General features: G+C 43.1%; 1 protein-coding gene across 1 annotated transcript; it reads left to right on the top strand.

The window, feature by feature from the left end:
- Positions 1 to 8703: 8703 nt before the first annotated feature.
- BLMH (bleomycin hydrolase) lies at positions 8704 to 57384 on the top strand. The gene is made up of 12 exons (XM_021703901.2): positions 8704 to 9153; positions 9472 to 9669; positions 13242 to 13351; positions 14044 to 14185; positions 14785 to 14873; positions 16353 to 16445; positions 34394 to 34549; positions 35452 to 35610; positions 35730 to 35797; positions 37046 to 37163; positions 40022 to 40091; positions 56450 to 57384. The coding sequence occupies exons 1-12, from the start codon at positions 9141 to 9143 to the stop codon at positions 56599 to 56601; spliced, it is 1368 nt and encodes a 455-aa protein (XP_021559576.1). The 5' UTR covers positions 8704 to 9140; the 3' UTR covers positions 56602 to 57384.
- The last annotated feature ends 14705 nt before the right edge of the window (positions 57385 to 72089 follow it).

A 72089-nucleotide genomic window follows, 5' to 3' on the forward strand; every position in this document is an offset into this window, starting at 1 on the left:
GGTTTCTTTTTTTATGATTTTATTTATTTATTTGAGAGAGAGACAGAGAAAGAGAGCACAAGCTGGGGGAGCGGCAGGCAGAAGGAGAGGGAGAAGCTGCCTGCCCCCCCCACCTCGATCAGGGAGCCTGATGTGGGGCTCGATCCCAGGATCCGGGATCATGACCTGAGCCGAAGGCAGATGCTTAACCAACTGAGCCACCCAGGCGCCCCTAGTCCCAGGTTTCAAGTACCACTTCATACAGTGCAGACAACACAGACTAGCAGTTTCTTCCCCCTCACTCACAAATGACATTCAGCACCACCGAGACGGACACCGACTGGTCGCTCTGCAGCTTGCAGGTAAAGGTGACTCCGTTGTCATTTTCACTGATGGAAGAGACACAGACAGAGCTGGAGCTGATTTTGCTTCCAGATTTCAAGTCCACTGTCCCCTCTTCTCGGTACCAGAGAAGTTCTTCCTCCCTGGTGTGGTTTTGAACGGCACATTTCAGAGATTCTTGGGAGCCAAGCCAAGTCCAGAATATAGTTCTCAGTTCTATCGTCCACAGTTCAAACAGAACCTGGGAGGGCAGGTTACCATTAAAGTAAAGTGAATGATCTAAATGGTATAAACAGGGAATAGTTTAAACAAATCACATTACACCAGTGCAATGAAATACTCTGCAATATCTAAATAATTAAAATAGTCATATTCATCTATATGATTTTACAAGGGAAAATCTCCATAATGTAATATTAACTAAAAGAAGGAAAATGTTTAAATGATGGTTACCAGATTTTGCCGGACATTGGAGCCTGACGTGGGGCTCAATCTCACCACCCTGAGATCATGACCTGAGCCGAAATCAAGAATCAGTCACTTAACCAACTGAGCCACCCAGGCGCCCCTGTCTATTTTTCTATTAAGCTGGTTGTCTTTTTCCTATTTATAATTAGGAATTCTTTGTATATATTTTAATATTATTTTTAAAAGATTTTATTTATTCATTTGAGAGAGAGCACAAAGCGGGGGGAGAGGCAGAGGGAGAGGGAGAAGCAGGCTTCCCGCTGAGCAGGGAGCCCGATGCAGGGCTCGATCCCAGGACCCTGGGATCATGACCTGACCTGAAGGCAGACACTTAACTGACTGAGCCACCCAGGCGCCCCTTAATATTTTTTTTAATTAAATGTGTTACATATATCTTCAGTGTATCCTTAAAAACATAAACCAGAACAGGTCCCTTCACTCCTTTCCATTGCCCTTAAAATAAAATCTAAACCTCTTTCTGGTGTAGTTAGCACTGAAGTTGACGCCCCACAGCCATCCCACCCATCTTGCCTCAGGAGAAGCAATGCAGTTTGGGGAATCGACTATTGCACTAGGGATAGGCCGGATGGATGGATGCAAGGGTAATCCCCTTCCCTTAGCCAATGACCAGTTCAGGAAAGGGCACATGCCTCATTGCAGACAGTACAATTCAGGGTGAAATTTGCCAGATGCTTCTGAGAAAGATGGTCTTAACTCTTAGAAGGAGGTAAGAAAATGCCAGACTTTTTCCCGCTAGACTTGGAAAAGGAAGCGTGAGGGGAACAAGGCCAAGAATGGTGCTAACACTGTGGATGGCAGATCCTGGTGCCGGAAGGAAGCTGGGTTCTTTCTGACCTTGTTGGTCACTGCTTGTTCTATACTGAGGCCCTTGCCCTTCTTTCCCCTTTCCTTGCTACTTTTTCCCAGAGATCCTCCTCACATGACCAGATCTTTATTGCCATTCAGTCTCAGCCCGAATGGTCACATTCTCAGAGGGACTATTTATGCTCCCACTATCTCTGACCAGTCACTATCACATCATGTTGTTTTATTTTCTTTATATCGCTATTGAAATTATCTGCATTTGTTTATTATGTCTCCCCCACTAGAATGTAAACACCAGGAGGGCAGGAATCTTGTCTGTCTGTCTTTCCTGTGTATTTCTACATCTAACACAGAGCCTGACACACAGTAAGTACTCACAGAATATTTTTTGCATTAATCAAAAAATAACGATTAATATTATATTTTATTTTCTCTACTAGATTGAAGCTCCTCGAGGTCGGGGACCAATGTGTTACTCATTTTTGTATTTCAAATGCCTAGTGCAGTTGCTGCCAAATAGTAGATAGTTCAATAAGCTGTTGAATAAATGAGAGAAAGGGAGGAAGGAAGGAAGGAAGGAAGGAAGGAAGGAAGGAAGAGAGAGAAACGAAATATTTGGGAGAAATATAATACTAACCTATTGTCTTTTTGGGCAATATCACTTGAAGAAAATTTTCTCCCATTCTGCTTGCTACCTATGGGGGAATTTTGTGGATATAGTAATATCCCCATGAATAAAAGATGCATGACCTTCAAAGTGCTTCTGACTATCAACAATCTTTTCAACCTTATTTCTTACCACCTATATGTCTTCTTGCCCCCTATCATTTGCTCTTGCCACACCAAATTCTAGTGCAGTTGAATTTTACATAAGGGATACATTCCTGAAAACTTTACGCAAAGTTCAAAATATCCATAACTCAAGACTATTTAGCAATAGTATTTAGCAAGACTATTTCGTGATAAATGTAAATTTATTGAAGGGAAGGCACTATTTTACTAGCTAAAATGACTCCCCCATCTGGCAACAGCAAAAGTAGTTTTTCTTTCCTTCCTTTCTTTTCCTTCCTTCCTTCCTTCCTTTCTCTCTCTGTCTTTCCTTTTCTTTCTTTCTCTTTTTCTTTCTTTTTGCATAAGTACTTTCTGATTGACTGAGCCACCACCAGCTTTGAAAGCATACCATTTCTGACAAATGTTAAACATTGTGAAGGCTTCACATTGCTTCAAATTTTGTGCACGCAGTAAGATGTTATTGATAGTTTATAATGAGCTATTTCAAATTTGTATAAATAAAATACTCACAAAACTTGACCGGACTTCCTTACTTTTCCTGAATCACACTCAAGCCCATTTGTGCCTCTTTGCCTTTGCATATCCTGTGTCCCCTGCCTGGAATGCTCTGAATGGCTAGCATCCAGAACAGCGAGTGAGTGACAGAAACGTCATATCCAGAGGAAGGAATAATATTGCTGATATAACAATGTTGTTCTAGAACATGGACAATGTTTCCAAAAAAAAAAAAAAAAAACCTCGGACATGATTTACAACTGATGTCAAATATGTCAAACACTTTGAATCTGAAGGAGGGGTAGCAGGATTGGATTAAGCCTACATGGAGTTTAGGAAAGGCGGGGAAGGTAGAAGTCCTGAATTGTCAGTTACCTATACTCAGATGGGTACATCTGGAGGAAAAGTGTAGTGAAGGGATATGGGTTCCTGTGGTCCCCAACAGTCCCAAGATTCAGTATCTGAAAGCCTTATCCGAGTCAGCTCCTGCTGATTTTACTCATTTGGGGAGGCAGGAATTTGGGGGTTAAGGGTAGGGAGGGGTGTAGAAGGAGAGAAGTAGTCCTCCCAAACTGCACCTAGGTCACCCGAAATCAGGGGATGAAAAACTAAAATATAAATAAATGTAATAAATGTAAATGAGTGGGCGCCTGGGTGGCTCAGTTGCTTAAGCAACTGCCTTCGGCTCAGGTCATGATCCTGGAGTCCCGGGATCGAGTCCCGCGTCGGGCTCCCTGCTCGGCAGGGAGTCTGCTTCTCCCTCTGACCCTCCCCTCTCTCATTCTCTCTCTCTCAAATAAATAAATAAAATCTTTTTTAAAAAAAAGGTAAATGAGTGAAGCAAGCTTGATATAAAGAAAATTATATGGGCTCCCTTCACTTTTTTTTTTTTAAAGATTTTATTTATTTATTTGACAGAGAGAGAGAGACAGCGAGAGAGGGAACACAAGCAGGGGGAGTGGGAGAGGGAGAAGCAGGCTTCCCGCCGAGCAGGGAGCCCGATGCGGAGCTCGATCCCAGGACCCTGGGATCATAACCTGAGCCAAAGGCAGACGCTTAATGACTGAGCCACCCAGGCGCCCCCCTTTCACTTTTTTTTTTCACTTTTGATAGAGAAATGACTATCGTGGGGAAACAATATTTTCAAAAGAAGCCAGTGGCCCAGATTTGTATACAAAACCTCCCAATTCTAAATATTGGCTCAAACATTTCAAAACACCATGCATGCCAAGCAATACATCTAAGAGCTGAATTTGGCCCAGCAGAGCACCAATATGTGACTTCAGAAGCTTACTGTCAGGTTTGGTGAACTATCAAAAGGCTTTCTGATCAAAGTAAATCTCAGTGTTAACTAGGGCAACATTTATTTATGATTATTTTAATTTATTTTTAAAATTTCAGTTCAATTAATTAGCATATAATGTATTACTGGTTTCACAGGTACAGGTCTGTGATTCATCAGTCTTAATAACACCCAGTGCTCATTACATCACGTGCCCTCCTTAATGTCCATCACCAGTTACCCCATCCCTCCACCCCCCTCCCCTCTAGCAACCCTCAGTTTGTTTCCTATGATTAAGAGTCTCTTATGGTTTGTCTCCCTCTCTGGTTTTGTCTTGTTTTATTTTTTCCTTTCTTCCCCTATGATCCTCTGTTTTGTTTCTTAAATTCCACGTATCAGTGAGATCATATGGTAATTGTCTTTCTCTGAATGACTTATCTCGCTTAGCATAATACCCTCTAGTTCCATCCACGTCGTTGCAAATGGCAAGATTTCATTTTTTGATGGCTGCATAATATTCCATTGTGTGTGTGTGTGTGTGTGTGTGTGTGTGTGTGTGTGTGTGTCACACTTTCTTGATCCATTCTTCTGTCGATGGACATCTGGGCTTTTTCCATAGTTTGGCTATTGTGGACATTGCTCCTATAAACATCTGGGAGCAGGTGCCCCTTCAGATCACTACATTTGTATCTTTGGGGTGAATACCCAGTAGTGCAATTGCTGGGTCATACGGTAGCTCTATTTTCAACTTTTTGAGGAACCTCCATACTGTTTTCCAGAGTGGCTGTACCAGCTTGCATTCCCACCAACAGTGTAGGAGGGTTCAACTAGGGCAACATTTAAAAGTAGAATACTTGGGTTACATCCTAATCCAGAATTCCATCCAACACAAAAATCTGGTCTTTTCCATCAAAGTAGAAGCAGGTGACCAACACATGTCGAAGACTGGTGGACAGCACAGAATGGGGAGCCAGGATGCAGATTTCCTTGAGACTGGTCCTGTTTGCCTTAACTGGGGGGAGCCCATGGAAGCAACAGGCACTCAGCACATCTGCAATGGCAGGTGGCACCACTTCCAGGATTTATAAAGACTTCCTTTGCTAATATTGGGGACTTCATACTAGAATTGTTTCTGGTTGCTTTGTTCTATGAGGTGTCACTGGGCCCAACAACACCTCTTCTGGATGGAGTTAGAGGGGTAGGTCCTAAGAATTCTATTCTTGGGGAGACGTCTTTCTGGATGGGTCATTTGGGGTGAGCCCCCTGGGAAACCAGTTTTCTTCCACACTTTGTCTCTGTGCTCACACGGGGGCTGCACACATGGGTGTGAGTTGCTGGATGGAAAGCTAGCACTAAGGGTGCCACCCTGACCACGAAGGCCAAGTAGGAGACCTGGTAAAGCGATGATAGGAATCTCTGGACATGGGGTGGGGAAATGTATTCACTGGCATGAAGAGGGTGGCACTGGCCGCAAAACTGGCCCCTCCACCTTCCCCAGTGAGTCCGTCCCTCCTCTTTTCCTGGGCTCTTATTCTAGCCATTATACCCTCTGGCATCTGGCATCGCTACTGGTTCCTGCCTTTCGTCCTCAAAGCAAACATAACTTTTCCTTTCTCCCCAAAGAGCTTCCTTGATAGTTCTTCCCTCTCAGCTTCCCGCAATGTGGCTCCTGCCCACTGCACTCTTCCACTAAAGCTGCTCTCTCTCAGCTCACCTCTGATCCAGTTGGCAAACTTTCCTGAAGCTTTCAGTCTGCTTCACCATCTTCTCCTTGCCTTCTTGGATTCCAAGACATAACACTTCATGTCTTCTCCTACCTCTCTGTCTGCTCTTTCTGTCCTTTCCTGCAGTCTCCTCTGTCTTCACCCGTTTCTTAAATGTTGCTGTTTCTAGAGTTAATGGTATCTCCATATGGCTTCCTTGTAATAAACAGTAAAAGATGCACCATACTCTGAGCACAGCCCTGGGCCAGGGGGGTGTGGCTTGTCAAGTAGAGCTTGGACTAGGCTTCAGGTCCTATTCACCCCAATCAGCCTGGCACCCTTGTGCCTCGAACACCCTATAAAGCTGCATGCTGCCACCCAGGGTATTACCCTCAGTCCTCATTCCTTTTTTGCTTTACTCTCCTTCCCTCTGCAACCTCATTGACTCTCATGGTTCTAAGACTGGCGTGTCTTACTTAATCTCTGGACATCTTTTCATTTATCTCCTGTACTTTTGTTCTTGGGGGTCCTGTGGGTGCCCCAAACTTGCCAAGGCCCGAACTGAACTCATTATCTGCTTGCTTACATACTCCCAAATATCTATTTTTCTGTATTCCCTCTCTGGGGTAATGACACCACCATCCAGCTTCTCATTCAACTGAAAACTTTCCAGATTATCTGTGTCTTTTCCCTTTCCTCAGTTTTTTTTTTTTTTTAAAGATTTTATTTATTTGACAGAGAGAGATACAGCGAGAGAGGGAACACAAGCAAGGGGAGAGGGAGAGGGAGAAGCAGGCTTCCCGCGGAGCAGGGAACCCGATGCGGGGCTCGATCCCAGGACCCTGGGACCATGACCTGAGCCGAAGGCAGACGCTTAACGACTGAGCCACCCAGGCGCCCCTTTCCCTTTCCTCAGTTTAAGGATCATCTCCCAAAGGCACTACCGGAACAGCCTCCTAACTAGTTTCTCTAACTCCAGAATCTCTTCCCTCTAAGTCACCCTCCTCATTGGGTTTCTTTCTTTACACAGAGTTGAGCATACTGCTTCTTTGTTTAAAAACCGATTCTTCTAATTAATCATAGGATAAACTACAGATGCTGGGGCATGGCATATAAAACCCTTCATATCCCGACCAAACCTATCTTTCCAGTTCTGTACCTTGCTCCTGATCTCAACACCTTCCTTGCTCTGAACCACATCAGACTATGATGCACAGTTTCTTCAACATGGTTTTGCCATGTGCTTTAATGCTCTGTACCTTTGCTGGCGCCTTCTGTGCCCTTCCTCTGTTTTTGTTTGTTTGTTTGTTCATTTTTGCCTTATAAAATCCCATCTACTCTAAGATTATGCTCACTTGTCATCTCTTTTTTCGGGCACTTCTGGCCCTAATTAGTGCTTCTCTCCTCCCTGGATCTACAGTACGACTGGTATGCTAGTATAGATTGTCTAAAAGTTATTTTGCATCCTCCCCACTGCATTGTGAGTTTCTTAAGGGCAAGCTTAAGCTTTGTTGGTCTCTCTATCATCAGCAGCTTGCTCTGTACCTGGTACATGGAAGATATTGGATACAATTTTATAAGTTGAATTGGGCAGGATGGCGAGACATCATTTTGTGAAGGACCAATGATTTTTTTCAGCATAATATCAGCCTGTTCCTTTTCTTCAGACATCAGAAGAATCTCAAAATAGAGGGCACCTGGGTGGCTCAGTCGGTTAAGCATCTGCCTTCGACTCAGGTCATGATCCTGGAGTCCCAGGATGGAGTCCTGCATCCGGCTCCCTGCTCAGCCGGAAGTCTACTTCTCCGTCTGCCCCTCAGCCTGCTCATGCTCTCTCTCACTCTCAAATAAATAAATAAAATCTTAAAAAAAAATCTCAAAATAGGACAGTAGATGAGCCCTGTTGGAGATAGTTATGTCATATCCCCAAACTTTGGCTAGGTCTCTGTAGAGACATAGAGATTGTGCTTTCTCAAATAACTAGTTTCTGAGTGTGGAATTTTCCAGATAATAGGGTACCTTAGAACCAGCGATGATTTTCAATCTAGGACCTAGGTTCCGGGTCCCACAATAGACTCTCATTGTTCTGAGTTGCAGAAAGGATTTTCAATAAGGCAGATATATTTGTATTTGCTTTATCATCTGTGGGCCCCATCCCAACATCTCATTAAAGGTTGAGGTTTCAGAGCACGAAAAACAATATAAAAAAAGGGGCTTCGAAATGTCAAAACCTTCTAAAACAACTGACTCATCCTAAAAGCCCGTGGACAGGATAGGGGTGCTCATTTGCAGGCAATACAGTGTTGATGCGTCGGACTGACCTCCGTCATTCCCCTTAGTTAAGCCCACAGTACATGCTGGGCTAAGCAGGAAACGCTCTCTGACTCCGTGAAGCCCAGAATGGGTAGTTTCCTTGAAATGAGCAGATGTGTATTTGTAGAACCGTGGTAGTAGCTTCTGAGTGGGTGCGAAAGAGCTTGGTTCCAATTCTCCCTCAAATACAGGAACTTGGTTTTGACTGGAATCCAAGCAACAAGTTGCCATCGAAAATGCAGTGAATGGTCAGCAAAGGATGCCCATAGGAAGAGCCTTTGGGAAGTGTGTGTGTGTGTGTGTGTGTGTGTGTGTGTGTGTGTGTGGATCAACCCATCCTAAGCGTGTGTGTGTGAGAGACAATCAACCCTTCCTAAGCGTGTGTGTGTGTGTGTGTGTGTGTGTGTTTGTGTCGATCAACCCATCCTAAGCCTACGCTTAATAATGCAGCCCGTCAGCTCCGCCCACTGCCTCGAACGTCCTTTAGGCTCCTGGAAAGGCTTGCTGGGTCCAGTCCCCAAGGTCAGAGTATTCGGGCTCTGGGCCCGGCGCGGAACCGCTCGGCCACCCCGGCAGCTCGGAAGCGGCAGCCCAGCGGGCCAGGCGGCCGGCGGCGCGTGGGCCCAGTGCGGGCGGCGCGGAGGTAGGGAGGGGGCGCCGGCGGGCGGCGGCGCGTGGTGAGCCCGCCCGGTCGGCCCTCCCCCGGGCGGGGCCAGCCCACACGGCGCTGACTCAGCAACGCGAGGGGGAGTTTTGTCCCTCCGCGGACCCCGTTTCCCCGGGCCTCAGCCCTCCGCCGCCACCGAGCCGGTTCCCCCTTTCCGGCGCTCGGGCTGCGAGCGGCAGGTCCGGCATCTGAGGCAGCGAGCTGCGGTGTAACCCCGGTGCTCCCCACTGAGAACCCCGAAACTACCGTTCCCCAGCCGGGCGGTGTGGCCACCATGAACAACGCGGGTGAGGCGCCGCTCTTCCCCGCCGAGGCCCTACCGGGGTCCTCTCTGGGGGGTGCTCGGCTGGGCCCCGGAGGCCCGGCGGCGGGGGGAACCGGGCCTGGGACCGGGGGCGATGGCGGGAATGGAGCTTTCTGGGCGGGCTGGAGCGGTGTTGGAGGGAGACGGCCCTTGCGGGAGGTCGCCGGTAAAGCGCTTCGCCGCCGCAAGGGTCACCTCTGGCTGCTCGGTCTTCCGAAGTTAGAGCCAAGCAGTGGGAGTCTCGGATCAGCCCTCTTCAGCCTCCTTTTGGTGTTATAAATACCATTTGGTCTTCCAACAGGACTGAATTCGGAGAAGGTAGCTGCTCTGATTCAGAAACTGAATTCCGACCCTCAGTTCGTACTTGCCCAGAATGTCGGGACCACCCACGACCTGCTGGACATCTGCTTGAAGAGGGCCACGGTACAGGGTGCTCAGCATGTGTTCCAGCACGCTGTGACTCAGGAAGGCAAGCCAGTCACCAACCAGAAGAGCTCAGGTGAGGTCTTACAACTCCTTGCACACTTCTGTTGACCTTCCTGACAGTGCCCCATTTTGATGTCTTAAGAGTGGTCTTGAGTAGAAGTTTGTGTTGAAGGAACTTGAAGTAAATTTCCAGAGAACAGGCACAGGGAAAGGCAGGTCCAAGGACATTACCTTGTGACTTGTTTTGGTCCTCTGTGCCTTGATAGTGTATCTGCTTTGAGCACTTAAGTGTCAAGTCCGTGGTCATCTGTTTGAATGTAATTCACTATATTCTGTCCTGAAGTTAGGTGACGGTAGCCCGGTGTCTTGGAGATATGTGTTCTTGGTACAAAATGAACCATGCAAAAATGCTCATGCTCTAGAAACTCCCCAAGATGTTCTTGCCCTGAAGGCCATACAGGCTGTGGAAAAGACACAATTTAATTGTATCAAAATATCATCAAATGTTATTTTTAAGTAGGCTTTTTGGTTGCAGTTTGAGCAGATATGCTAATGGGCTCACTTCCTGCTAATAGACCAGTTTGTAATATAGAAAAATACTCAGTTCTCATGCCTTACTGGTCAAGAGCTCTTGTTTTGGTGTCTAGCACCACTGTCAGAAAAACAGCTACAGTGAAAGATTCCTGGATAACCAGTCTTTCACTGTAGCTGTTTTTCTGACACTGGTGCAAACTGGTTATTCTTATATCAAAATTGTACTAAAAGAACTTTTTAAAGTGTATCCATTTAAAAACTATTCCCAGTCTATTTTTTTTTAAATATTTTATTTATTTGAGAGAGAGAGAACACAAGCGGGGGGAGTGGGAGAGGGGGAAGCAGACTCCCCACTCAGCAGGGCGTGCAATGTGGGGCTCAGTCCCAGAACCCTTGGATCATGACCTGAGCTGAAGTTAGACACTTAACCGACTGAGCCACCCAGGTGCCCTACTCCCAGTCTATTTTGACAGAAAGCAATCAGTCCTTGCTGAGAGCCAGTCAGAATTCAAAGTGTACATTTCATATGGATATATTTTATTGTATGTAAATTATACCTCAATAAAATTGATTTTTAAATGTTAAGAAAAAAAAGCTATGACTTTGCCGTAATTACTGTTTTGCCATAGTAGGAAGTGCTTGGGATAGTGTGGACTGTCAGGCTACAAATGATCCAGTTAGTAATGTCACAGTGGTCCTACACAGTTCAGATTGCAGTGACCTCTTAGGGAAAAGCCTGGAAATGTGCCTCTGGAATAGATCAGGCCTTATATATTCTGTAGTATCACTTTTATTTACAGCAGATACAAATAGCACATGAGCTATGGAGTTTATTTTGGTGTAGTTTTCACATTAACAGCTCATCCAGATTTTCTTTACCGGGAAATAATTTATGTGAGAGAGGTGGCATCCAGACAAACCCAAGGTAAAGATGAGCTCAGTCATTAGTGACTTTCAAAAACCACTATAGTTACTTATTTTTAATTGTTTTTTCTTGTTACAAAATTGGTATTTTTTTTTTAAAAGATTTATTTATTTCTGGGGGCTCACAGGCAGGGGGAGGGGAGAAGGAGAGGGAGATAGAATCCTCAAGCAGACTCCCCTTTGAGTGTGGAGCCTACCATGGGCTCGATCCCAGGACCCTGAGATCATGACCTGAGTCAAAATCAAGAGGCAGCCACCTAACTGACTGAGCCACCAGGTGCCCCACAAAATTACTGTTCTTCAATGTAGAATATTTGCAAAATACGAACAGTATATATTTTTTCTGTCAGGTCTTTATTCTGTGTGTGTGTGTGTGTGTGTTTAATATAGGTGGATACCTTACGTATTGTTAGGTAACCTATCTGCCTTTTTCACTTACCCATATAGCATGAACATAAGTTCATAGCAGTAAGGAAGTTATGCCGAAATAAAAGTCAAGGTTTTTCCCTCTGAATTTTCCTTTAGGAAAGAGAGAGTTACACTTTGTTTGAGGCCTACAAAGATCCTCATAATGAGCACTCTTGGTTAATTCATTTTGAAGTAAAATACAATTTGGCAAGCACTTTACTCTGAAATGACCTCAATCTGTGCTAGTTTGGGATGTTTATAGAGATCATTTGATTGAATCAGTTTTTTAAAAAGGTGAAAAATTTGAACATAGTATATTCCTAGGACAGGACCTCACATGGAAATGTTGGGTATCATTATAAATAGGCTAAAGATCACTTAAATCAGTACAGGCAATGGTGACATTGTAGAGTTTGTGATTATCTGCTTACTCGACAAGTGAAGAATATGATTGTAAAATTGACACTGGGATACAGTTTTCAGGGACAGCATCAGCATCATGCATGAATTCGAAACATTGCTGTGACTCAAACATACTAGATGGAAGAAAGATGATGTGTTCTGATTGTAAGAGTGGGTCTAATGATGGCAAAAGCACTGATACCAAGATGCAAGTGAAGAGTGAATCAGTGTGAAAATGACATATGTGAAAGTGGAAAAAACAATGCTGTATCAATTTATTAATGTTAACATGATTTTAAATATCTATGTATTTAAATTACTAAATGTTGTAGGTGGACGTTTACTATTTAATCTATATTTTTCAATGCCTGACGATCCAGTTAGCTAAAAAACTTTTTCTTTTTTTTTCTAACGATTTTATTTTATTTATTTTTGAGAGAGAGAGAGTGCACCTGTGTGCGGGAGAGGGGGGCCATGGGGGGGCAGAGGGAGAGGGAGAGAGAGAACCCCAAGCAGGCTCCACACCCAGTGCAGAGCCCAGTGTGGGGCTGTATCACAGTGAGATCATGGTCTGAGCCAAAATCAAGAGTCGGATACCTAACCAACTAAGCCACCCAGGCGCCCCTAAAGATTTAATTTTTTAAGTAATCTCTACACCCAATGTGGGGCTGGGACTTACAACCTTGAGATCAAGAATCTCATTCTCTACTGATTGAGCCAGCCAGGCATCCCAACAACTTTTTCTTTTGAATTCTCTATGGGAGAATGGGGAATGACTTATATTAGGGTCATCTTATGTTGAAGCATACACTATATCTTCCAGATTAAAGGGTAGGGTCTTTTTAAAGCTTTTGTCATATATTGCCAAATTGCTCTCAGATCTTTTGTACCTGTTTAGACCTCTATCCAGACTGTATAATAATGCTATTTCCCAAATCCATCCCAATACTGGGCATAATCAGTTAAAAAATAATGTATCCCCATCTAACAGGTGTCTTATGATGAACTTCAAAAAATGTTTCTTTGCCATTTGTAATTTTTTTGGCCATTAAATTATCTATTCATGATCTCTGCTCATGTCTTTCTAGCAATATTTCTTTTTCTAATGTGATTTTCTTAGGTGATTTGTATTGGATTCTTTAAATGATATGTAAAAAGTTTTTTTCATATGTTAAGGATATTAAGCCTTTGCATATATATTTCAAATACTAAGTCCTACCTTTCTTGTTTTGTTGTTGTTTTAATCTTCTGTTCTTTCTGATTTAGTTTTAAATTGTTCAAGATCTTGTCATGCATTCAGTTTTGGGAAACAGGGATAGGTCAATGTAATCTATGTGAACACTCAGTCTAATTTCTTGGTTTGCTTTCTTGTTTCAGGGCGATGCTGGATCTTTTCTTGTCTGAATGTTATGAGACTTCCATTCATGAAAAAATTAAATATTGAAGAATTTGAGTTTAGTCAATCTTATCTCTTTTTCTGGGACAAGGTAGGGGACTGATCTTGCAAGATTATCGTTTCAGTATCAACCTTGGTAGGGACGATCTCTTCACTTCTTGCTTTTCCAGTTGTAATTTGCCTTCCATTATAGGCGGGACACCACTTATTCTGATTTCCAAAGTATCAAAGGTTGACTCTTCAAAGGCAGAACTGCTTTTGGTTGGTAGGTGGCTACTTTTTGCAATGGAATAAGTCTACTTACTGACTCACCTACTGCATCTTTGTTTCTTAACTTATTTAAAATTTTTTATTTTGTTTTTAATAATTTCTCCTTTTACCATCTTTATTTAGGTTACTTGGTCTTTCTAGGACCTAATTTCCCATCTCTGGGTAGTACTTGTTTGAAAAACAGTAAATAATTTTATTTCATTTTTTAATTTTTAAAATGTACATCATATAAGAGTTCATTAAATGTTTACTGATTAAGACTCTAAATATCAGATTTTGTTTCAAAATCAGTGCATTGTTTTGGATAAACTACTGGAATGTATCTACAGAAATATAAGAAGAAACTTTAAATATTCTTATGAAGCCAGATACTGATATTTAATTAGCAACTTTAGTTTAAAAATACCTACTATGGTGGGTCTGTGGTAGGCCCAAGACTCCTGTTGTGTTGCTAATGCCAATAAAAGTATTAGCTCTCTGTCCCTTTAATTTTATTTAACTTCTCTTATCTAGGTTGAACGTTGTTATTTCTTCTTAAATGCTTTTGTGGACACAGCCCAGAAAAAGGAGCCTGAGGATGGTAGGCTGGTGCAGTATTTGCTTATGAATCCTGCAAATGATGGTGGACAATGGGATATGCTTGTCAATATTGTTGGTAAGAGCCTTTCTGTAATGGAACTGAAACTCAGCATGCTCAAGCAAGGCTTTGTAGTTGGGCATGGGCCATTTCTTTGGTGGTTATATACCGAGTAGAATTAGTCTCCCAGAAGGGTATACAGTTAGCTCTAAGAACCTTTATCTCACACTCTCACCTTTTAAGTACCTTTCTTAAATGAGAGGTAAGGAGATAGCTACTGTGAAGAGTTGGTTGGAAAAGAAGCGGTTGTATTAAATAGAACTAACTTTTTATGAAAAAGCTTATCTCTTTTCCATTAATGTAATCAAGACACATATTGAAACTGCAACTGTTTAAAAATATCCTCGTCCAAAAAAGTGTCTTTTGGGAAAACTTCATCATGCTGAGCACTTTACAAAGTATTATAGATAAAAAGAATGGAATTCACTCTTAGATATATTGATAAATATACAGATTAAATGACCTGTTTATTAATATGAAGCATAAGGTTGTTAAGTTTTCTGACTTAGACCAGCAAAATACGGCCTGTTCTTTAAAGCAATAGCTATTTTTGCCACAGTTTCTAGTGCTGGAGTATGCTTTTACCTTATTGAACACCAAAATGTGTTTTCTTTTAGAAAAATATGGTGTCGTCCCTAAGAAGTGCTTCCCTGAATCTTATACGACAGAGGCAACCAGAAGGATGAATGATATTCTGAATCACAAGGTGCAACATATGGAGCAGGGTGGGATTGAATTTAGTATACTTACCTTAAAACTCTTAACTAATTTTCCAGGGGGATTCCTGGGCATTTCAGTGTACACAGTTTATGTACAAGGTAGCTACTCAGTGTCTATCAAAGGCAATGTAGTTACGTATTAACTTTAAAAATAATTGAGATTAGAGGTTTTTTTCTTTTTAAAAACCTTCTGCTTTTATTTCTATTGATTTAAATGTTTTCTTATGTGTACTGAGGAAAGAGAGTCCCATGCTTAAAATGGGCCGTAAGCCCATTGGATTCTAGTGGAAGTTGGCTGGGAGAGCTTTATGTTCTAGTAAAACCAGAGAGAACTATTTGTGAGACTTCCTTAAAGAGTATGCAGAGTTCTGAGGCATCCCCAGACCACATCAGTGTAGTTTATCCACCCACTAAAGATTTGTTGTGGTCACTGAACTGCTTTTTATTGCTTCAATTATCTTAGTGAATCATTCTCTTTCTCTACATAACCCATTTTCCCAAGGCAGGATATATATATGTATATATATATATATATATATTTTTTTTAAATTAATTAATTAATTTATTTTTTTGAGTAAACTCTACACCCAGTGTGGAGCTTGAACTCACAAACCCAAGATCTAGAGTTGCATCCTCTACTGACTAAGCCAGCCAGGCACCCCCAAGGAGGGTTATAAATCTTATAGGGATGCTGCTCTACCAGCCAGACATCTTTTTTGAGTACTGGGAGTTGCCAGAATCTGCTCTCTTGATCTACAAGGCTGAAATTGGATTTGTCACCCCTGGGAGAAAGATTACATTTTTAAATCAACTATAGATGTGTTTCCCCAATATTAGAAGTAGGTTATTTTTCACCCAGGAAACTCAGAATTCTTATCCACAAGTTAAAAGATCCTTAATAGTATATCTTTGGATTTCATTTTAGAGGAGAGCAAGATCCTTTTTAGAGCACTTGGTTAGATTTAAGACTCTCCTTTATCTTAGGTACTTTCAAAATTGAAAACAACAAAAATGAAAACTATAGGGGTGGCATAGCCATTGTTATAATTATTTGGTAAAGAAGGAGAAGCGAACAACCAGTAAAATTCTAAATAAAAATCTACTCGAGTGACTTAGTGGCGTAGTCATCTTAAGTTTCCTGCTTTTCCTAGGGGTGACAGGTGTTACGGAATCAGACGTTTTCCCCATAGCCAGGCACATACTATCCCAGAGGGTATCATCAGTTGCAGAACAGGAACAGTTCCATCTAGAATTCTTTGGGAGTAAGCCATGTTTTTTCCCTTTATGGAAAATTTTTAGCTATGTGTTTAAGTGGACTGGTTGGGGAAAAACATACATGTTTTTATGAACTTTGCCCTGGATCTTGGCTTAGTTATACTTCAAAAGAACTAGGAGTGGTCTACCAGGCTCGTTTACAGTTGAAGTTGGGTTAACTATTTGGAGTACTGAATAAGTTTCTGTCGTAGTTGAGAGAATTCTGTATACGACTACGGAACCTGGTACACAGTGGAGCGACCAAAGGAGAAATCTCAGCCACACAAGATGTCATGATGGAGGAGGTAATAACAATTATTTGGATTTTTTGTGATTGTTCTAAAGAGCTCTCAAAATATTTCCATCGGTTAAACTGATTAGGAAGCGTAGTCATTGCAGTAAATGTAGAATTGAATTGAAAATTACTTACTTTACAGCTGAAAAAACTGAGGTTGTAAACTTTGTATTTTAGTATGGGACTTGCATTTAACATCTGATTCTCAATTTAATGTTCTGTATAATTCATTCTTTTATTCATTTCATAAATATTGAATACCTGCTAGGACTTTGGCACTAGGGATACAAAAAAGAGAAAGACATAGTCTCTACAAAGTATTCGATCTCTTGGAAAAAGAAACACATGAATAGTTATGGTAAATCCTATGTCACAGGTTTGTAAAAAAGGATTTTTTAGTCCTCTAGGATTCCCTCCAGAGGAGGGAGTAACTAATTCAATGAGCTGAAGGTTTTGTAGGGAAGATATTTGAACCAGCTCTTAAAAAGCAATAGGAATTTATCAGATGGATAATTGGGAAGACCATTCCAGACAAAGGGAATTGCATGTACAGTGGCATGAACAAAGGTAGAATCCTTAGAGAATAGTGTAGCTGAAACATAACATCTTCTGTGTGATTGGTAGCAAATAAAGCTAGAAAGGCAGAGCTTGGGTAGTGGCCAGGAGTCTTGGCTTTATTTTGTAGGAATAAAGATGGGAAGCTATTGATGGTTATGTCACTTAAAATTATGTAAAAACATTTTGGAAAACATAAAAAGCATTAAACAAATGTTAGGTGGTAATAGCTATTATCAAGGTAGTTAATCTTTATTACTTAAGACTATACATAATATAGATGAATATGTATAAAACTATGAATTACTTTGAGAAAAGAAAAAGCATTTCCCTTTTTCATCCAGTGGGCCCATTACTAGGAACCAGTCAACTAACAGTTTCCTTTCAAAACTGTTTGTATGGAATTAAAATGACCTAACTTTTTCACTGCTATGGACAAACCTAATGCTTCACTCGTGTTTTCCTTTGAATTTCAGAGAGCCAATAAAGTGTAGTTGAGAGCATGGTCCCTGGAGTCAGACTGTCTGAGTTCTAGTCTTCTCATTATTTAACAGGTGTGTGACCTGGGACAGGTTCCTTAAGCTCTCAGGTCTGTTCAATTATAATGTGTCTAGCCCAGTGCTTAACACAGTAGCTGTTTCTTTTTCTTTTTTTTTTTTTTTTAAGATTTATTTATTTATTTGAGAGAGAATCTCTCCCGACATGGGGCTCAATCTCACAACCCTGACATGGCCTGAGCTAAAACCAAGAGTAGGACACTTTACTGACTGAGCCACCCAGGCGACCCTATTTCTTGAATATTCATTGAGTGGATTGAATGCAGGGGTTTCATTTTCCTAATGCATTTAAATTATCTCATATCTGCCTCTTTCTTCTAAGGATTCCTATTTAGGAAAGGTATCTGAGTGTAGTAGAAAAAAATAGTCTTTGGAGTTAGACATGGATTTCAGTTTTGGCTTTATCACTTACAGCTCTTTGATTTGGGGTAATATGCTTAACCAGTCTGAGATTCAGTTTGGGATTTAAAATATATTCCTCATTGGATTTTTGTGGAGATCAAATAAGGAATTAAATAGAAGAATGCAAGGTATGGTGTAAGTTGGCTGGGAGAGCTTTTGTCACCCATAGCACATACAGTTGTCCAGTAAGTGTTAGTTCTCTTCCTTCCAGCTTGGAATAATCTCTCTTGTTGAGGCCGTATTTCCTGCATAATTTGCCTTCATTTATGATTATAGTAAAATGGTAGGGTGTAGTAAGAATGAAAGTTCTGTAAAGAGTTATGGAAAAGAGCCTAGATAATATTTCTTGCAAATCATAAGCATCCTGTTGGCTTTTGTTGTTTGTTTTAATGATCTTTCAAATGGATCAAATGGATCTAAGATCCATGTCCTGACCCTGGGATTAGCTGATAGAAATTAGGGCAGATATATTTAATATATTTTTCCTTCCCTGCTCCTACCTCGGAAAAATAGTAAAACACCACCTTACTGAGTCCTGAGTATGGATGTTTTATAAGATTATTTACCTAATGATTCTGCCTAAACTGTTGACTACAGAATTCTGTGTGGTAGGTCTTTAGATTTTTACAGTCCCCTAAACCCCTCTTTATTGATCCTGACTCTGGTAATGAAGAGTCTAGCTATAGTTTTAAAGCCACAAATTAGTACCTATGATTTGCCTAGACCTGTAGGCACATCAAAATAATGACTAAATCAACAGCCATGAAGCTCAGATAGCTTTGAATGAAATGTGTTTGTACTAAAGGCATTATTTAGAGAAGTGCAGGTTGCTTGTTGCGATGACAGACCAGACAGATCCATTTTGGAAACATGTAGTCACCTCTATTGCAGTGTTTTCTCGGTGCGTCTACTCTTTTTTAGCCTCCAGATCTCCTTGGGATTATTAATGTATTCTCTCAAAACTGTTAAAAACAAAACATAGAATAAAGACTAGAAACAATATTTACCAAGGTCGTGAGAAGAGATAGGAAGCCACTGTGATTTGCTTAAGAAATTCTATAGCAGTGGCTCTCAGGAATATAGGCCTAGGCTTGCTCCAGATGTGCAAGATCAGTTTCCCTGAGACCAGAGCCTAATTATCTGTATTTTTATTTTTTATTTTAAAGACATCTTTGAATAAAAAACATTTTCTAAATATCAAAAATATAAGAAGTATACAGTGAAAAGTCTTCTTCCCGTCCTGTTCTCCATCCTTCTAGTTTTCATGTATCCCCCAGTTTTATTAGTTTATTATATTAGTTGTTAGTTATCCCTCCAGAAACCTTTTTTTTTTACAATCCAATATGAATTTATATTATTTTTCTCCTCCTTTTTCTAAAGAGATGTTAGTATATTACTCATATTGTTCTGCATAGTGGTTTTTTTTTTTTAACTTAATATGTCTTGGTAACCTTTCTATATTGATACATAAAGAGTTTCTGCATTTTAAAAAATATTTGCGTAGAATTCTGTTTATGAATGTACCATAACTGATTTATTTGGTCCTTAGTAATGGACATTATGATTATTTTCAAGCTTCTATTAAAAATATAGTAAAAAATCTTGTACATACATCATTTTGCATATATGCTTGTATACTTGTAGGTACGTTTCTAGAAGTAGAATTTTTTTTTTTTTTAAGTAGGCTCCATGGAGCCCAGTGCAGGGCTTGAACTCACAACCCTGAGATCAAGACCTGAGCTGAGATCAAGAGTTGGACACTTAACCAACTGAGCCACCTAGGTGCCCCAAAGTAGAATTTTTTTTAAAGTAAGCTTTACTACACCCAGTGTGGGCTTGAACTCATGACCCCGAGATCAAGAGTTGCATATTTTACCGACTGAGCCAACCAGGTGCCCCAAAGAAGTAGAATTTGTGAGTCAGAGAAAATATTCATTTGTAATTTCAATATGTAATGCCAAATTATCTTCTTTGGGGATTATACCAGTTTATACTCTGATCAGCAACAATATCTGATAGAATCTTCCCTCCCACCCCACCCCCCCGCCCCGTTAGTTTTATCAAGGCAATATATTTATCAAACAACTGGATACTTACTAATCTGATAGGTAAACAGTTGAAAGATCAACAATCTGATAGGTAAAGTATCTCATTCTAGTTTCAATTTATATTTTCTTACTTTGAGTGGGGCTGAGCATCATTTCTGTGAACTGTCTATTCGTATCTTTAACTTGTTTTTCTTTTCTTTTATAATTTCTAGGTACTCCTTACCCCTTAACCCTTTTTGATATAAATTGCATTTTTTTCTTAGTCTGTTGTTTATCTATGTATGATATGCTTTTTTTTTTGCTACGCAGAATTTTTTACTTATATATAAGTCAAATTTGAAATCTTTTATAGTTTTTTAATTAGAAAGGCTTTTCTCTAATTATGAAAGAATTCTTCCATTTTTCTTCTAATACTTGTTGCGTTTTGATTTTTATATTTGAATCTCTAATCCATTTAAAATTTTTCCTGACATAGAGTATGAGGTTTGGATCTAACTTTTTTCCCCCAAAGGCTACCCCGTTTACCCACATTTTTTCCTCTCCATCCTCTCTCTACCCCTTAATTTGATGTCGTTTTTATCATTCTAAAGCCTCTGGGCTTTCAATTTTGTTCTGTTAGTTTATTCATTTGCCAATAACTCTATTTTAGTTGCTGGAGCTACTTATAATGTTGTAGTATTTGTGAGGCTAGTTCTATCTCATTCTTCTCTTACTGTTTTCCTGGCTAATTTTGTTTTAGCATCTGTCCAATTAAGGCATCTGTACTTTTAAAAGCTTCTCAGATGATTCTGGTTAAGATCCACTGCTGTGAAGAAATAACGTTTTCTGTATGGTCTTCTCTTTTGGATTCTGGAAGAGAAAAGGGAATTATTCTTTTAATAGCCTTGGAGGACATCTCTGACACTGAATAAGGAACTAACCTCAGGTTAGTTCTTCAAGGTTCTTGAAGGAAAGAGATAATGTTCACCTATTATTTTCCCTTTTTACTAAAGAGATATAATCAGGAAAATCAATAAGTACTAGTTAAAATTCTGAAGTAATATGAACTAAATATTTAAATTCAGGCAGTCTCCTTTAAGTATTCTGGAGCTGAAAGTTAGTTGAATTCCTTCAGGAATGAAAATTTCATATCTCCAAACAATATAAAATCCTTAGTTAAAATGGAGATAAATTGTGTATCATGTTTGCTTACAACCCTAAATACATTATACATCATTATCTGTCATGAAAACCAAATGTAATGAAGACCTTTATTCCTTAACTTTGTGAACTATCATTTAAATGTCTTCATTGGATCTGAAGTCACATTTTTCTTTTTAGCCCATTGAGGATCAGAATTGTTTTGAAAATAAACCTGCATTTCTTCTATCGTAGTTAGTGGATATTATAAAAAGAAAAACAAAAGCCTGGGAACATGTTTTCTTCTTCTTGAAGTAGATGAAAAACTTTTATCCTCCCAACTCTTGACTTGAAAAAATGTTCAAAATTGCTTGCTGAGTCAGACATGGATCCAACCAGCCCAAGATTCTATTTTGATGGTAGCACCCAGGGGGCATACTGTGTGAAGCATTCTGGACCTCCACAGCATTCATTCAAATATTTCTCCGTGCCTGTTATATGGGAGGAGTTGCAGAGAATACATTTTAAGTAACTTACATTTAGTAGGGGAATAAAATATGTAATACAAAGTGAAGTAAAGTAAATGTCTTAAGAGATATGCAAGCATATCTAATTCCAAAGATGGAATTGGTACATCTTCCTTGGGGGATCAAGAAAGGCTTCCTGGAGAAGGTTGCATTTGAGATGTGCTTTGGAATGAAGTGAGTTTGGAGTGAAAAGCATTCTAGATATGCCCAAGGCAGATTTGATGAGCAGTGAGCAGGCTAGTTTACCTAGAGTCTTAGGGAGGAGCTAGAATGGTATTTCTCAAAAAGGAATCGGAAATCTATGTGCATTGGAATCATCAAAAGCTTATCAAAAAATACAGATTTCTGGGTCCCACTGAAAATATACTGAATCTGAATCTCTGGGGATGGGCCCTGTAATCTGCATTAAATTAGTGATCCTGAGGCACATTGAAGCTTGAAGCTAGACTAATGTGGAAAGTTGGACATAACATCGTAAGAGTTTTGAACGTTAGGATGAGAGTTTAATTTAGTCGGAGATGAGCAGTTAGGAAAATTTTGGAGGAGTAATGTGAAATAAAGCTGCACTTTAGGAGATTAATTAGGTGAAGCTGGAAGGAGAGTTAGGGAGACCAGTTATGATGTTGTAGTTCAGGTGGCACTGATTAGGCCTGAACAAGGGTGGTGACAATAGAAATGGAGAAGAGGGGAGAAGTTGAGAGAGCTCTTAGAGGAAAAAGCTGTGTGACTTGGCAGCTTATCTGCCAAGAATTCATCATTAAAAATAATGTTAAGGAAGGGGAAGAATGAAGGGGGGGAAATCGGAGGGGGAGACGAACCATGAGAGACGATGGACTCTGAAAAACAAACTGAGGGTTCTAGAAGGGGGGGTGGTGGGAGGATGGGTTAGCCTGGTGGTGGGTATTGAGGAGGGCACGTTCTGCATGGAGCACTGGGTGTTATGCACAAACAATGAATCATGGAACACTACATCAAAAACTAATGATGTAGGGCGCCTGGGTGGCTCAGTTGGTTAAGCGACTGCCTTCGGCTCAGGTCACGATCCTGGAGTCCCGGGATCAAGTCCCGCATCGGGCTCCCTGCTCGGCAGGGAGTCTGCTTCTCCCTCTGACCCTACCCCCTCTCATGCTCTCTCTCTATCTCATTCTCTCTCTCAAATAAATAAATAAAATCTTTTAAAAAAACCCAAAAACTAATGATGTAATGTATGGTGATTAACATAACAATACAGAATTAAAAAAATAATGTTAAGGAAATGAATAAACACAAAGAAGAAAGAGAATCAGACCTATAAATATAGACAACAAACTAATGTTCACCAGAGGGAGGGGGTTGGGGGGATGGGCAGAATGGGTGAAGGGGAGTGGGAAATACAGGCGTCCAGTCATGGAATGAATAAGACATGGGAATAAAAAGTACAGCGTAGGGAATAGAGTCAATGGTATGGTAATAATGATATGTGGTGACAGGTGGGAGCTACACTTGGCTGAGCATAATAGCCTAATGTATAGAGGTGTTGAATCACTGTGTTGTACACCTGAAACTAATGTAACATTGCGTGTAAAAATTTTTTTCAAATTAAAAGATTTTTTAAAGAGTAAGGTTAAGGGTGCCTGAGTGGCTCAGTTGGTTAAGCGGCTGCCTTCGGCTCAGGTCATGATCCCAGGGTCCTGGGATCGAGTCCCGCATCAGGCTTCTTGCTCAGTGGGGAGCCTGCTTCTCCCTCTGCCTGTCGCTCCCCCTGCTTGTGCTCTGTCTCTCTCTCTGACAAATAAATAAAATCTAAAAAAAAAAAAAAAAAAGAGTGAGGTTAAGGTTTTAAGTCTGGTAGCTGGGGGAATGTTGCTGGGGTTCACGCAAGTCAGAGAAACTATTTTCAGAGACCCCTGTGAAGAGGAGAAACGTTGGCTTTAAAGTGTCTAGTCCCAAGGCACTGTCCACTGGAAATGAGTTTCAAGCATATGGAAGCAATTCTGGAGCTCAGGAAAGGGAATGATCTAGAAAATTGATAGTGATGATAGTACAAATGGCTGAAGCCTTGGGGATGATTTAAATCCCTGAGGGAGAATAGAAGGTGTTGTGAGCATGTTATGAAGACACACATATGAGTTCTTTCCACAGTGTAAACTTTATTCAATCATAAAGCAAGATTAAAATAATTGTAAAGTAGGTTCAGGATTCCAAATTCAGTGACGTTTCACTGCATGTTTAATTTGGCTTCATACACATCACACAAGGCAAAGCACAATACAAAGTCTTACAGCAAGCAAGGTACAACAAGAGTAAGGAGTAAACAAATGCGAAGTCAGTCGGTGGTCACGCAGTTGAGATGAGGCCTTGGCCTGGTTAGGGTCACCTCTGGGCGTGCTACTTGTTATGTTCAAGCAGTGGAGAATCTGTTATGTTCAGAGATAAAACAGGCAGAGCCTCAATGGCAGTTGCCTTTTTGATTTGGTCAGATGTGAAAGGGTCAGCGTCTGGAGGGTCTGACAGTTTGCTGCAAAAATCCTCCATTTTCAGAGTTAATCAGGCATGGGCCTTTTGCAGGCTTCCTCTGATTCTGCTATCAGTTCTGTGTGTCAGCCTGTGCTGGATTTGGCGATCCAGTTATGGAATGGTTTTGGCTACGACACCCTTGGCTGCTTATGTCACTGCTTGATGTAAGTCACTGCTTGACATGAATGACTCCATCTTGCTCCCTACAGGGGGATAGAACAGATCTGAGTAAAGAATTCTGGAAAATATCCATTTCCGTAAAAGTGAGTGCCAGAACTATGCTGTGATGTAGGCACTGGTCATCAGGGTCAGATGTTGCAGACTGGTCAGAGAATATAAGCACGGAGAAAAGCCTGCTGATTTCCTGAATAGGGGTGTGTAGAATAGTGTCAATAGAAAGGGGAAGGGAAGGAGCTAGATGGAGAGGAGTCAGACCACGGCAAAAAAAGCAAGGCAGTTTCAAGAAGCTTAGCAGTGAAGAGAAGGAAAAAAGTTGATACTCATTAATTCCACAAGTATTATTGGAGTACCTACTAAATATTAAGCATTTCTAAGTTCTAGGAGTACGGTGATGACCAAGACAAGACATGGTCCCTGCTCTCATGGACTTTACATACTAGTGGAGGGAGACAGACAATACACGAGTAAATGAACAAGAAACTATCTAATATGATATGTACTTTGAAGAACAGATAATACGGTGATTGATGAGGTGGTCAGGAAAGGCCTTTCTGAGATCAAATTTGAGCTGAGACATGAGTAACAAGAAGACCAGCCATGCAGAGATGTGGATACAGAGCATACCAGACAGAGCGGACAGTAAGTGCAAAAGCCATAAGATGGGAGAAAGCTTGGTATTTTTGAAGAACAAAGGAAGGCAGTGTTGCTTGAGCTTGGAAAGAAGGTGGGGGAGTGGTTGGATGGGTCTCCTAGAGGAAAGGAGAACTGGCTTACATGTGTCCTGCAAGCCAGGGTAATGAGTTTGCATTTTATTCTAAATGAGGTAACCATGGCAGTTAAAAAAAAAAAATCCCTTTGAGTGTTTTGAGAATAGATAGTAAAACAAAGAGAGAAAGTAGGGAGACTAGTTAGGAGGCTCTTCTGGTCACGTAAAGGTTATCGTGTTTGGGACCAGGGTGGTGAGGGTGAGGATGGAGAGAAGTAAATACATTTTGGAATATATTTCCAAAGTGAAGCTCTCAGGACTCACTGAGGTGAAGGGGACATCAGGTGATGTCATGGTACCTTGAGGTGGAGGACTTGCAGATACGAGAGAAGGTGTTTTGGCAGTTAGGGCAGTGTGAGGGAACCAGTGTGTGGAAAGGGCGAGCAAATGCAAATGAGAAAAATAATAAATAATAAGGTTTTGGAGGAGGGAAAGAATAGATGTGGTCTGAAGTAGTGCTTTCAAACTTTAATGTGCTCACCAGTTCACTAGAGAGCTTGTGAAAATGCAGATTGATTCAGGTCTGGGTGGAGCTGGAAAGTCTGCATTTCTTTGATTCAAACACCACTCTAGAAGTAGCCTCAAAATCATCTTTTGACGGGGCGCCTGGGTGGCTCAGATGGTTAAGTGTCTGCCTTCGGCTCAGGTCATGATCCCAGGGTCCTGGGATCGAGCCCCGCATCGGGCTCCTGGCTCAATGGGGAGCCTGCCTCTCCCTCTCCCTCTCTCTCTGCCTCTCTCCCTGCTCATGCTCTCTCTCTCTCTCTCTGTATCTCTGTGTCTCAAATGAATAAGATCTTTAAAAAAAAATCATCACTTGAATATTAGTTATCAGCTCTCTGTATGAGCTCATTTAACATCACAGAAGGGCATATACCTTTTAAGTATACTTTTTAATGTCTTTCTCTGCCTGAAAATAAATTTAATGCCTCCAGAAAGTGTTTCCTCTGCCTGCTTTTGCAGGCACAGGTGGGTGTTCTTTATTTTTTTTTAATTTATTTATTTTAGAGAAAGAGAGGGGGGCCTGGGAGGGGCAGAGGGGGAGGGGGAGAGAGTCTCAAGCAGGCAGAGCCCCATGCGGGGCTTGATCCCAGGGTCCTGAGATCACGACCTGAGCTGAAACCGAGAATTGGATGCTTAACCAACTGCGCCACCCAGATGCCCCTTTTTGTTTTTAACAGATTGTTGCCTTTCTTCCACTCCCCACTAGAAGGCAGTAGAGAGCTGTCTTCTCTTCTCTGCATATGCGCAGTCACCAAGGTCCCTACTCCTTCCCTCTTGAAACTAGCTTATTTACCCACCACATGGAACTTTCTTCAAAGTTCAGCTGTTTTCTTTTACCACTTTTGTATACTATGGCCTTTCTACTCTGTGATCAATAGGTCGTTTTACCTTTGAGCCTAATTCCTCGATCAGTAAGTTGGAGCAAATGATTTCTTAAGGGCACTGTAGCTGTGCATTTTTGTAACAACAGAAGCAACTAATATTTCTGCAATGCTTTAGACTTTATTGTACACTGTCTCAACAACCCAGTGGTGTAAATACAAATGAAGATTCCAAGATTCTGTCACTTCTGTAGTGGTTCTAAGCACTGAAGTCTTTTGGCTCTGCCAGTTTCGCTCCATTACAAGTAGTTGGGTGGTTATCTTTGAACCACCTTTCCATTCTAACCCTTCTCATTACTACGGTTTCCCCCATTCCGTGTGTGCCTGTAGCAGCTTTAAGCTCTCACCCTTGTATGGATTCATGACTGACTCTCAACCATTGCATCCTCCCTTCCTCCTCCCACTTGATGTCTGTCTCCCCTTGAGCCAGGGATATGGGAATTGACTCAGTCCCACATCATTTGTCTTTAAAATTGAGATTCACACGTTCCATGCCTCATGTTTTCTGTGTCCTTTTTTCTTTTTCCATTCCCTTTATTGATTATTCACCATGTTAGACTTCAGCAAATCATTGAAAATGAGCAGATCTCCCTGGGTACAGTATTTTTAGAGACCAATTATAATGGACCTTTTTTCATAAAATTAGACTTGAGAGGTGGAACCCTTCTTTATAATTTACATTCTGCCTACTTACAGGCCATATAATAGGTAATAATATAGGCAATAAATACAAAATGGATATAAACTGCAAATAGGACTTGGGCCTTTCTGACCCCAGCTGCAGCTTTTCTGATACATTGCAGGTTGGTCCACAAATCCACATTTTGAGGTTAGTTTAAACGTAATTTTCATTAGCCAAGGATATGAAACCATAGAAGCCAGCTGGCCACAAGAGGCAGATATAGATGGGACATATGGCAACAGAGCTTCCCTTTACTCCCCAGAGTGTACAAGGGAAGGATCTCAGTGAGTCCTTCACCAAGATCAATTTTTGGCATACCACTGCCCTCTTATATTTGGCTCATGTCACAATTTTAAGACAACATTCTCTAACAATCTGTATTTAAGGGAATAATTACAAACATTGGATTCTCCTGGATATTTTGTTGTTATCGTTGTTTTTTTAAACTGTATTCAGAATCAGCGGGGTCAAATCATTATTGGGTTGGGAGGTTAGAGGAAAGCAGAATAGTTCCCAGGTGTCACTGACACATAGATCTCTCTGCCTTCGGCTTTCTAGCATTTTGGAAAGCCCATATTCCCTGAATCCACTCCCTTGGCTCTGTTTTAACACTTTTTGTCAGGTTGGTTCCGATACTAAGTTTAATATAAAATCACAGTTACGAGTCATCTCATTCAGTAAATATTTCTTTAATGCATATACCTGGTACTGTCTAGCTAGGCATTGGGGATTTAGCAGTGAACAATATAGACAGGAATCCTTGCCTTCATATAGTTTACTTTCTAATAGAGAGATGAATAAAATATATAAAAAGTATAATATGTCAGAAGGTAAGTGCTATGGAGAAAAATAAAGGAGAGAAAGATAGAAGTGCTGGGTTGGGGAGTGGATAATTTCAATTGAAGTCACAAATATATTTCCCCACGTGGACTAATTGTGGTTTTTCATATGTACTTATATTCTGAGTAATATGGTTATAGCCTTACTTTATTCAGTTGTGTGTAATGACTTGTGTTCAATGTCTGGTATCTTTCTTTTGTCCTGAATGCCAAGTGCATCTTGCGAGAAGCAGGTGACACTCCCAGGTTGACCACCAGAGAGCAGACTTGGCTGTCCAAAGCTCTCTTGTCAATTTTGTATCTTCGAGAACAGAGAATGTTATTTTAGAACAGCAGAGCCTCTTATCAAGAAGATATAGTATCAGGGCTTCTGGAGATTATACTTTGGAAGTTTTTTTTTTTTGAAGTTGGAGTTCATTTAACTATTGTTAGTTGGCTTGGAACCAAATATTCTTTCCAGAGTGTTACACACTGACCTAAATGTGAATGACTTTGGATAATTTATAATCCCAGTAAACAAGTAATATAAAACAAACAACATGTTTCAAATTATAGTTTTACTGAAATTCAAGAGAAAGAGATGTCACTCTTATCCTCATTCATGCCTTATAGGCATCTTTTTTTTTTTTTTTTTTAAAGATTTTATTTATTTATTTGAGACAGAGAGAATGAGATACAGAGAGCATGAGAGGGAGGAGGGTCAGAGGGAGAAGCAGACTCCCCGCCGAGCAGGGAGCCCGATGCGGGACTCGATCCCGGGACTCCAGGATCATGACCTGAGCCGAAGGCAGTCGCTTAATCAACTGAGCCACCCAGGCGCCCGCCTTATAGGCATCTTTAATAAAAATACAGATTTATAAAACATATGCATTAGGGCATAAGCATTTGTCTTGCAAAAGGATTCACCATAGAATCCATTTAGATAGTAAAAATGAATTTCCACTAATGCATTTTTGGAGAGAAAGGAAGAAATTATTTAACATTTTTTCTTTAGATAGAGCCAAATGGACAATAAGGTACTATGTAAATTATAGTGTAAAACATTTATATTTATATTTAAAATGTGTTTAAAAGTAAACAAATTCACCTAGTTGTCATAATCTTCACTGGGCCTGGCCCTAGCCTTTCCCTTTTATTGGCCACTGCCTGGCAGAGCTGGATAAACCACCCTTGGTTGACTGAGAATTGATCAAAATGGTCTCACTGATCAATATGGCCATACACATGTGACAAATACTATTTGGTAGTACACATCATTTAACAATGTGATGGTTACCAGAAAGGAGGGGGATGGGTGAAATAGGTGATGGGGATTAAGGCGTGCATTTGTCATGATGAGCACAGAATAATGTATGGAAGTGTTGGATCACTATATTGTACACCTGAAACTAATATAACACTGTATATTAACTGGAATTAAAATAAAAACTTAAGGGGCGCCTGGGTGGCTCAGCCGTTAAGCGTCTGCCTTCGGCTCAGGTCATGATCCCAGGGTCTTGGGATCGAGCCCCACATCAAGCCCCACACTGAGCCCCACATCGGGCTCCTGGCTCAGCGGGGAGCCTGCTTCTCCCTCTCCCTCTGCCTCTGCCTCTCTCCCTGCTCATGCTCTCTTTCTCTCTCTCTCTCTGTATCTCTGTGTCTCAAATGAATAAATAAAATCTAAAAAAATTAAAAAATAAAAACTTAAAAAAAATGCCCATCATTTAAGTTTACAAAACCTTCCTTGTCTAAGCGTGTTCTAAATGTAGACTTTCATTGACATTGTCTTGAGCATAGTTACCAGTGACAATGTCCTCCTCATGATGACAGATTCCTAAGGTTGCCATTTGTGACCTTGGTGCTGAACAAATACAAATGATTCTCTAATCCATGTGAATCCCAAACAGCTCATTAATCCATGGTTAGAGTAGCTCAGTTACAGTTGCTAATAGGATGCCCTGCCTCTTTGGTGTTAGAAACCAACCTAAGAATGATACAGCATTAAGAGAGTGGTGGTTTAAGGACCAGCTGTTCAGGCCCTTGTAGTAAATCCAAGTAAAGGAACATTCTCTCTTGGAAAACAGAACATAACAAAAGGAAAGGCAAGCATTACCTCTTCTGTTGATTAATCTGCTTCTGTTAAGATAGTAGAATCATGCTCTGTTTTCTATAATAACCCATGAATTAAGCTCTTTATCCTGAATTATTGGCCTAATGTCATAGTCAGGTCCTGTTCTTTGCTTTCTAGCTTTGGTTCAGAGCATAAGGTTGAACCGTGGTATCAGGTTCCAGTGTGTCCCAGGGCTTTTTGAGGCCTGGAATGCAGTGGGGATAATGAAGAGAAGTAAATATATAGCAATTTCAGTTTTTGCTGATGAAATACAAACGCAGACTTAGAATTAGGAGATCTCGCATGTGTGTTCCCTGATGAGTGAGGAAGTCAGATAGGGACTGGGGTAGCTAATAAATTTCCCTCAAGGTTAATCTGGAGAAAGTTCTGGCTTCTGAAATCAACCACTCAGGTACAGCTCAGGAGTACCCAAAACTAAGCTTTTTAAGTGGTCTTTCAGGGTGAAAGTGGTAGATGGGGATGAGAGAAGCATAGATTATCTGGTGATTTCTCTAAAACAAAGGCAGGAGCAGATATTTCTGAAGGGAAAGGACCATAAAGTGAGGGAAGAATGTGGGTTCTCTTAGTTTAAGGACAACAGAGTTCTCCAGAGTAGGTGGTCCAAGAAGAGGAGGGGAAAGAGCGGTGTTTCTTATAGGTTGTAGCTTTGTTTTGTCCTCTGAGCTTTCCCTTTTGCCTGCTTTTAGGATTAGTAGGACATTATTTTAAAAATAAAATAGCTTCACTGCTTCCAAGAATGACTGCAATATAGGTAGGATTGGCTACCCTAATCTTACCCATATTTAGTACACCTTAAAATTTAGAAGGACAGAGTTCAGAGATTACTTCATCCTAATAGAGAATTTTCCAAAGTCTAAGTATCTAGTCTATGAAAAGAGAAAATAACAGTGTTACTTTGGGAGCCATTGTTCTTCCCTTAACTAGAGGAAAAAGAGAGAGATGTCCTTAATTATAAATGGAATTGATAGATGATGATTTACTTGTATAATCAGCTTGTGGCAGGTGTGAATCCATGATCTGTTTGTCAGAAATGGACTGGAGCTGGTGTGTTTGACTTAACTACCACCAAGTTCTGGATGTTGGAGTGTAGGAAAACATTGCCTATACCTGTGAGTAAATCCTCAACCATCAGAATGTTTTTAAAGAGAGCAGAAGCCCAGTTTGAACTCCTAAATTCAAATTTCACACCAGTCACTGGAGAAGAACTTTTGATTTAAGAAAACTGTTTTTAATGTGGTTCTTCTAGGGCTTGTTGGGATATGTCTAAGACCTAGTTACTGTCCCTACTGATTAAATCTAGTTGGGGGTGGGGGGAGACCTTAAAGAAACATAAACGGCTCTGTGGAATCAAATGATAAATTCTTATGCCGGAAGTGTTCAGAGAAGGGAACAGTTAGTGTGAGTTGGAATAATTAATTGGTGAAAGCTTTCTAGGGGAGGGGTATCCTGCACTGAGCTGTAAAGTATGGGAGTAGGATTGGGATCTCAGGAACAGAGGAGACAACAAAATTATGAAGGTGATAGTGAGCTGAATGCATTCAGTGGACAGTAAAGAGAGACACAGACAAGCCTGACTGGAGTGTGGGATCTATGATGGGAAATAGGTTTGGTAAAGTTATAGGGAGCCTTTAAAAACTGGGAAAGGCACATTAAAACCACAGTGAGATATAATTACATAACCACAAAATGACAAATTAAAAATAGAATGTCAGGTATTGGGAGGAATGCGCAGTACAACTGAAATTTTCTTACTTTTTTTCCCTCTCATACTGACAAGTATGTAAATTCCTCAGCCCCCTTGAGAACTGTGTGGGTAAAAATGTCCATAGCAGTTTTATTCACAATAACCCCAAACTGCAAATAACTTATATGTCTCATCACCAGGAGAGTAGATAAACTGTAATCTGTTTACACAGTGGAATACTACACAGCAATAAAGAATGAATTAGTAATACCCACAGCACTATGGCTGGATCGCACAGGCATTTTGTCAACAGAAGAATGAGATACAAAAGAGAATATGCTGTATGAGTCCATTTATATGAAGTTAAAAAACAGGCAGAATTAATCAATGGTTATATAAGTCAAAATGGTAATTACTTTGGGGGAGGTGTGGATTATTGATTGCAGAGGATCCAGGGAACCTCTGGAGCCCTGGAAATATTCTGTATATTAATCTAAGTGGTAGTTACATGGGTATGTATGTATGCAAAAAGTTGAGCTGTATATTTCAGATTAATACACTTTACATACTTATTGAATATATGTTTTAGTAAAAAAGTGAGAATAATCAGGTTCTGGAGTTTAGATTTGTTGTGGGAGGTAATAGGGAAGCATTATGGAATCCCGAATAAGGAAGTGACTGAAGAAACGTGCTTCTAAAATGATTCATCCTCTAATGATGTGGAGAATGGAACAGTGTTCAGATCAGCTATTATATCTAGATCAGATATAGTGCTGCGTACTATAGGAGAGACAAAATATCCATGACCTGGTCCTTAGCCTTAAGAAGTGTATGGTCTTAGGTGCCTGAGAGGCTCAGTCGGTTAAGCGGCTGCCTTCAGCTCAGGTCATGACCCCAGGGTCCTGGGATCGAGTCCCTCATCGGGCTCCTTGCTCAGCAGGGAGCCTGCTTCTCCCTCTCCTTCTGCCTTCCGCTCCCCCTGCTTGTGCTCTCTCTCTCTCTCTGACAAATAAAATCTTAAAAAAAAAAAAAGAGGGCGCCTGGGTGGCTCAGTTGGTTAAGTGACTGCCTTCGGCTCAGGTCATGATCCCAGGGTCCTGGGATCGAGCCCCACATCCGGGCTCCCTGCTCAGCAGGGAGTCTGCTTCTCCCTCTGCCCCTCCCCCCCGCTCATTCTCTCTTTCTGTCGCAAAAATAAATAAATTGTTAAAAAAAAAAAGGAAGTTTATGGTCTTTTGGAGGAGATAAGTTATATGAAACCCAGAAAGTTACAGTGATAAATGCTTGATTCATGGTGGTATGGAAACAGCCCTGAAATCAGATGAGTTCAACTGCTAATTCTGTCATTTATTAATTTTCTGACTTCAGTCAAGTTACTTATTTCCTTAAATGTTGGTTTCCTTATCTATAAAATAGGAATAACATCTACTTTTGCTGAGAAGATTCAGAGATGTGGTATTCAAAAATTATAGTACAACAGAGTAGGCATTCAGTAAATGTTCCCTTTTCTTAAACCCTGTACCCACCCATAGAGCGGTACTTGTTTTGTTTTTTAAACAATGTATGACCTTAGTTCAGATCATGGTTCTGGCACTTACTGGCTATGTGACCTTAAGTAGCTTACTTAATTTCTTTGTCTCACTCTCTTGGGGGGGAGAAAAGGGAAGGGAAATTATACCTTGAGTGAGTGTTACGAGAATGAAGAGAACCTAGCAGACACGTAGTATCTAGCATGAAAGAGGCACACTAAGTAAATACAAGATCCATTTCTCTGGAATGTGATGGAGTATACAAATGTGTAATACAAATAATGCAGGCATCGAGTGATGAAATTGGATCAGAGTGGGTACTATGGGGTGGAGAAAGAATAGGCTCATCATGTCATGTTTTTAAAAGATATAGCAAATTTGATATAGCAGAGGAAGCTTTTCCATACTGTGACCTTATGCAAGGTGTTTCCCTATGCTTCTATTTTTGTCTTTTTATAAGATGAAAACAATACAAAATATATCTTTGGATTGTAATGATGCTAACTTGAAGGTGTGACATTATTAGAAACTATGGTAGGGTCTCATAACCCAAAACATGATACCTTCCACTAGAAGTTATTCTTGTTCTAATAATACTTCTAATAGGCATTGTCACCCAAGCTCCAACTGAAAAGTTAATGTCTTTTCTATGAGTGGAGACCCCTGTCACAATCAAAGGAAAACCTAGATGCCTAAAGGGAAGGAAATCCATTTATAATGTGCCCCGTTATTTGTCACTTGAAATATAATCAGCAGAGCAGCAACCCAGGTCTTGTTGGGTATCAGTGGTGAGTGGTTTCTTGGCTAAAGAAGTTTAATTTGCAGGGCAAATACTAAGTACTAAATATTGACATTTCAGAATTGTATTGTTCAGAATGGTCATGAACTCACAAGTCAACTGATCAAATCCTGGACATCAGCCTTCAAATTTTTGGAGCAATGTTAGATTTCCTGTGAAACTTCTGGCCTGAATTAGCTGCTGATTCCTAGTGTTTCCCAAGCTTGAGGAAAACGAAGAGGTAAAAAATAACACTTTTCCCTAGCCATTGCTCATTTGTCCCCCTTCTTTCTTCCAGATATTCCGAGTGGTGTGCATTTGTTTGGGTAATCCACCAGAGACATTCACCTGGGAGTATCGAGACAAAGATAAAAATTATCAGAAGATTGGCCCCATAACACCGTTGGAGTTTTACAGGGAACATGTCAAGCCACTCTTCAATATGGAAAATAAGGTTGGAGACTGGCACTGGCAGCCACTGGCTATTTACTTTCAAATACCTGTTGTCTACAAGGAAGGGTCTAAGATTCTTGAGCTAACATGCATGGTCATCAAACTGGACACTAAACAAACTATTTTCTCCTTTCCTCTTGAGGTATTTTATGTACCTAATGATATAGTCGGTCATCTGAGGATCGGTCACCTTTCCCCAGTGCTCCTCTTCGGAAACTTCTGACTATAGGCCAGCAGTCAGTTTAATTCCCACACACTTCCCTGATTTGGGCCCAGAATCAATCTCAGGTGCAAGACAAGAAAAGGAGATTAGGTGTTTCTCACCGTGAGTTCAGAGCATCTCTGTACCATGGGCCTCACTGGGGACTTTCACATGGAAAGGAGCACTGTCCCATCCTAGTTTTTCCTGCTCTCTTCAAGTCTTCTCCACCAATCTAGCAAGATGACCAGAACCACTTACTTCCTTGGCATTTTGACCCTCTTAAAAGCAAGTGGCTTTGTTTTAGGAGTGGAATCTCAGCTTGATTGCTGTGTTGCCAGGAATTGAGCCTGTCTTATAACTTGAGAACAGGAGTCTTGGAGTGATGGGATCTCCATCTTGCCTTATTCAGTGCATGCAACTAATTCAGAATTAGTTTGGGGGCAGTTCTTGCCAGTAGGAAAAAGAAGTAGATGCAGCTCCCAAAGTGTGTTCCTTGCACTAACTAGATTATGCAAGAATTTCTCTTCACATGACTTTGCCATCTTTTGTTTTTTTGTTATTTAGCAAGGTATTTGTAATGTTTTTTTCTTGTAGGCAGAAGTGATGAGTTTAATGCCCACATATGAATTTAGAGGAGAGGTGAAGCCTTGTTTGAGGTTCCTGGTTTTATGTTCTAATCAACATGTTATTAATCTCAATAGATTTGTTTAGTGAATGACCCTCGGCCACAGCACAAGTACAACAGAGTTTACACAGTGGACTACTTAAGCAATATGGTTGGCGGGAGAAAAACTCTATATAACAACCAGCCCATTGACTTCTTGAAAAAGATGGTCGCCGCCTCCATCAAGGATGGAGAGGTTGGTAACGTTTCTGTGTCTTCCCCATTGGGGTTAAAAACCTCTTCTCCACTTGTTTGGTGTAAGAGGAAGACAGGATTTATGTTGACTTTCTTTTTTCCTCTTTCCTCTATTTCTAGGCTGTGTGGTTTGGCTGTGATGTTGGAAAACACTTCAGTGGCAAGCTAGGCCTCAGTGACATGAATGTGTGAGTACAAGAAATTTAAAATAGAAAATCATCTGTGGGCTGTTGTTGTTGGAGTGCACTCTTGGTACGAAATGACTTAGCTGAGGTTCACCCGAAGATTAAGGTTGGCCTGAGGGTGGGTCTCTCTCTTTCCATCTTGTAGAGTTTGAGGACTCATAGCATAAACTCCACATAACGTATACGCTGTAACCTGGGAAGTCAAGATCATACTTCATATTTAAGTTGAAGTTGTTGCATGTTCCTAAAAAGCCATCTTATATGAGAAAAACCCTTTAAAAAAAAAATTGATTACTGTATAAATCTGCTCAATACATTTGAGATGTAATGAAAGGTTTTCCAGACTTCTTGTTTGCTATTTCATCCTTCTTAACTACTACTCTTACTTTGATGCCTTATGTATTTTGTCTTTGTGACTACTAGGACTAATTTGTATGCATACTTTAAAGCATGCCTCCTGGTTGTTTATGGCAGTGAAGGTTCATTTGCTAACTAAACCATACAAAATTCCTTGACTGTTAAAATAAACCCCTTTACGGTTTCTTACCGTTACCTACAAGAAGTTGAGTAAATAATTAAGAACAGAGAAATCTGCTGAAAGAGAGAATTCATGAATTTTTTTAACTTTGACAATATTCTCCAATATTTTTGACACTATTTAAATTTCACTATCAGTAGTGGTCTAAATGAGTTCAGAAACTGGGTGTTTCTGAACTGGGTGGTTCAGCTCAGGAGAGACTTTTTTTTTGAGAGGGAGGGATAGGGATGGGCAGAAGGAGAGAAAGAATCTTACGCAGTCTCCATACCGAGCACCAGCCTGATGCAGGGCTTGGGGTTCCATCTCACGACCCTGAGATCATGACCTGAGCCAAAATCAAGGGTTGACGCTTAACCAGCTGAGCCACCCAAGCGCCCCAGAAGAGATCATTTTTTGAAGAACTTACTTCAAAAGATTTTTTTTAAGGTTTTCTTGCCAAAATAACCAATACAAACTCATCTTGTCAGCCTTTGAGATGGGGAATTTGTTTAATTACTTCATATTTTCCTCAGTACGCTTGTAGCACATAGAGAAAGAAATCCCATTGAGAGACCAAATTCTGCATGTGCACCATATTCTCTGAGGAGCTACAGCCCATATTTATTTGGAACTGTGGAGCTCCTTCAGTTTCTTTTATGTTCCTTTTACAACCAGAAGCCAGTTTTCCCCCTTGATTGTACTGTCTTTATTCTTTACTACCATTCTTTTTACAGCTATGATCATGAGTTAGTGTTTGGTGTCTCCTTGAAGAACATGAATAAAGCTGAGAGGTTGACTTTTGGTGAGTCACTTATGACCCACGCCATGACCTTCACTGCTGTCTCAGAGAAGGTATGACCCTCAGCATGCTTACTTCAGTGTTTGCACAGATGGACCTACATTCTCCTGTAGACTGTTATCTAACAGAGCTTCATTCATGTGATTTCTGTTAAAAGTTAGCTTCCAAGCAAGACACTGTACTTGCGTCACTTGGGGTTTGGCTGCATGCTCAGAGGTAATAAAAATAGGAATTTTCCATGAGGAACAGAATTTGGGTCGAAAGGGAGTAAGGAAGTAACAGCTCTGCTGTGACTTTGGAAGTTCTTGATGTGAAGAGAGGTCAGCAAGAGAACCTGGGGGAGAAGATAACTTCTATGTATAAGGAATTAAAATATGCTGTGAAAGTGTTCATATCTTGATGACTTATATTTTCAGACTTACCTTCTTTTCATTTATCATTCAGATTCTTCTGCAGTAAAATGTCAGTAACAGTAATCTATGGACTCCTTGCCCATTGCTGGATTTATACAGAGCTATTCAGGAAATTGGATATAAAGTATTTAGAATTTCCTATGAAATACTCTGAATAGTAATATCACTGTTTCTAGAACCTACTGTTGGAAACAATAACTGAAATTTTATCTTTCACAAATAAGCTTCCCCATTTCTAGGCTGTAGAGTGTATATTTCATTCCTGTGCTCACGGATCAAAGGGAAAAAAAATTTAAAACTACTTTAATTCTTTACCACTACCAAGAAAAAAAAAAATGTTCGTTTTCTAGTCTAATTACTGGAAAGAAAGTCACAGAATAACTACCTTGACAAGCAAAGTGTTAGAAGGCATTTTTCATAAAATACTATTAAAAAAAGGAACAAAATACTAAAGTAAAGAAAATACTAGAATACTTAGAATAAAATACTAACTGGTTTATATTTTATATACATATATATATATATTTTTTAATTTGAGACAGAGAGAACGAGAGAGAGAGAGCACATGGGGGGGGAGGGTCAGAGGGAGAAGCAGACTCCCTGCCGAGCAGGGAGCCCGATGCGGGACTCGATCCCGGGACTCCAGGATCATGACCTGAGCCGAAGGCAGTCACTTAACTGACTGAGCCACCCAGGCGCCCCTATATTTTATATTTTTATATTTATTTATATTTATATGTTTGCACCTGCTGTATTGGATTTTAACAAAAGCTCCTTAAATTAAAGTTAAACTTTTAAATTATTTGGAGAATTATTAAAAAACAAAAATAAATGAAAAACCTGTAATTGCCAGGAGATGTTCAGTTTTTTTTTATCATTTTCCATCTCTGTTACATTCCTAATTTTCAGAAATAAAAATCATACACACTGTGTCATTTTCTCTGGAACTTCCATTCTTTGACTGGTATGGCTTATAAACATGCCATTGTTTTCCTCAGGGAAATGGAGCTACTTTATATGCTAATAGTATAAAGCAGAATTTATATTATCATAACTGGAATTCTATATTGAAATCTCTCTCTTCCCTCCAGGTTGGGTTTTTGACTACCATACTAATTTGTATTAAGTTTGAATGATTATGCAAAGATAAATGCTAGTAGCTATATTCTGGGATATCCTTTATTGGTTGCTGATTTCTTGGAATCCCTATGATGGAGGTCCAGGTATAATTCCATATTATAGATGACACAGAGAACAGCTCTGTCTAGGTCATGCAGAAATTCATTGGCCAAGGAGAGGAAACATTGGCAGGCTCAGTATAGTAAATGACCTTAGGTGGTATAGATTCTAACAGTATATTTAAAAGGAAAGTAAAAATGTACTACAATGGGGGGAGTAGAAAGCCAAAACAGACATCTGATAGGCTAACTCCAGAATGTATAGTTTAATTATGTGGTTTTGAAGGTACCTGGGGCCCAAATTAAGAGGTAATACAGATAAGGATGTTTGAAACTTGTTGATTTGATTGTTGGCTATTTCTGAGACTGAAAATTACTGAGATCTAAGAAAACTGCCAAGAGAAAAATCAGATCCCATGTAGATGAGACTCATGCAGTTATATGCAAGTAGGAGTTGACAGATGAAATCATTAGGAGCCAGCTCTCTTCTCAAAGATTTGAGTTGTTTTGACATCAGCAAATGCCCTGGGTAAATGTAAAAGATAAAAGTCTTCCCAAATGGAGCCTTCCTCTTGTCCTTCTCTGTGTTACTGTAGTAAAGGTTATGAATGAAGGTTATCATTAAGTGTCATTGTCCCTTTAAGAAGATTATAATTGAGTTCATTTTATTAATGAAGATAAAAGAGGGAGAACAGTAGAACTGTCTGGCTTTTGTTTTACGAAAGTAGTCTTTTTACTTTGGCTTTGCCATTCAGTCTCTATTGTATTAAATTCAGTATTTGTGTAACTGAATCAGTAAAAGCGCACATTTGGAGAGTATCATTACTTGGTTCCACTAAGTAGAAAATTAGGCAGTATGATGAGAATGTGTTTGTTTTCTTTTTAAAACTCTGACTAGGTCTTAGAGTCATTTCTAAAATGAATACAGTGGGAAGCCTTTACAGAGAATATTGATTGATTAAAAGCAAGGGTCCCTGGTTTCAGATGGTGTTCACCACTTTTAGTAATTTAATATTTCATATTGCCAGCCAAGTAGCAATTTAATATGCTTATTTTTGGTGTAGAATATAATGTAAAGGAGAAAATAGTATTTGTTGTTTTGTTACATGTATTGCATTTTTACTCCCAAGAGAGTTAAACCTCACTTCTACTAGAGTATCCCTTTAGTTATAGTAGAGAATATATGGCCCTGATCATGTATATCATGGCTGTATAGAGAAGACTGTTTCTTCTGAGTGGCTGAAGAAGAGCTAAAATTACATGACACCTCAGCAGGAGGGATCTGTTTCAGACTATACATTGTTCTCCACTCTTTTGCAGGATGATCAGGATGGTACATTTGTGAAATGGAGAGTGGAGAATTCATGGGGTGAAGATCACGGCCACAAAGGTGAGCTTAGTCTGGTAATGCTAACTCAGGGTGACTAGAGTCTGCGCTACTCTCTGCCTCCTAAGAGATATGGGTAAAAAGCTGCCCTAGTGTGTAGCATGTTTCAGTAATTAGTCCATTAGCTAGACTATTCTACAGAAAATCTGAGGATCTCTTTTGCCTCCATGATCCCTATGGCTAGCATGTTGTGCCTGAACCCACAGTTAATTCTGAGACCAGTATATGCTGGCATTCATTCCAAACCATGTTGACCCTACTAGACCTCTTTGTACCAGAACCACTTGACCAATGAGAAAGTTGAGTTTCCTTTGCCAGGATGCTTGCTATATAGCATTTGGTGGATTTTCATGTACTGCACTAATTCTCTAGAAAGTCAGAACCTTCCGAGGGGGAGAATGAGATTGGCAAGAAACTTTAGCCATTTATTGGAGTCTCCTTAGAAGTTGTGAAGTCCAAAGAGCAGAGGAATGCTCTGGTTACCGTTTAGAACTGTTCTCTTCTGACATATCAAAACATTGGGCTAAAAGCTAACAGGTAATATATGAGTTATAGAAAAGTAGAAAATATATATATAAGCAAAATGAAGAATATAAAAATTTAAGGTAATCCTATCACCCAGAGATCACCATCGATTAACAGTTTAGGGTATATTCTTGCAAATTTTTTTTAAAGATTTTATTTATTTGAGGTGGAGAGAGAGAGCACACACGTGCACGCACAGGAGCAGGGGGGAGGAGGCAGAGGAAGCAGGAGAAGCAGGCTCCCCACTGAGCAGGGAACCCAACACGGAGCTCCATCCCAGGACCCTGGGATCATGACCTGAGCTGAAGGCAAATGCTTAACCAACTGAGCGACCCAGGCACCCCATATTCTTGCAAATTTTTGAGACCATACTTTTTAAAGACAACTTTTCATAGTAGATGAAACCCTTTTAAGGTGTTTTTTAAGATTTTATTTATTTGAGAGAGAGAGAGAGAGAAGGAGTTGGGGGGGGGGGAAGAGGGAGAAGCAGGTTCCCCGCTGAGCAGGGAACTTGATGTGGGGCTGGATCTCAGGACTCTAGGATCATGACCTGAGCCGAAGATAGACGCTTAAGCGACTGAGCCATCCAGGTGCCCCTGAGGTGTTTTAATGCCTTAATTTTTAGGGTTTCTTTTTTTTTTTAATATTTTATTTATTTATTTGACAGAGAGAGACACAGCGAAAGAGGGAACACAAGCAGGGGGAGTGGGAGAGGGAGAAGCAGGCTTCCCGCAGAGCAGGGAGCCTAATGCGGGGCTCGATCCCAGGACCCTGGGATCATGACCTGAGCCGAAGGCAGATGCTTAACGACTGAGCCACCCAGGCGCCCCAGTTTTTAGGATTTCAAACCCAAAGAGGCAACCACCATGGAGTATTGGGCGAGAGAGCATGTACATGCATGTGTGTTTGTGGTATTTTGTAGTAGCTCCTTACCAGAGTCCATATTCTTAACATTTAGCCAGTGGATTTTGGCTAGGAAAAATGCAATAACCACAGCTTACTAGACTAGCTAGAAGACTGAGAAGAAGTAGGGAGGGAATCCTGTGAGAGATACCCAAACATTTGGAATCAAACTTCAGCACACATCCCACCAACCAAGGATCAGCCAGAAATGTCCTTACTAAATAAGGAAAAGAAAATAGAGATCTTAGCAACTCTTTGCCTGTTGCCCGTTTAGATAGTGATTTCCCAGCTGTGTTTGTCAGCCCTAGGATTTCCAAGGGTAAGAGGTTGGGGGGGGGGTGCAGGTTTGGAGGTGAGCTGATGTCATTTATATTTGAAAACTACTGTCTTAGAAGAGTCTATTAACCTCTGTTTTGAACTTGACTTGAGTATGCTGTGATTCAGCAGCACAAGCCAAAACCTGGATGCCATTTGATTTGTTGTTCTAAGTCTTTCCATCTCCCCATAATGTGATCCTTGGTGGATTTTGGCTGACCATCCCTGGGATCTGCCATGAAACTCGGCAGCTCGTTGTTTGTAAACAAATACAAGCACTGTTAGTGCATTTCTTTCATCATCAGTTGGGTGTGCCCCTTCTGTGATTTCTGCAATTGTTCTGTGGTTATGGGCTGCTTGTTAAATTAACTATTATGAATTAAAGTGCAGTATATCTTGAAATTGGTGATTCCTTATATGATGAATTTTATTTTAAGACAAATATACATTGGGATTAGGTGGAGAAGGGTAGAAACCTTAACAAACTTAGAGGAAAAATCAAGATAACTCATGATTTAGTTACATCTGCAAATTGGTAGTAGTTAAGAAATGGGTGCAAAGGAATAACTTGTCTTGAATTGGAAGGATTTGATATTTGTAACATTTTAAAACCTAAGAGATTGTTTCAGATGAACCTCTGTACCTTCTGTTTCATTTTTGGTCTAATTTGGTCCCTGTAATTGGGTTTGTTATCATAATGGTTAGTGTTTAGGAAAAGGACTACAGTTATGGTTTAGATGAGCCTGGATCTGTTGGCTTGCTTCCGTGATATTTTTCCATCTGTAACAGTCACTCGGTTTGTAGATTAGTAGTGTGTTTTTTGTTGTTTTTGTTGGCCTGTCAATAACCAGTGTTGTGGCTTGACCATCCCTTGTGGTTTTTATTCTGATTGCAAAATGCCCTTCAGCAATAACCAGGAAACTTTGAAAAAATAAAGATTTATTGCTTACAGAATCTGGAAATTACACAGTTCACCTGGGGCCACACATCGAGGTTGCGGGTAGACAGAGAGCATGCACGTGCCTGGAGTTCTGCTTTAAAGCGGGTTGAGGGTGGAAGACTAGGGTTTCGCAGGCTCACTGTTTATTGGTGAATTTAAAACATAAGAGCAGGAGCTTAAAGTGTGGGAAGAGAAGAAGCAAGTGGCCTAAATGGTCAGTTATCAGAATCAACTAGGATCTCTAAAACAAAGGAGCCTCAGTGGGGGGAGGTGGCCTGGCTCTTTATCTAGTCCTGTGGCTGGCGATGTGTTTATTTGAGTTAGCCATCTTTGCCCCGATGCCTTGGCAATCAAAGCTTAAGTCGGGCACTTGCATTACAAAAAAGAAAGAAAAACAGCTATCAGGGTTTACACTACGTGGTGATATCCACTTAACGCATGTTAAGTCTGGCAAATGCTCTGTTTTGTGTAGTGTGAGTTATTGTCTTTATTACTTTGAACCTAAATACCTACTCTTTTATTTTTTTAGATTTATTTATTTATTTGAGAGAGAGAGAGAACGAGAGACCTCGAGAGAGCAGAGAGGAAGGGCAGAGGGAGAGGGAGAGAGAATCCCAAGCAGACTCCATGCCACGCACAGAGCTGACGTGGGGCTCAGTCCCACAACCCCAAGATCACAACCCCAGCTGAGACCAAGAGTTGGAAGCTTAACCAGCTGCGCCACCAAGGCTCACCCCTAAATACCTACTCTTAAAGAGGATTCTGGAGCACTTTGTTATTTTTTTTTCCCATTCAACTGTACCTCTTTAAAAGTTTTGTTTTTGCTGACTTACTAATTCCATTATGCTGAGAGAGCTGAGGTCTTGATTCCTGTGATCTGCCTGTAATCCTTGGTGAAATCTTCAGCTATCTAGTTAAGGTTAAACTAACTTTTTTGTTGTTCTTGAATAACTGAGCAAAGCATTTCAGTAGAGAACTAAAAGATATGAGCTGAGTGGGGGTAGGGAATAGTTCATTTAAAGCCAAAATAAATTATTTTCATGTATTTCTTAGTAATATTGGGGGGGGGCAAAGGGAAAGGGAGAAAGAATCTTAAGCAGGCTCCACGTCCAGCACGGAGCCCGACGTGGGGCTTGGGGCTCTGTCTCACGACCCTGAGATCATGACCTGAGCCAAAATCAAGAGATGTACGCTTAACTGACTGAGCCATCCAGGCGCCCCTTAGCAATGTTCCTTTTTACTTAACGGGAAAGAAGGAAAGATCTAACTTAATTAGCACACTTGGCCTGACCTGAGTATGTGTAGTATGTTATTATGCTGACGATAGGTCTTCACCCCAGTGAGGCCCTCCTGTCTGTCAGCCTGGTGAGCACTGGCCAGCGTGTGTGAGGCAGAACGTGTTTGTGCTCTCTCGGGAGACAAAACAGTCTTAAACAGCAGTGCTAGGGTTTTGTTTCTGTAGATAACATTGTTAACAGTTTGTTACTATTCTCTTTGGGATTTCTGCCTGTTAAGATTGATGGTTTCTGAAAAAGCAGTGTTGATGATACAAGCTAGATATAAACACAGCAGATACAAACACGCATGCTGCCCTTGCCCTCTGCCCAGGCCTGCCTTTGGTCTTCCCCATTGGTCATGTTCATGGCCTTTCTTACACAGAGCTAAGTAAATCGAATAACCTGTTTACCAAAATGGACAAAAGTACCTTCTGACCCCAAGAGACATAAAAGGAGGAATTAATTCTTGTCTTACTGGGCCCAGTGGGTTACTTCCTATTGGTGAATTCCAGTATTCTTAGCTGGACTGAAAAGTGGATACATATCTAACATGCTGTATTAGCAACATGGCTTTCTTTCTTCACCTGCTTCTTAAAATACTTGGCTGTGCATTTTTTTTTTTTTTAAAGATTTTATTTATTTGACAGAGAGAGACATAGTCAGAGAGGGAACACAAGCAGGGGGAGTGGGAGAGGGAGAAGCAGGCTTCCAGCTGAGCAGGGAGCCCGGTGCGGGGCTCGATCCCAGGACCTTGGGATTATGACCTGAGCCGAAGGCAGACGCTCAACGACTGAGCCACCCAGGCGCCCCTTGGCTGTGCATTTTGTACGTTTATGGATCATATCAGAAATGGAGGGGTGCCTGCCTGGCTCAGTCAATAGAGCTCTGACTCTTGATCATTTGAAGGTTTATGTTCAAATATAGCACATTGAGTTCAAGCCCCACATTAGATGTAGAGATTACTTAAAAAAAATAAAAATCTTAAAAAAAAAAAAAAAAGGTGGATAGGGCACCTGGGTGGCTCAGTCGGTTAAGTGGCTGCCTTCGGCTCAGGTCATGATCCCGGGGTCCTGGGATTGAGCCCCGCATCGGGCTCCCTGCTCAGCAGAGAGCCTGCTCCCCTCCCCCGCCCCCACCTGCCGCTCTGCCTACTTGTGCTCTCTCTCTCTCTGTCAAATAAATAAAATCTTTAAAAAAAAAAAAAGTGGATTTCACAACTGGAGGACGGAACAGACCTTGGGACTTGTTCCATTGTCTTTCATTTTGAAAAGTTGGTAGGCTTATTAGAGTAAAATAGTTTGTAAAACATTTAAGAATTTAAAATAGAGGAAATTACCTTTAGTGCGTCTCTCTTAGAAATTCACCTGAAAAGAGCATACTCTTTAAGCCAAGATAACCTGTAGGTCATCTAGCTAATAAGTGATTGAGCCAGAATTATAATTCAGACAGTGACACTAGAGCCTATTTTCTTAACCACGAAACTCTGCTTCCTCTCAGCTTCTCTGTCTAGTAGCATCTACTCCACTCATAGGAATAACAGACCAGTTCATGATCTTTGGTGATCAGAAACTAGTGGTGGAGGGAACATATAAAACTATAAAGGGTCTAGAAACCTCATACATGTCCCATGCCAGGAGAAGGGGCTCATGGAGCACCATTTATGGCTGGGAATCTTTTTTTTTTTTTTTTAAGATTTTATTTATTTATTTGACAGAGAGAGAGATAGCGAGAGCAGGAACACAAGCTGGGGGAGTGGGAGAGCGAGAAGCAGGCTTCCTGCCGAGCAGGGAGCCCGATGTGGGACTCGATCCCAGGACCCTGGGATCATGACCTGAGCCGAAGGCAGACACTTAACGACTGAGCCACCCAGACGCCCTATGGCTGGGAATCTGAAGAAGGAGGGAGGGATGGGGTACCTGGTGAGGGTTTATGTTCAAATATAGCACATTGTGAGTTGGGCAAGTAAAAAACTCTAGCCACCTATTATTTCCCACAATTATTGTGTCCATGCTGCTTTATAATATGTTGGGGGTTTTTTTCCTTAACTTTTTATCATGGATAATTTCAAGCATCTGTGAAGTAAACAGAATAGTATTAAGGAACTCCCCTGTGCCCATCACCCAACTTCAATAATTATCAAATTCTGGCATGCATATAACAAAGTGTTTCTGAGAATCAATAAATTGAATTCTTGGATGGTCTTCCTAATGAACCATTTTTATTATGGAACTTCTTTATGCTTGGTTCACTTAATCATGAGATATATTCTAGTTTTAAAGTCTGATATAGCACAGCTCTGAACATGGAATTATCGTGACAGAGTTCTTCATGTCCATTAAGTCTAGTTTCTTAATATGCTAAATAATACAACCTTAAAGTGAGGGTAGGGAGAATATTATTTTCTAAATCTGCAGTGGTCACTGAAAGAAAATATTTTTTTTTTTTTTAAGATTTTATTTTTTTAAGTAATCTCTACACCCAAGGTGGGGCTTGAACTCACAACCCCAAGATCAAGAGTTGCATGCTGTACCAACTGAGCCAGCCAGGTGCCCCAGAAAACATTTCTTTGAAAATTTTTGTCTCTCCTAGTTTTTATTTTGAACCAAGATTTTTCATTTTTCAAATTGCTTTTGTGCCTTTCAGATACATCAACATTTAAAATTGTTTTTAACCCACATTCTTCATCTTTTCTTACAAATAGCCTCTCTGTTCCTGATTTAATTTTAGTGAAATTTCTAGACTTCCTCCTAAAAGAGAGTCTTGATTTCCATCAAAGAGACTTTGACATATTAGAGATTAATCTGGAAAGAAATTTATGTGGCTGATTCAGATTATATCTGGACTTCTGTTGCTTCCTGAAAACTAACCTTACCAGCCAAACTATTCCATATGATTTTGGATATCTAGGCAAAAAAGTCATCATATCCTTCATCTAATGTTATATTGTGGAACCAGGAGAGACAGTTACTACTTTTTTGATTATAGATCCTGGACAGTAATTTAGCTCTGTATAGTTTCAATTACTCTATCAGTAACATGGATAATTTCTGTTTCCTTATGCGGTCCTACAGTTTGTCTGTAGCCATCAAATGAAATAATGTATGAAAGCATGTTTCAAACTGTATGCTGCCACAGAACTCTGAAGAGTTTAGGAGTGCCTGGGTGGCTCAGTCGTTAAGCGTCTGCCTTCGGCTCAGGTCATGATCCCGGGGTCCTGGGATCGAGTCCCCCATCAGGCTCCTTGCTCAGCGGGGAGTCTGTTTCTCCCTCTTCCACTCCCCCCTGCTTGTGTTCCCTCTCTTGCTGTCTCTCTCTCTGTCAAATAAATAAATAAATAATCTCTAATAAGAACTCTGAAGAGTTTAATGAGTATTCCATATTTCTGTCAGGGGTACTCAGTATTATAGTTCATAGCATCTTTATAAGAATTCAAACTTTGCTGATGCATTTGTATTTTTCCTCATGGCATCAAGGTAGAGTAACTCAGGATATGAGCATGGGTGATTATACCCGTGTGGTATGTGAAAAACTGAAACTTACTGAGAGGTTTTCACTTACTTGGATTGCACTGTGTCAGAGATAGAATTGGGATTCAGATTTCTTTTTTTTTTTTCTTTTTTTTAAAGATTATTTGAGAGAGAGAGTGCACACATGCAAGTTGGGGGAAGGGCAAAGGGAGAGACTCTGAGGCACACTCCCCAAGCATATCACGGGGCTCGATCCCAGGACACGAGATTATGACCAAGAGTGGGACACTTAAGCAACTGAGCCACCCAGGCTCTTTGACAGAGACAGCTTCCCTAAAAATGTTTATTACCTATAAAAGATAATGTATTATTTGCAGATCTGTTTGAGATTCGGTTTTGTGTATCAAGCATAAATAATGTAAATTATAGGCAATATTGAGCTGAATGTACTGAAATAAGAGAAAATTATATGAGCTAGAGGCAGAGGTTTCTGACTTTCTGGAAAGGGGCAAGATACAAATTTATGTCACCTCGGGGTTTTCATGGAAAGGTGCTGCTGTTATCACCTGGGTGTCAGAGTTCCTTCAGAGGGACCTCTCGTCCTCCATCTTTATTAACCAAAAAGCCTGCGTGACTGGGGCTGAAAAAGAGTGCGCATGAGTGGAACAGAGCAAGCGTGCGCTCTCAGGTTGACTGCTGCTTCCCTCTCAAAGTGTGTGACTAGGAAAGGGCTGCCGTTTGTGAGAGGGGACAACCTATGGCACCGTAGCTCCTTTTGACCTGTGACCAGGCCTCAGTCTCAGGGACAAATCTCCTCACACTCACATGGAGTTTTGTGCATGTGCTTGCTTTCTCCTGTGGGGCGGATCTACTGTTTTCACCTGATTGTCTCCAAGGTGTACTTGCATTGGTTTGAGAAGGGTAAAGGGGACACACTGGTGCCAGACCGCCTGGGTCCTGGCATTCCCACCTGTTGGCTGTATGACCTTGGTCATGGTATTTAACCTTCCAAAGCTGTACATTTCTGATCTGTAAAATAGGGGTAATAATTGTCCCTCCCTCCTAGGGTTGTTGTGAGAACCGTGCCAGGCATATAAGGAGTGCTCAAAAGTATTAGCTGTCATCGTTCCGTCGTTACTGTTACCTGTGGACAAATGAAGGCAGAACAAGAAGGCCCCTTAAACTAAGTTCCCTTCTAGAGGAGGGCTGTTTAACTTGCCCACACCTCCAGTTTCAGACCTTGAAGAATTCAGGATCGTAGTGTGAGCACTGCGCTACCTCACCAGCTTACCGGATGGATGGCTCGTCAGGCGGGCTTAGTTTCATGCGAGAAGGCTGCGGAGGTGAATAAACCTAGTGCTGAGGAAAAGCCATTAGCAATAGCTTCACCTCACATTTATCGATGGGATGCAGGGAACCGTGCACAGACCGTGGTGGAATGAATGTTGGACCCTCCAAGGAATGTACACGCATTCACCAGGGACACAGGAAGGGGACTTGAAGAGGGCTATGACGGGGCAGAAGTGGCATTCGTGGTGTGCTCCTCAGACTGTAAGATACAGGTTAAGTAGCCCCAGAAAGGCAAGAGAAGAGACGATTTCTCCAAGAAGGCAGGTGACCGAGAAGGAGGAAGAACTGGAGAGGCCCCATCAGTGGGGAGGCAGTAGGAGGACACTGAGGCTTTGCTAGGGGAGGGGTTAGCGAGAAGTCAGGGGACTACGTGGCGTCAGGGAGAACTGGGGGGTGAATAGTGCTGCCGCGGAGCCACCAGAAAATGGGTCAAGGGAAAAGGGCTTGGGCGGCTTTTAGAAAAGAATGGTAGCCCAGCTGCCCTGTTCTACCACATCAGCAGCAGTACCGGGCCCTTCCAGTGCTAGGTGCAGTGAGGAGACAGGACGACTGAAGCTGGGACAGTTGAGGTTGTAAATCTCGCTCCATATATAGTGTTTGTAATCCATTATAAGAATAAGTAAAACATAAACACAAGAATAAGTGCAAAATAATGTAGGGGATAAATTGCAAGGTAGATGGTGAGTGATTGGAACTGTGAAGGCTCCTTAGTGAGTTTTCAAGAGGGAATGGAGTCTTAGGAAAGGTCATGACTCTTTTGGAAAGGAAGTGGGAGGCCAGCCAGAGAAAGGGTAGCTGAAAAGAGGGTAGCGCTTGGCATGTGGAGTGTGCTTCCGGTAGGTCTGAGGAAGGAGGCTAAGAAAGAGTGTGAACTTTTGAGGAGATCAGAAAGCAAGCTTTGCCTGAAACAGGAGCAGTGACAGAGCGGTGTCAGGGAGGTCATTGAGTTTCAGTGGGAAAATAGACCCTTGGGTGACATCTAAATCTTTCGTCTCCTGTCCATTGTTAGAGACCTGGCAGAACTGTGTGTGTTCTCAGGCTCGTCTGGATCGTTCCTACTGGTCCAGGGACTTCTCCAGAGAAGTCTGACTGGTCGGTACGTTGCCTTCTCTCCTCAGCCCAGAGGCAGACAGGCTTCTTCTGGACTCCTTAGCAGAGGACACTTCCTCAGAAGCATATGCTTCTGCTCTTTGAACTTGGTTGTGATTTGATGGTTTAAAAAAATACATCCCATAAACCAAAACAACCCTCTTTCCCTACCATATTTTTCACTCTGTAAGTTCTCTAGCTTTTGTTTCTGAGAAAAAGCCACAGGTAATATCAAGCTGTAAGAATATCTCGTATCAGCAAAAGGTTCAGGAACGTGAATGTGTCCCCACCATACGGGCAGACTTTTCTGTTTACTCTGGAGGAAAAAGAAGCCTCTTCTCAGATCACTGTCCAATGTCTGTCTCATAAATGGTGCTTTTGGTTCCCTTTCTCTCTCTCTAATACCCAGCCAATCCTGTTCTGTCTTCGAAATTCATGCACCTGGAACACATGACGTCTCTTTGATTTAAAGATATAGAATACCTCATAAGCAGCCACTGGGCACATGACGTGACCTTTGATGAGGCATGTGTGAGCAGGGGGAGTCGGTGCCGGGCAGGTGCTGGAACTAGATGATGTGCTGTCACCTGTTGCCTTGGCCCCAACTGCCAAGTCTCTGAATGCTCTAGAGGAGGGGGCAAAGACTGAATCCGAAGACCTAGGTTCGTACACGGGCTACATGACTTTAGACAATTCATACGAACCCTTTCTGCCTTGTAGGGTTGTTGCAGGATTAAAATCAAAACAAAGACAGTGGGTGTGAAATTGCATTGTGAAATGAAGCTCCCTGCAGATTTATGTGTGTGCTTTTGTTTTGCTTTGCCTTCTAAAGTGTAATTCTTGTAATAAATCATAAAATCACGTTGTTCCAAAATCAGATTACAAGAAAGCATATAAAGAGAAATCTTGTCTCTGTCACTCTCCACTCCCTTCCCCTCTTTCAGGTTACCATTTCTGTTAGTTTCTCTTCGGTTCTCAGTGTGGTTTAGTGCATCAAAGTTAACACACCGTGTTACCCTGCTCTGCCTCTTGCTCTCACTTCCCTAAACAGCATGTCTTGGAAGCTTTTCATATCAGTATGTTTCCATATCGGGACAGCTTCATTATTTCCCATTGTCTGCATGTACCATAGTTTATTCAGCCAGTTCCCTTACTAATGGAACTTGGGGTATTTCCAGTCTTTTGCTATTACAAACAATATTGCAGTGAGTTAATATATGCACGATGCTTAGAGCAGTGCCTAGCGTATGGTAAGTGCTAAATGAGTATTAGTTATTATGCATAAATACATACTATGTTCATGCAAGTACTGTATGTCTGTGGGACAGGGTTTCAGAAATGGCATTAGTGAAGGGGGTAAACGCATTTGAAATTTTTGTAGATATTGCCAAATTCCATTTCATTTTGGGGGAGGGTTGTGTCATTTTGCACATTTGCAACATACCCTATAGAAATGGAAGGTGTTGGGGCGCCTGGGTGGCTCAGTCGGTGAAGCATTTGCCTTCAGCTCAGGTCATGATCCCGGGGTCCTGGGATCGAGCCCTGCGTTGGGCTCCCTGCTCAGTGGGGAGTCTGTTTCTCCCTCTCCCTCTGCCTGTCACTCCCGTGGCTTGTGCGTGTGCGCTCTCTTGCTCTCTCTCTCTCTGTCAAATAAATAAAAATAAAATCTTTAAAAAAAATTTTAAATAGATAATTAAGCTTGTACAAAGGTTTAGTTGCAAAAATATTTATAGCAGTGTTGCTTCTAAGCATGAAAAAACAAGCCAGATTTCATCAGTAGGGGTTTGATTAAATTCATTTTGGCTTACTCGTCCAAACTCAGCATTTAAAAATTATGATGTAGATAGTTGTATTCTTTAATATGGAAAGAGATGAAGTGGAAAATAGAGCCTGTGTGGTACTTTGTTATAAAAGAGCATGTGTGATGTCTCGTTTTTGTTAAATGTATAGAGTCTACATGCAGAAACTTTATCAAAGGCTGCATGTAAAACCTAAACAGGGCTTATCTCTAGATGGTGGGAATGTAGGCAGTTCTTAAATTTATATTTCTCATCTCCTGCTCCTCATCCACTTCTTCCTCCTCCCCCTCATTTTCTTCCTTTTCATCTCCCTCCTCTTCCCATGTTTCCAAAATCAGTTATAATAAGTGTTAATTATTTGGGTAATCTTTAGGATTGGGAGTCAAAAAACCAATATAAGAATTCAGAAGTTTTGAGGAGAAAATCACCTACCCCGTTGAATAAAATTATCATTTTGTTATTTTTTGTAAGGTTTTTTTTCACCTGCATATCTAGATTTGTAACATAGTTGTAATTATGTAAGATATATTGTTTTTATATACTTTACTTTTTTTTTTTTTAAAGATTTTATTTATTTATTTGAGACAGAGAGAATGAGAGAGAGAGAGCACATGAGAGGGGGGAGGGTCAGAGGGAGAAGCAGACTCCCCGCCGAGCAGGGAGCCCGATGCGGGACTCGATCCCGGGACTCCAGGATCATGACCTGAGCCGAAGGCAGTCGCTTAACCGACTGAGCCACCCAGGCACCCATTATATACTTTACTTTTATCGCTTAAATGTTTTCCATGTTGCTACATGGTCTTTGCAACTTCATTTTAAATGACTGGCTAATGTTCCGTGAAGTAGTTTCTCAGTATTTATTAGGAAGTTGGAAATATGAGACAAACGCCAGTGAGATTTTTGCTGTCCTTTCTTGGAGGCTTTCTTCAGCCTTGAGGTTATCACCATCAGGTGAGAGATCGGCAGTGACTTAATGAGGCCCCGGGAGTCTGGCCTCCTTAGGTCCGTATGCTGCCAGACGCATCCATCAAAGCGGAACAGAAACTTGATATTGTCGCACCTTTTTCAAAAATAGCCCCCAAAAAACACCCCACCTTAACCACAAATCATTTGTCAGTGAGGTAAAATATCTCATAGAAGACAGCAAAAGATAGAAAATGTATCTAATTCATAAATGATAATATATCTAACCTTAATCAAGTCTGAAAGATTAAAATGTTAGATCTCTGGTAGAATTTCAGAAAACTTTTTTTTTTTTTTCAGGTAAAGATCTTCTTCCCCTTAAACTAACCTGTTCAATACTATTCTGTTTCTGTGTGAATTTGGCCTAATCAGTCTAGAGTTGTATCAACAGACACCGCTTTTCCCTTTATAGACCAACACTACCCTTTCTCTTAACAAATACAGAAACATTGGCAGTTTTTTTGAGGGACTGTTCACTTATTTTATTTCTTTCTCATTGCATATAAACAACACTTTAAAGCTTAAGCAAAATGTGATTTCACCTTAGTTCCTAAAGCTGACTTTCTGTTTCCTTAAATATAATATTGGGCTCCTTGTTGCAGACTTTTCTTTTCCTTCTCCCCGGGGAACGCCTGTTCCTGGTGGCCAAAGTGCTTATGGGCTAGAAGCCGCAACTTTCTTCAAATCAAAATGGCCACTTTAAACCTACCTGAAAAAATAAACCTGCCTGAATGGCTACTTTGCTGCTGCCTTACACGGCACTCACTCGGGTTTCAGACATACTGATCCTAATCTCAAACTCCCGAGACACGCAGGATGCAACAGTTAGAGCAGCCCCAAGTTCATTATCTGCTCAGGGTGCGATTACCTGGCAGCCACCTAGACTGTGAGGTTTTTGTGGGCCCCCAAAGAACTCATATCCTGAAGAGAGAGACTAATCAAGGCAGGTCCTCTAGGTAGGGACACGGAGAGGCTGGATTGCAATTGATAGGAGTTTTAATTTGTGAGGCCTTAATCTGATCTGCTTTTGGAACAAGATAGTGTACATGTACTTACTGTCCATTTTCTCTGTGCATTCTTCGAAGGCTCATTTGATGGTGTGGCGATAGTATTGTCATAAGGACACAGAACTTTATTGCATGAATCTGCCTCTGTCCTTCCCCTGCCTCATTGTCCGGAGCTACTCTAGGGATTTATTTAGCCTGCATTATGGGAAGGGGAAGGATGACTAATGTCTCAAATGGTGGGGTGTTTAGTAGTCTGGTTTCCTGCCCACTGAAAGCCCCTCTTGGGGAAGGCAGATAATGAATTTTTCAGGAAGCAGTGACTTAGGATGCAGCAAGAAATGGTACTGGTTGGCCCTTCCGCTGCCCGAATCGATAGTTGGTATCAGTTGATAGGACTGTCTGTCCGTTGGGAGAACTTAGTGGCAGTCGTGTAGGTGGTAGTGCGGGCCGGGTCCTCGACTGATGGACACAAGCAAAGCCAGGGACTTCGGGGTATTGAATCAAGGCAGGAACCAGGCTGCAGCATTGGTTGGTCTGTGTTCCCCTTACCTGTACCTTCGGTTGAGAAGAGGAGCGCCGGGTCAGGAGGCGGGCATCAGTGGACAGAGATGCATTCCCTTAGCCGACTTGGAGCCCTTGAGCACTTCTCCAGGGCATTTTCTTGTGACAGTAGACATCCTGTGTCTCGGCTTGTGTCAGAAGTGAAGAGGAGAACTGGACACAGGTGACCTCACCAAAACAGTTGTGTTTTCATGTTAAATAATGTCCTCCGTGACACCATTTAGCTTACACAATTAGACTTGCCATCATGTTGCATTTTACTTACTTAAATAGGTCTGGCCTTCAGGGCGGCAGTCGTCAGTGTGCTCAGGACTCCTGCGGGTCCCTGGGGCCCTCTTAGGGGGGTTGCAAGGTCTTCCCTTCAACAACAGATCTGTATGAGGCCAGCTTTTACTTCCTCTCCTTCAGCCAGAACAACAGATTGCAACAGATCGAAGACAGAGCAGATACAAGAATTCTCTCTTCTGTGAAGCCAGACATTAAATTGTAAAACAAAGCCATTTTTCCAACTTAAGTTTATTTTGTCTTGGAGAATATAATGGCTTTTTCCTAAAAATATATTATTTCTATTCATGGTTTTTTTTTTTTTAGTTCTTATGAATTTGTATTTTTAACTTTGTATTTCTAACATGGTAAATATCGGTAGGTGTGACCCACATAAACAACTTTTTGGCATCCTCAGTCATTTTAAGAATATACTGGAGGGGCGCCTGGGTGGCTCAGTTGGTTAAGCAACTGCCTTCGGCTCAGGTCATGATCCTGGAGTCCCGGGATCGAGTCCCGCATTGGGCTCCCTGCTCAGCAGGGAGTCTGCTTCTCCGTCTCCTGCTCCCCACTCTTGTGCTCTGTCTCTAAAATAAATAAATAAAATCTTTAAAAAAAAAAAAAAGAATATACTGGAAGTTTGAGAACTGCTGCACTAGAGGACTCCCTTGGAAGAAATACCTACATCTTCTTCCTTTCTCTTGGTCCCATGTAGTGAGAAATGATACAGCACAGAAATCGATTTGCACAAACACTTTGAGAGAAGAATGGCTTCAAGCGTCTAGTATAGAACAGGGGCCGAGTATGGTGAGATGGTTGTGACGGTGGTGCTGGGGATGCTCGCTCGTCCCTGTGAGCCCTTGGAGGTGCAGGTGCACACAGTAACCAGCGTAGATGCACGTTTTTGTGCTCCGTGCTCTTTCCTTGACCAATTCTTGTTTTAAGTATACACACTTTAGTCTCTCACTTTAATTTTGCTCTTTATATTATCAGTGGCTCAAGTGAAACATTTTCCCCCCTGTTTAGGTTTGTTGGAAGTATGTTCCCGAAGGGGAATTTGTTTTGTCCTAGTGGAGCCTGAGATACAGTTTAATCCTCCTAATGGGAAAAGGCAGGCTTCTAAGATGGGTAGAGGATTCCTGACACCACGTTTTCCCTCAGCGGAGCTCTCAGCCTGGGGCGTTTGTACAGTCCTACCCACTGGAGAGATCCATAAACCCTAGAGCCTTACTGAGGAAAAGAGGTCAAGATGCTGTCTCAGTGTTCAGTTCTGCCTGATCTTCACCACAGATGTTGCACTAGGAAAGCAAAGCCTGTGTTATCCTTTGACTTACACAGGATCACCTGCAAACAAGCGGCTACCTGGGAGTGATGACACAGCCCCGTCGGGTTTCCCCTGACAGCTCAGTGGCTTGCAGGAATTTACAGTAGAGGGGAAGGTGGAAGAGCCAGTGATGCTGAGAAGGTGGGTAGGGTAGGAATGGAGCTAGTGTGCTTGCCCAGGCCCCTTGGTGTTGGCTCTGTGAACAAGAAGCCTTTCCACCTGTCTTCTAGGGTCACGCACTCCTCTTCAGCCCACACAGCCCGGGCAGTGCAAGGGCACGGGATCTGCTAACAGTCTTAGGTCCGAGGCCCAGGTCTGAGCCTCACCTGTGCGACCGGGGCATGTCACTTAGGTACTCCGAGCCCCCGTGTTCTGATTGGTGAAATTATAGCCATGCCTGTCCTGTCTGCTTCACAGACTTGTTAGTAAGAATTAGGTTAAGTGAGGTTCTAGATGGGAAAGCTGAAAACCACATGCAAATACAAGTTTTGTGAAAAGCTTCTTTATCGTGCCAGTAGGGCTTCTGCTCTTTGCCCCTTGCCCTCTGCATTCCTGAGGCTTCTGTGCTTTTCTCCAGGTTACCTGTGCATGACAGATGAGTGGTTCTCTGAGTATGTCTACGAAGTGGTGGTGGACAGGAAGCACGTCCCTGAAGAGGTGCTAGCTGTGTTAGAGCAGGAGCCCATTGTCCTGCCGGCCTGGGACCCCATGGGGGCCTTGGCCGACTGATGCTGCCTCCAGCTCTTTCCTCCGGGACCTGAAGTATCTGCAAAGGACAGATCCAAGGACTGAAGCCAAAGTTACCGGGTTCCCAAGGACACAGCCAGACTCTTGGATTTCTCCTCCAGGAACCTCTTTGGAGAAGTGCTTTATGATGAAACAAAATATTCTTAAAGGGAAAGATCAGGTCACACTATGTACTCTCCTCATTTCCAACAGCTCAGGATCTCTTAGCATTTTAATCAGATGTCACTGTTTGTCCTAACTCTGTCAAAAAGGTCTGGCTTAGTGTCTTTGAATAAGACAGGAGAGGATGAGCAACTGAATAATATGGAGAGAAAATGGACCTGATGCTCCTTGTTTCTAGCGTAGAGTTGGGGGAGGGTTATCCTAAGATTTGAGCTTTCAAACTGCATGCTGCCTGACAGTATCACTGTCCTTCCTAGATGGCAGTCAACTGAATTCAGTTTTTTTCAAGGTAATTGTACGTGCCTCTAATAGCCCAGGAATGGGAGGTTGATCAAGTCTGACATGATTCCTTCCTGTTGTTTGGAACTGTGGGAGAGCACAGCTCTACTTGAGTGAGGGGTAAGTAGAGGCTTAGAGAAAGATGAGTGTGAGAACAACCAAAACCTTATCATGATCTGAATTATAATCCTTAGGGGGAGCTCTAGCCAAATGGTTTAACTTCTGCCTCTGGAATTGGGAGTTGGGTGGGCAGGAAAAGGTGATACCATTCTTTCTGACAACTAGATGGTGCTGAGAAGCTTTTGAATAAAACACTTTGCTAAATGAGAGTAAGTGGTTATTTGATCTATCGAAGAGTTTCTTTATTTAGCAACAAAGGAAAGTAACCAGGTGACTCATACTCCTCAAAATAGAGAAGCGGTAGGATCGCTCAGGGCTTCCCTGCTTCACCTTCTCTGTGGTATAGATGATCCTTCCCAGCCAGTGCTGATCCTCACTGGCTTCCGCAGAGGATGTCCAAGCACCACATCTAAGAGAGCTTGTGTCCCTGCCACTTAACCATTTTTTCATCCAGATCCAGGGTCGCTACAAGAGTAAGACATGAAGCTTTGCTGGTCCAGCCTTGGAATTGGCTGGAGAATATGTGTTTTACTGAGACTGGGTCTCCCTTTCACTGAAAGCAAATAAATATAGCCTCCTAATCAACATTTCCATCAGTGCCTGAGCCCCCTACCTCTGGCTTCCCTAGAATCTTCTCAGTCCTAGCAGGGGATATTGTCTGTCTTGGCACTTTCCAAGATAACATTAGATAAAGGCTCAAGCTTCAGTCGAAGTGTTTACAATATTGTTGTAAACCCTTGCTGTTCCAAGCAAGATAGATAAACCCATTTCTAGACACATCATGGCAAAACCCTAGAACAGATCTTAAAAGCATCCAGGAACACAGATTATTCCCTCCAAAGAAAAGACAATTAGATCGACGGCTAACTTCTCATCAGCAACTACGTAAGCAAGAAGACAGTGAAACATATCTTCAAGGTGCTATGAGAAGTTAACTGTGAACCTAGTATTCTATACTCAATGAAATTGTCTTTCAAGGGTGAAATAAAATACACTTTCAGTCAAACAGAAGGGAAGTGATCCCGTATGGAAGATCTGAAATGTGAGAAGTATGTGCATCGTCTAAACAAATGCCTGTAGGTAAGTCTAATAGGGTTTAAAGAAGGATGAAACTAAAATACATGGAAGAAGATAATGATAATTAGGGAGGTGATTGGACTAAACATATTCTTTGTCATTCAGGAAAAAGATAAGTATATCAATTAACTTTAGACCTTGGTATGTTAATAATATATCCTAAAATTTTCTAGATGAACTACTAAAAAATAAGCAGGGTATGGTTTCCAAGCAAGAAGGTAATCAATCCATGAGAAGACAAGATGGTGAGAGAAAAATTATGCAAGACAAATAGAGTGTCCAAAATAAGACGGAGATAAATCTAAATGTGTCAATAATTACAATATATAAATGTTCCTGAAAAAAGACAGATTGTCAAACTGGAGGTTTTTGGGTTTTTTTAAAGATTTTATTTATTTGAGAGAGCATGAGCAGGGGGAGGGGCAGAGGGAGAGGGAGAAGCAGACTCCCCGCTGAGCGGGGAGCCCAAAGCGGGGCTCGATCCCAGGACCTGAGCGGAAGGCGGACGCTTAACGGACTGAACCACCAGGAGACCCTCAAACTGGAGTTTTAAAAGAAACTCAGCCATAAGCTAATTACAAGAGACATCAGCAACCTGGGATATAAAAAGGAAAGATACATCAGGCAGATACTAACCCAAATAAATCTGGTCTGGCTATACTAATAACTCGCAACGTTAGGGCTGCTCTGAATAACCAAACAGACTGATGCCAGGGTATGTTACTCGCAGCCTCCCTGGAGTCCTGCAACATAGGGACCCTGGAAATAGGCTTTAAAACAAAAAGCATTACTAGAGATAGAATCACTTCATAATTACATGTTTACTTGATTCTCCAGAAAAAATACAAAGATTCTAAATTATAAATTAGTATGTACCTAATAACCTCAAAGTACATCAAACAAAAACATAACTATATGGCAAAATAATCCAGTATCATAACGGAAGATTTTAATACACTTCTCAATTGTTGATCGATCAAGCAACCGAAAACTCAAGTGAGTATATAAAAGATTTAAGCATTTAGTAAGTTTGGTATAATGGATATCTATAGGACACCGCATCTAATAACTGCACATTCTTCTTGAGCACACATGGAACTTTTTCATGGCCATATATTGGGGAGTAGAGTCAACCAACAAATTTCCAAGCGATTAAGTTAGAAACTAAAATTAAGAGCTAACTAGAAGGCTCCTATATGTTTAGAAATTAACTCATAGGTCCAAGAAGAAATCATAAAGGAAATTTAACCTGAATAATGATAAAAAAAAAAATACTGCATATTCAAAATGACAGGTATAGTTAGTACATAAATTTTAAAAGCCTTAAAATTCTATTAAAATCGAAGAAAGACTGAAAATTGAGCTAAGCATCAATGTCAAGAAATTAGAACTACAAAATAAACCTGAAGAAAGTAGAAGGAAATAAAATGTATGTGCAGAAATTAAAGATAGGATCAACAAAGCCATAAGTCGCTTCTTTAAAAAAAAAATGAAGTAAATTAGCAGATCTTGACAAGACTGATTAACAACAAGAAATTAAAAGGAGGATGCTATTCTAGATACTGCAGATATTTGAAAACTGGAAGATACACTTAACTTTGTTTAGAAGACCTAAATCCACAACCTCCAGAGCAACAGAAGAAGAGCAATAAGCCGGAAAGCAGACAGAGGCGTTGAAAGATTTAGCAGAGCTGAAAAAATTGAATCCTCAGCCAATGGTGGAGACAGCCGGTGCTAAGCAAACCAATTTAGGTTGCATAATCCCCCGAATAAGGCAGCTCCAGGTAGCCATTAAGGGAATTGGGAGCGAAAGGAAGGTTACTGGAGGGTTGAATGTCTGTTAGATCCTCTCCCTAATTTGGGCAGCTGGGTGACTGTCCCTGCCCTGCTCCCTCAGCCAATTCAAGATTTATTCTCAGAGAGAGAAACAGTTTGTGGTCTGGAGGTCATTAACATAGCTGAGGATGAAAGTACCATAAGAGGGCTGAGTATTTGCTTTCTGAATGTTCTCTGTCATCTTGTGCTCCTAGAACTCTAGTGCCCAGCAGGGGCGCCCGGGTGGCCCAGTCAGTTAAGCGTCGTCCATCAAGAGATGGTTTCAACTCAGGTCATGACCTCAGGGTCCTGAGATGGAGCCCCATGTCAGGCCCTGCGCTCGGTGTAGAGTCTGCTTGTCCCTCTCTGTCTGCTCCTCCCGCCTCCCCTGCTCTCTCTCTCATAAATAAACTTAAAAAAAAAAAAAAGAACTCTAGTGCCCAGGAGATTGGAAATCTCTGGGGAATCTTGATTAGCCCAAAAGGAAAGCTATAAAGAACTATTATGGCATAAAACATTATTTTATGAGACTGGCGTAACTCTGTCAAGGATAGTAAGAGAAAAAATTACACGTAAATCACACCCATACACAGAGATGCAGAAGTCCCCAAATTATAAACCAAATCCACTGTATGTAAAAAAATAATCCTCATAACCAAATATTTAAAAAAAATTTTTTTTTAAAGATTTTATTTATTTATTTGAGACAGAGAGAATGAGAGAGACAGAGAGCACATGAGGGGGGGAGGGTCCGAGGGAGAAGCAGGCTCCCTGCCGAGCAGGGAGCCCGATGCGGGACTCGATCCAGGGACTCCAGGATCATGACCTGAGCCGAAGGCAGTCGCTTAATCAACTGAGCCACCCAGGCGCCCTCATAACCAAATATTTAATAAAAGCTATTTCTCAAATAAAATTAGGTTCACGTGGGGAGAAACACACAACATTGCCTATGTCTTCTCTGCTGAAGAGGAAGGGAAACGGGTCAAAGGACTAGCCAGAGACCTGAATTGGAGGACCTTGCTCATACTTGGGGGACTGCTGAGCGCAGAAATAGGGAGCTGTGGCTAGGCACTCTCTGACTGCTACTCTGACCCCTAGAAAAGTCCTGGCTGGCCAGGATGACTCTGGAGACATGCAGAGTCATACTGACCCCACACACCCCAGAAGCCAGGCCCTGATAATGAGCCGTGCCTTCATGTGGTCATGGACCCATGTGCCTGTTCCAGCTCGTCCTTAAGGAGCAGCTTGATTCTAATTTGCTGTCGGCAGCTCCAGGGCCCTTGCGCTCCAATGAATTCCTTCAGCTGCGCGGTGCAGGCCAGCGCTGCTGCTGACCACGGCCACAGCCCCTGGTTAAGCTGGACTTCTTTAAGTACTTCCAGATGAGCATTCCCATATTTAGGACAACTTGTTCAAACTGTTGTTGCCCTTCATGACGCTGACTCTTCCTTCCTCCCTGGGGTCTATGATAACAATTTGATTGAAAACTAGGAATAAACCAGCCAGAGTTGTTTTGTTTCCCTTTTTTTTTTAAGAGAAAGAGAATAAGGGGTGGGGGGGACGTCGGTAAAGGGGGAAGGAGCGGTGGGGGGGCAGGCAGAGGGAGAAGGAGAGAGAGAATCTTAAGCAGGCTTCACACCCAGAGTGGATCCGCTCCATCTCACGACCCTGAGATCATGATCTGAGCCAAAATTGAGTCGGATGCTTAAGCAACTGAGCCACCCAGGTGCCCCTTGTTTCCCTTTTCAAATTCAGCCTTTTCGGCATTACCACAAAGGGAAAGGAACAAAGGGAGGGAGGGAATGTTCAATTTGCACCAGCTGCAGTTCTTTGGGAACAGAACTGTGAAGACGGGAAGCCCCTATACTCCTCTTGGTACAGTGTGAATACCAGTTGCTCTCTTTTATGCTTTGCTTACTCCTCTAGAAAAACTCTAGTTCCGTAACTCCTCTTGAAACGGATGGAGTGCTCTTGGGAACCATCTCTCGGCCTGCCCATGACAGTTTTTGGTTTTATTATTTATTTATTTTTTAAGATTTTATTTCTTTATTTGAGAGAGATGAGTGAGAGAGAGCACGCACAAGTGGGCAGAGTGGCATGCAGAGGAAGAGGGAGAAGCAGGCTCCCTGCTGAGCAGAGAGCCCAATCTGGACCCTGGATCTGGACCCAGGACCCCGGGGTCATGACCTGAGCTGAAAGCCGATGCTTAACCGACTGAGCCACCCAGGTACGCCTGGTTTTATTTTTTAAAATCAGCTGCAGTTCAGGGTAGGGCAGCTGAGACAAGGTGGGCTTATGGTAGAAAGTACCAGAGTGTGTTTGACTTAGAGTTGCGGCCTCCCTGCATCTCCCCTGGCCAGGGACCTTAGAGGTTACCTTGTCCAAACGTGTCCAAAACAGTCAAGAAATCCTTGGAGTTTTACTTGGAACATTCATCGACAGGAACACAGAGCCTCCTCCCTTGTGGCCTCTGCCCACCTCCGCAGACTCAACTTGCTTACTTCCCTTCTTGTTCACTCCACTCCTGCCAACTCCTTTCTCCCTATTTTGTCCCTCAGACACACCGAGCTCACTCCCACCTCCTTGCTGTTCCTCTTCCTAAAGCTCTTCCCTCAGGTCTTTGCATGGCTGGCTTCTCCTGACTCCAGTCATGGCGCCATGTCAGGACCATCCTGAGCACCTTACCTGCATAGTCAGCTTCCCCGCCCCGCTGCCTCTACCACTTCCACGCCTGTCCCTCTCTGCTGTGATCGGGGCCTGCTTTCTTCACAGCACTCATCACTTTCTGAAATGATCCTATTTCTTTATATGTTTGTCTGTTTCCCCCAAAGTCGATACTCCCTGTCAGCTCCCCAAGGGCAGGGGTTTGACTTGCTCACTGTTGTGTTCCCAGGCCGGGCTCATGGTAAATACTGATTGGCTGGCTGACTGAAAATGCCCTGTATTCTGACAGCTATACTCAATTAAAAGTTTATACATAGCTCCGAAGTCTGCTTTCCTATACAACTTGCTCAACAGGAACAAGTAGCAGGAGAACAAAGTCTCTGTGATCTTCATTCCAGTGCTTCACAGAAAGGTCTAGATTTCATGAAGGTGACTTACTTGAGGGGAGTAGAAAAAAAGGGGGAAAACCCACAAAGTTTTATGTCACTTTTCTCACTGCCTGTACCTTTCTCCTTTCAAATCAGCCCAGCACAGTGGGAGGTGCGGGGCGTTTGGACCAGATAGGCTGGTTTTGCCACTTGGGGTCTGCGTAACCATGAACAAGTTCTTGAACCTCTTTCAGCCTCAGTCTCCATACCACTTTTATTGAAAAATCGTTTTTAAGTGTATTAAATATGAAAACTCACAGCTTGAGAAGGAGAAAAGCTGTCATTTATTTTTAAAAACATTTACAGTAAAATACAGCCGAAGAGTCTATACTGCATATTACCCATAAAATAGCAAAAGGACTGGGGCGCCTGGGTGGCTCAGTCGGTTGAGCGGCTGCCTTCGGCTCAGGTCATGATCCTGGCGTCCCGGGATCGAGTCCCGCATCGGGCTCCCTGCTCAGCGGGGAGTCTGCTTCTCCCTCTGACCCTCCTCCCTCTCATGCTCTCTCTCTCTATCTCATTCTCTCTCTCAAATAAATAAATAAAATCTTAAAAAAAAATAGCAAAAGGACTAAAGACAATGTGCAGAATGAGTCTGGTAGATGCTCCATAAACGGTAGGTTTTATTATTTTTTTAAGATTTTATTTATTTATTTGAGAGAGAGAGAACACAAGTGGAGGAGGGGCAGAGGGAGAAGCAGGCTCCCCGTGGAGCAGGGAGCCCAGTGCGGAACTGGATCCCAGGACCCTGGGATCATGACCTGAGCCAAAGGCAGATGCTTAATGGACTGAGCCACACCCCAAATGGTAGCTTTTATTAATGACCAGTTCTCACAGAGCTTCTCCAACGCATGCAGTATTGTGCTGAGCCCTCTGCGGTCCAAACATCACCCTCCTCTCTAGGAGTTTATCATTCTGCTGGGAAAGTAAGATGTCTTTACACGAGCCAGTGGAGAAAGAAGGTGGCTTTATATGAGTGAGGTCTTCTAGTAAGTGCCCTACGTTGCAAAAGGGCTTGAACTCGGAGAAGGGAAGAAATGCTGACTGGTCTTAAACTAACTTCTAACCGGGCGCCTGGGTGGCTCAGTTGGTTAAGCGACTGCCTTCGGCTCAGGTCATGATCCTGGAGTCCCTGGATCGAGTCCCGCATCGGGCTCCCTGCTCGGCAGGGAGTCTGCTTCTCCCTCTCCCACTCCCCGTTTGTGTTCCCTCTCTCGCTGTGTCTTTCTCTGTCAAATAAATAAATAAAATCTTAAAAAAAAAAAAAAAACTAACTTCTAACCACAGTGACCACAGACCCCAGTGAGGGTGGTGGATGAGGGTGACGAGCTTACCAAGAAGAGACAAAGGGGGAACCTCCCTATACGCAGAGGCACAAGTTATCGTGAAGTTCCTAGAAGGGAAGAAAAGCCAAAGAGAGGGTGAGTGAGGGCCCGTTCTAAGAATAATTCTGGCCCTCTTGATCCCATCCCGAGCGAAGCCCTAAACGTCACCTCTCGGCTCACAGCAATCTCGCTAGTAAATGAGAGCAAATATTTGGCCCCTTCCTAAGGGAACAGACAAAATTACAATGGTGCCGAGTAACTTGGCCCCGTTTGGGAAGGAAACACATCTGAATCCTGTGAAGTAGAGCTGCGCCCCTGGGAACACCTCCAGGTTCTGCTCTGTGGTAAGTTTGGGGCTCCCAGGATGTCTTCCTGCCTTCCGTCTTTCCTTGGCTTTTTTCTTCCTTCTTTCTTTTCCCCTCCTCCTCCTTGTTCTTCCTCTTCCTCACTTGTCTATACTTAAATTTCAACACACATTATCAGCCTCCCCCGCCCAGCAAACTCAGTAACACCTGTTCTGTGCTTTGCTTTTCCCCCTCATTTAACAATAAATCTTGTGAACCTCCCCAGATGAGCCCAGATAAACTGCCTCACTCTTCCCAACAGCTGTGTGGTACCCTGTCGTTGGCTGCGCTAGGATTTACCCAGGGCCCTGGTTTTAATGGCACCCGGAGTCTGTCAAGAGTAAAAAGCATTTCCGAGTAGTTCCCTGGCCACACACACGTCTGCGGGGCCTGCTGTGTGTTGAGCCGTGGGGAGAGGTGGGGAGCCCCTTCCCTTGGGAACTGGGAGCCTAGCAGAGGAGGTGCGCACGTAGGAGAGGGGCACAGGCTCTATGTACCAGGGGGCGCAAACACAGGGCCGCGGGGGCCCTTCCTGGGGCTCCGTGCTGCTCCTGGCTTCCGCTTCTCTGCCGAGGTCGGAGGTAAAAAACCAGCTCCCCTCCAGAATGTGGCCCCAGCTCTGGGTGTTTATAGTCAGGGGAGGGAATTCTGTAGGAAGGAAGGAAAAATCAGAAACCCCAGTTCCAAGATATTACAGATAGAGCACGGGGCAATCACAATAGCTGTCAAGCCTGGAGGAAGAGGGGTTGTTTATCCAAGGCAGGAGGCTCCTCAGGAACCGGACAGAAGGGGCAGGAAAGGTGGCCAAAGCATCTTGCTCAACCCCATCCCTGCCACAGCCTAGCACATTCCCCTCCTGGCACTCCGGATGGGGCTGCCCCTCCCATGCCCTTCCCTTGTCTCTTCTGGATCCAGCGGGGGCTGCCACAGGGGGACACCTGCCCAGCCCTCTGAGGGGGTGAGCACAGGCCTCAGTGCAGCAGATCCTGCCTTCGAGGTGCCGGACTCTGCACGTGGCTGAACATGAACAGAGTCACCCAAACTGTGTCACCTCCCTGGCAAATCCCCTTTGGAAGGGATGGCGCAGGCAGACACCGCCAGGGCTGGGAATCCTGAGGAAAGGCCCAGAAGAAGGGGTGGGCCTCGTCTTCCATTATTGCATTAAACAGAACGGAGGCAGGACAGACGGATGGCCCCAGGACTTCTGGAGGGAGAGGTTTGGCCTTAGAGGGTTTTTCCTGCTCTGGCTCCACAGGGGAACGGTTTGCTGGGCCTCGAGACACCCGGAGTGTGGGTGTTCGTGATGGCAGTGTTTAGGTGTGGTGAGGGAGAGAGGGCTGTGCTCATTCTGCAGAGGCCAGAGCTGGTGGAACTGAGAGCAATTTTTGCTGAACCAGGGTCGCCTGGCAGGGCTCTTTGCCCGGTCCTGGTCACGCAGGTTCAGCCAGGTTCGGAGCATCTTCCACAGCCCCATGGCTTTCCCGACACCAGCCAGTCGCTGAGCCTCACAAGTTCCCCTGGTTTCTGACTTCCACCTCCTCCCTGTCTGTACCTTCCGTTCTGAGGGCCCCGTGTGCCTCCAGCGCCCCCACTCCCCTACTGCACCTCAGGCCCCAGTGGAGCAGCCACGGGATCCTTCCAGAAACGCTGCTTTCCTCGGGCCTCTCCGGCTCCGGGCTCCCTGCTGCTGCCCACGTTCAGCACAGCCCCTCGGCCTGGCCTTGGAGGGCAGAGCCTGTGTCTTCCTCCGCCTGGCACGGAGCAGGTGCCCAGGTCATGAAGGAGCTGTGATGGAGATGGACAACCGGCCAGGGCACCAGTAGACGGTGACATCTGTCCGCTCCCCGCCATGCGGACGGAGGACGGGCAGTCAGACCGGGGATCTTCACGAGGGAGAGAGTCAGCTCTGGAGATGACTGGGCAGCTGTGGCAATGGCAGCGAGAGGCACGATGGGGAAGGGTTGGCTGTAGGGAGGAGAGGGGGGCTGGATTCGTGGAGGTGAAGGGGGGGCGGCTGAGGCTAAGGGGTGTTTATAGGGTGGCACCCACAGGGACAAGAGGAAGAGAAAGCACGTGTTCTGAGAGAAGATGGACCGTCTGGGACAATTTTGTGTGGACTCCACCAGGGAGGCAGTAAGGAGCGAGGGAAGAATCCAGTCTGCATAAGTCTAATGTCTTTTTCTGGTAGCGCCCCCTTAGCGAGGGAGCAAGAGGAGAGAAGCCTGGCCTGGGTGGGCCAAGGCCGAAGAGAGAGGATACGGGAAGTCTCCCTCGGGAGGAGAGGTGAACAGGGGGCAGGCCATGCACCTATCAGCCTCTTCACACCCCCGAGCTGGGTGGTGCTCACCATTCATAGAATCCCTATTTTACACACAAGGGCCCCGAAGGCCAGACAGGTTGAGGTAAGGGAACTTACCCTGTGTGGGAACAAACCCACATAGACAGTACAGGGTCAGAGCTGAGATTTAACCGAGGCCCGTGGGATCCCCACTCTCTAGGCCAGCACCACACCAAAGAAGGCAGTACCCACCCTGGAGTGGCTGGGCAGAAATGGGTATTAGGATCTAGAAAGAAGGCCAGGAGTGGTGGGGTCAACAGGTTCGTGAGACTGTGGAGCGGTGTTAAAAAGCCACGTTGGAATCAAGGTGGAGGACAGACTCCGGAGAGCCTTAGCCAAGGGCTAAAGTCACCCCCACTGCTCCCACAGCCTGTGGCCCCCCTCCCAGTCTCCTCCTCCCTTGGTTCTGCCCTGCCCCCTCCTTGGAACCACACCCTACATTTGTGTAGCCCCTTGTTCATACTGCGTATACACATGAGTTTAAGAAAGCCAAGTAGAACCTGGGGCGCAGCAACTTGTTTATCTCAAAGGGGGAAGCACCCACGTGGGCCCCTGCCGCCTGGGGATTTGGCCCGGAGATGAAATTCCCAAGTTTGCCCAGGAATCACCAGCCTGGCTTTGCAGCCCTAACTGCCAGCCAGCTCACCACTCCCGTGCAATCGCTAGCCTGACGTCTAGGTGGCACCAAAGCCTCACACTGATTCCTCCCAGGCTGGGGAGCCCGCAGGTACCCGGTAGACTCCTGCTCAACCCAGCGAGTTCGTGCTCAGCTTTGTGGGTTCAGTTCCTCCAAGTATACAGCAGCTGCAAGCTTGTAATTCCTTTCTTCCTTCTACTATGCTCCATCCCTGGCCTCCTTTTGGAGGTCCTCGCCCTCTCCCCTCTGCCTCAGGGACATCCCAAAGCAAGGACTCCATCTGTTCTTATCAAATGTAAAAAAAAAAAAAAAAAACTACTGAAAAAATACAACAAATAACATGAAATTCACACTTAAACTTCAGTTTTTAAAAAAATTATCACAGCAATATTTTCACATGGTTCAAAACAATAAGCTCCTGTTGAACCTCTTCAGATAAGTAAAATACTGTAGTAACTTCTCGACTCTAGGAACAGCACCGGCGTATCTGCTCCGGCAGATCACCAGCCCGACACTCTGTTCTGATACGGCTTTGAAGTGTGGCTAGTTAACAAAACGAGAAAGAATTCTTCATTCATTCATTCATTCATTCATTCATTCATTCATTCATTCATTCTGTCTGTCTGTCTGTCTGTCTGCAAGTATCTACTGTGAGCCACTAGGTCGGGCACTGCTGGAGGCCAGAAATGAGACTAGGTCCCTTCTGGCCAAGCGCACATCCCACGGTGGAGATAAACTCCAGGAATGCCAGGTGCTAAGTCCTAGGAAGAGAAATAGAGCAGGATTCCGGGTAGGGGTGATGGGCAGGTGTCAGTGGTCCAGAAAGATCGCTCTGAAGGAGTGATTTTGAGCAGAACCCTAAACACGACTTGGGGAGCAATTGGTGGGGGCGGAAATATCCCTGTCGGTTGTGGAGCGGCCCCGTCCCCCGCGAGGTGAGAGCGAGAAAGTTGGGATTCCTGGCTCTGTTCGGCCTTCGGCCGGCGCCCCCGCCGCCCCGGGCTCTCTCGCTGCCTGGAGCACTGTCCCTCCGTGGGAGGGAGGGAGGGTCCCCCTCACGTTCCCTGGGGCCCCGCCCCCGGCCCCCCTCCAGCACGGCGCACGCCACCCCCCACCCCACCGCGGGGGGTACCGCGGAGCCGCGGCCACGCGGCAACGTAAAGTTTCTGCGGCTCAAAGTGACGCAAAAATTCTTGAAGAGCTCTTTGGCGGCGGATATCTAGAGATCAGACCATGTGAGGGCACGAGAGTACAAATACGGCCGCTCGGGCGCCCGCTCCCGCACAGGCAGCCGCGCCCCCGCTGCCTCGAGGGCGCGAGGGCCGCCCCGCCTCGGAGAGCCCCGGACCTGCCTCCCCACGGACTCCCGGCAGGTGGGTCGGCCTGCCTCGCGGCGGGTCCGCGCTCCTGCCAGCACACCCCATCCCGCGGGGCCTCCCCGGGCGCGGGCGCGGGCGTGTGTGCGCCGCGCGCTGGGCTCCGCGCCCTCGCCGGGAGGACGGGCGAGGACGGCCGGCGCGCCCGGCGATCGGGCGAGCGCCGAGGGGACTGGGGGCGGGGGGCGGCACTGGAGGGCTCCTTTGTCTACCGCACGCGGGGGCTGTTCCGATGGCCTGGGGACCGGAGCAAGACCCTGTGAAGACGGGCTCAGGCTAAGCGCTGTTCTGCGCGTCGGGGAAAGTTGCTTTAGTTTCAGCTCGCTGCTTGCTCTGGGTCCTCACTTACCCACGGCGTGCAGGTGGCTTCGTGCAGGGGCCCTTCTGCTCCCTAGGGAGGGTTCTGGTTGACAGCCCAAGTATCTGGAGAAATCTCTAAGTGGACTCTTACGTGGGACGAGTCTCCGGGCGCCTGGGTTGTTTTCACTGGCGGAGCCGGTGCACGCTCCGCCGTCGGCCGGGCCGTTCCGAACGTACGGGAAACTCAAACTGCAGCGAGCTGTTGGGCACGTTCAAGTGCGTAACCGTCGATTGCTAAAGAAAGTGTGTGCATTTAAATATATCCTTTGAAAACACTCTTTGGAGCTGAAGAACCCAAAGGAGCACGTTTCCTTTTGCACTGGGTCTTTTGCATAAAGAATTTCTTGTTCAGTTGGGGTTCTGAAGAATTTGAGAGGGGTAGAATTGCTAAGAGGACATTACAAACGCGCGCGGGTGTGTTTATGATCAATTTTGTCCAGAAAAATGAACCAGGTCAATGGATTATTGATGAGCCTGCTAGCTCTCATCATGGTAAGACTAGATCAAATATTTAATGTGTTTTGCCTTCAGTTACATAGGAAAAATGTCTAAGGAAGCAACATTGGGATTTATGTTTAATGCAGGCCCATTATGGGCGGCATTAGCATTTGGGTCTTGAGCGGTGGAGGGAAACACACAGCTTTGACTCTGTCCCATTCCCTGCGTTTGTGTGGAGTCCCTGATGCCAGGAAGGTGGCTTTCCTACCACAGAGTGGGGTGGGGGTGGCTGCCTCCAGCGCCACCGAGGAGAGTCAGTTCTGAGGAGGCTGGTGCAAACTAAGCAAACCATTTTGTGCATGAGCTTTTCTTTTTTTCACTGAACTTGAACAAGAGCAGATCGAGACTGCTTCACAATTAATTAGAAGGCCCCTCAGCACTCTGGTGACCCGTGTGGGACGTTTCAGGAATCTAAGAGCAGCACAGATACTCAAACCCATTTCTTTTGGTCTCTTGCTTAAGAAACATACTAGGGGTGGGGAGAGGGGTGACGGTGGGGACAGAATAATGTTGAAGTTTTAATGGAATCAGCAAAACCTCAGAAATTCCTCTGTGGGGGATTTTTAGAGTTGTCTGAGCATAATGATGACGCTCGGAGAAGCATGTCCAAGAGTTTCATGAGTGGGCGATGTGGCCGTGGGGTGGGGGTGCTTGGCTGGTGCTTGGCTGGAGTCTCCGAGGGCAGGCGTGCAGGAACGTCCCCAATGTCCCCTTCCGAAGAGAAACACAGATGATTCCAGAAATTAAGCCAGTAAGTGGCAGTTCCTTCTCCTGCGTATCATCAAATGGTTTGATTAGAGAGAACAAAGGCAGGGCCGCCTGAAGAAGTTTAATTTCAATTTGGCTTCATGAATCAACAGGATATGGTCATGATTTGACTTTTTTGAAGAAAGATGCCTGTGTGACCAAAGGGAGAATTATGCATTTTTTTCTGTCAGAAGGTACCTCACGCCTTAGCTCTTCCCATCCCAGGTCCGCTCCTCTGGCTGTCACAGTCCTCAGCTGTAATTGAGGGCAGGAGGGCGCCCTGCGTGACATGATGTCCAAGTCTCCTCCCCTTCTTCTGTGACTGTGACCCTAATCTCTCTGCTTTAAACAAACACGACTTGAAAGGACGCTGCAAAATGCCGGAGCACTGGGACTCTGCCCAGATGGTGCCATCAAATCAGGGTCCCCTGAGAAACCCCCAGGCGTCGCTTGAAGGCAGAGGTTTGCACAAGTCAAGTCTTGCACCTCATCCACCCACAGGCAACAGGAGCCCGAGTTTCCCCGCCCCCCACATCCCCTTTGCAGCATGCCCAGCGTGGGGTTCAGTGGAAACGGCCTCCAGGCAGTACGATTTGGGCCGTGCCCATTTTCTTTCCAGGTTTGTGGTCTCCCACGTTAACAGCAACAGTCTTGGGTGTGGAGTTAAAGATCTGATAAATCGCCCTACTTCTGCTTTCCTGGAGCAAGTGAGACTTACTCATCCTGCTCCTGTGGGGAATTAGTCTCTGGGCTTAACCTTCTAGCACCCTAAGGAAAGAGAATAGTCATCTTTCCAGGAGGGACCCAGGTGGAAAAATAGACGACAGTGGCCTGTGGGAGATAACGGGCAGAAGTGATTTTCCCTGAGCAGAGGGTGAACTGCTTTTCTTGGGTGGGCGCAAGACCCACCAGAGCTGACACAGCCCCCATCTTTCTCGGCGCAGCTCATCATACTGACTTGGGTCCATTTTCAGAAATGGTCTCTGAGTAACTGCTCTGTGCAGGGGCATTCCCTCAGCCTGACCAGGGCTGGCTGTCCGTGAGTGGGAAGATCAGTGCGCCTTTACTGGATGTCCATGACACGTTTTTAAAGCAAGGGAGTGTGCTCCCAGCCCTGTGTCCATGTGGTGACAAAATGTGGAGAGATGAGGCCAGTGTGAGGCCATTTGTCATCTTTCCTCCTTTCTTTGGGCTCCCCTGGAAGCTCGCAGATCTCCCTTCCACCCCAACCTTGGACCAACGGTACTCGTTAGTGGGTATTTAAGCCATAGACTTTTTAAGTTTTTTGGGGTTTTTTTAA

The sequence above is a fragment of the Neomonachus schauinslandi genome, chromosome 15 (assembly GCF_002201575.2).
Source record: "Neomonachus schauinslandi chromosome 15, ASM220157v2, whole genome shotgun sequence".
NCBI lineage: Eukaryota > Metazoa > Chordata > Mammalia > Carnivora > Phocidae > Neomonachus > Neomonachus schauinslandi.

Bases quoted from the DNA above. Each gene is read 5' to 3' on its own strand.
- BLMH (XM_021703901.2), top strand. The intron at 16,446-34,393 runs GTAATAACAATT...TCTTTCTTCCAG, and splicing joins AAGATGTCATGATGGAGGAG to ATATTCCGAGTGGTGTGCAT. The intron at 34,550-35,451 runs GTTGGAGACTGG...TAATCTCAATAG, and splicing joins TCTTCAATATGGAAAATAAG to ATTTGTTTAGTGAATGACCC.